Genomic DNA, 66,384 nt, shown 5'->3' with positions numbered 1-66,384 from the left:
ACTTAACTCTTTGGGTCATCATCCTCTCGAGTAGTAAGAGGCATTTTCTTTCCTTTCCCATTTATTCTCTTCCAGGCTAGGTGCTCTGACGGCACTTTCTTGTGCGCGATATGTATAGTATCGATAGCTTTCCGAGCACGAACTTGTTAGAGCGGAGGTTTCGTCAAGTAAGATTTGATGCTCTCAAAGGCGTTATATTGGTGCTTGATCCCATTCGAAGAGCACCTTTCTTCATGAGACGACCGAACATACCATTCCGCTAGATTTGAGATGAATCTCCTAAGATACGCCGAGCCTTCCCTCGCGTACTTTTCAACTCATGGATGTTTCTTGACTCGCCATCTTCAGCGATCAATCTACTTTGGCTTAATCAATTTCTGTCCCCGATGTCGAACGACAAAACCAAGGAATTTTCCAGAGGTAACCCCAAATGCACATTTCAGAGGATTCATTTCGAGTTGGTACCTTCGTAGTAGGTCAAACACCATTCTCAGGTCTTGCTAGCGATCATTCCTTTTTCTTGATTTTACCACCAGATCGTCAACAGAACATTCGACATTTTTATGAAGGATGTTGTCAAAGATATTTTGCATAGCTCTTTGGTATGTTGCTCCAAAGATTCTTCAAGCCAAAAGGCATTACTTTGTAGCAATAATGTAACACCCCGTACCTTTAACGAAAGTTTTGACCACGATCCTAGACTTAGAAAATCAGATAAAGAATGTGGGAATTGAGATTTTTCCGTTCAGTCGTGATATGGTGGTTTACGCCCATGAACAAAGGTCGTATTCCAATTTACGCCCATGAACAGATGCCGTAAACCGAGATCAAGAATTTCTGAACATTCTGGAATTTGACATTTTGAGGTCATATGGTTAAATACGGACCATATTTCACTTTACGGCCCGTATTTCAAAACGTGTTTTGAATTTGAGAAAACTTCCTTGATGAAAGTTGTAGATAATTGAAATACCTTTCCAAAGGTATCTTATGGGGGTCAAACGGACATCTGTGCAAAGAGTTATGGCCATTTTACTGAAGAGACGCGGCAATCCGTATCCAAAATACGACCCGTAAAGTCAATTTACGACCCGTAAAGTCGATTTACGACCCGTAAACTGAAAATACGGCCAAAGATCTTGGACGTAAAAATTTATTTTCCGAGCACTATATATTCGTCCATATCGATTCAACTCATTATTTTTCACTCCTCAAACCCTAGAACGACTTCCTACTCTCCTCCAACACCAAGAACACCAAGGTAAGTCCATTCTAATTATCCCAACTCCATTCTAACACCTATCCTTATAATCTAAACAAGAAATTATCATTCAAAAACTAGGGTTTTCAAGAAAACCCATCTCAAGGTTCAAGAATTCAAGATTTTGGGAATCTTCTTCAAAGCTCAAGTCTTTAATTCAAGTTTTGGAGCGACTAAGGTATGTAGAGTTACTATCTACGTGTGGGAACATCATTGTTCTTCCCCACGCCTCAAATCCATAAAATTATGATTTCTCTACTAAACTAGGGTTTCAATACAAAACATGGTTTCAATACCATGCTCGATAACCCTAGGTCCATGTCCATGATTATATTATGTATGAATTGTTATAATTCCATCGTTTTGTTCTTAATATTTCTTTATGATTATTGAGAATCCGTCCGTAATCTATGAAAACCCATATCTTGTATTCCATGGGTTCTTGCATGCATGTTTTGACTAAGAATGATTGTTTCATGAATATCCTACATATCTACAAGTTTTCATGCAAATGTATTATATAATTACTTTCATGCTATGATACAAGATACATACTCTAAATACAAGTTATTTCATGAAACCACGTTTACAAGTTATTTCATGATATCCATGTACAAGCAAGTTATATTCATGAAAACCATGGGCAGCAAGTGCCACTTATTTTACATGTTCATGTTTTTGGGAGTTGCATTAATTACCGAGAAGGCTTCAAACGACACAAACTACGTAGCCACCGTAGGATGAGGATTGTTCCACCCATGCTTAGGACGATCTCTCATAATGACGGATCCTTTCATAATATTATTAAATCTCATGTCCCCCGGCAAGGTATGAGTGTTCTACTGGTAGGACGCAAGTACTGACCATGTTGTTGGTTATATTTCTTTGCTCTCCCTACTCACGATACTTTACACATGTTATATATGTATATGTACTCATGCTCGGGATCATGTTTCAGCTCGATCTCGTTATGTTATTATCATGTCCCGTGTTATTTCTTTCGCTTGCTTTACATACCAAGAAGACATTCAATGTGCGCGTCCCCTTTATCGCCCGGGCCTGCATTTCACGATGCGGTACGGATTTACGGACGACGCCTCGCCGCAGGATGCGCACGTACCGACTTATTGCGAGCCCCATCTCGTTCGGGGTTTAGACATTGTCATTCTTTAATTAGTTTTGCAACTAAAGGTATCCGGGGGCCTTGTCCCGGCAAGTATGTTTTCCGGTCGGATTCACGATTAGAGGTTTCATAGACTAGTCGGTTAGTTATGTTAGACATGCAAGGTGTTTAGCCATCTTTGGCTCAACTTATGTTATTTCCGCAAATATGATTTAAACAAGTATTTCATTAAATTATTATGACATCTCATGTTTTATAAAAGCTCATCACGTTCATGGTATATATCCGCTCATGTATGCCTCATAATGATTCAACAAGCCATGGGTTCGCTCGGTCACATACGTGTATGGCACCGAGTGCCGTGTTTCGCCTGAGCCGTGTTCGGGCGTGACAAAACTTGTATCGAGCCTAGGTTCAAGTGTCTTTAGGGAGTCTATGAAACCGTGTCCAGTGGGTCACTTTTATATGTGTGAGGGCCCCATACATATAAACGATTGACCACCAAGACATTCAGATTTGTCTCATTTCTTTCTACTCTAGATCGTGCCATGAAGCTTAGAGCAATAAGTAACTTCTCTTCTCGAATTACGTACGTTTCGAATGCGCAAGAGATGAACGGGTAATTCAAGGTCTAAGTAAGGATGTTTACCCATAGGAGTACAATTGTGCGGTAGATTGGTAACGAATGGGACTTCAAGTGCTATTGAAAATGGAATACAATGTAAGTTGCCCGAGAGGGGTGTAGTGGAATGAATGGTATGTTGAATGATAATGATGTTCTTGAGAAAGGAGAATGGAATACAACAGGGAGAGGATATCAGAGAAATTGGAAAAGGAGCTATGTCTGCAAGAAACGTAAATCATGAAGAATCTCGGGAAGTGGTGGCGTACGCTTTTCTATCGGAGGTCATCGGGACCCACTCCATCTCAGTTAAAGATTGAAAGGGAAAATAAACGGAAATTATAACGAGGTACATCTGAGTTGGACATATGAGGTAAGTTCATCATTTTTATACTATCGTTGAAATTGGGAGCCCTGTGTGGCTATGATATGATATGATATATATGTATACATGTTGGCCTTGTGAGGCATTGTTGGTATTTCCTGCGTGCAGGTTTTTGGAATAGTAAGAAATACGGAGGAAACTCGCTAAAATTTTTCTAGAAATAGAAGGAGAATAAGATATAAGTTCGTAATATATCCGGAAAAGCCATGTCAACGATAATAATAAGATTTGACTAAGTTACGAGTACGATCGACTTTGAGAAATAAGATTTAATTTCCTATTCGGATGAACACCTTGAGTGGGTGACGGTTCGGATACATCCGAATGTGTGTGAGAAAACAAGGGCTTAAGTAAAGTTCGAGTAGAGTGATTAGTGGAAGAAGAAATCGGCTAAAGCCGTAAGAGAGCAAACTACGGAAGAATAGCCTTTAATAGTTGTCAAAAGAGGTTGTCCTAAGATTTACAAGTGTGAGCGAGTTAAGTCGTTAAGATGGAGTATGCCAGTTATGAATACAGTAGCAACCCGTTCATATAAGTAAATTTAGTTCTCTTTCCCCATGAGAAATTGCTCAGATGGGAGTCGAAAGATTCATCAATGTTGTAGAGTACAAAGGAATTACAGAAGATAAGGAATGTTAATTGAATCCCATCAAAAGAGAAGAAATTGTAGGTATAAGATGTTAGCCTTGGTCTAAGGGGAGATGCGTAAATCGCCGCAAGTTCGAGCCGAGATAATTGAAGACCCGACCGGTTAGTATGAGATATGAAGAACCTTAGTACGATTAAGTTGGCATCATGAGATAGTCTTCATAAGGAATATGCCTCATCTTAGAGGAAAACTAATTGAGTAGAATGATCGTCGAACGAATATTGTTAAGTTCAATTACTATCGATTAGGCGATCACGGAAAAACTATAAGATCATGCTCGGATATGTGTCAAAGGGTAGTGCCATTGCACAAGACTCTAATCTTTAAGGTGCTCGTGAAAGACCTAGCGCACAACGATAATATGAGTATTTTAGGAAGTATCTCGGAAAAAATCAAGTATGGGAAGTACGGCTCATGATTTAGGCGGATAAGAGAACTAAGGTGAAAGAAGTTCACTTTGCTTATCCAAGCTAGGAATTTGACTTTTAGACTCCGAAATGGGTAGAGTTATTGCCCAGAACAAGTCATTCCTGCTTAGTCATTGAAGTTAGAGAGAAGCAGTTTGGTGATTCCTACTTGCTGCAGATGAAAGAGAGAATTCACGAATAGAAAGCCTTAGCTTTTGAGCGTGAGGGAGATAATGGTACCTTGAGATATCAAGGCGGTTATGCGTTCCGGATGTTGATGGGCTCGGAGAGAGCGAATCATGTTAGAAGCTCACAACTCTAGGTATTCCATTCACCCGGGTTCCACTAAGATGTATCATGATCTCGGGGAGATTTACGGTGGAACAATATGAAGAAGAATGTGGCGATTTTGTAGCTAAGTGCCCGAATTGTCGGCGGTGAAAGCCGAACACCATAGGCACTGGTGGCTTGGCTCGAATGTTGATAATCCTGTCTGAAATGGGAAATGATCAATATAGGCTTTGTATCGTCTACCTCGTTCGGTAGGAGGCATGATTTAATTTGGGTGATTGTGGACGGACTTACGAAGTCAAATGCTTCTTTGCCGATTAAGACCACCGATTGACGAAAATTATGCCAAGTCATATGTTAATGAAAAATTGCCATATTGTATGGGACCCTAGTGTCCATTATTTGATTATGGTGCTCGGTTTACGAACTTCCGAAAATCCTTTCGAAAGGATTGGGTACGGGGTGAACCTTAGCACGACTTTTCATCCTCGGACAAATGGTCGAACGGATACGCTATTCGGATCTCATGTTATGATATTCATGTTAGTTCAATACTCGAGATATTTATGTCGGCTTAGTACTCGGATATCGACCCGGTACTTACGTATTCATGCCGATCCGGTATTCACTAATCCGGTATTCGATCGGCTCGGTATTCGACTAATCCAAAATATTCAATTAGCTCGGTATTCGATCACGACTTCTTCGGTCGGTTCAATAGACATTCGGTTTAGTATCTCGGCGGTTTAGTAATCTTGTATTCATTCAGTTCAGTAACCATGTGTCCTTGATTTCAATGGTATTTGGGATGACCACCTGTCTCTTATTGAGTTTACTAAAAAAAAAAAAAAAAAAAAAAAAGAAGATTACCATGCTAGTATTGGTATCGCACTATTTGAAACTCTTTTGAGCGAAGGTTTAGATTACCAATTGGTTGGTTCGAAGTTGGTGAAACAGAGTTGTTAGGATCAAATTTGGTCTATCAGGATATAGAGAAAGTCAAGTTAATACAGGAGCGTTTGAAAATGGCTCAGAGTCGCCAGAAGTCTTATACAGATGTGAGGCGAATGGACTTAGAATTTTTCAGTTGATGATTGGGTGTTCCTTAAAGTCTCACCCATGAAGGGTGTCATGAGATTTTGCAAGAAAGGCAAACTCATCCCCAGATATATTGGACTTTACATAATTCTACGAAAGGTCGGACTAGTAGCCTATAAACTTGAGTTGCCACAAGAGTTGGCTGTTGTACATCCAGTGTTTCATGTGTCCATGTTGATGAAGTGTGTAGAAGACCTGTCGTTGGTTGTTCCTGCGGATACTATAACAGTTAAGGATAGTTTGACTTATGAGGAGATCCCCACAGCCATTCTTGGTATCGTCGGTTCGCAAGTTGAGAACTAAGGAAGTAGCCTCGGTGAAAGTCCAGTGGATGAGTCGAAAGTTGAGGAAGCTACATGGGAAGCGAGAGGATATGAAATCCATGTACCGCACTTGTTTCACCGAGAAGAGATTTATGATGAAACACCAAGATTTTTGAGGTATACAAGCTTTCTTTTCATGCTTTTGGTCGTGTGTGGCCAATTTATAGTGCTATTGTGATGTATCCGGTGAGGCAATAATATTATGGGGAGGTGTTTGTGACGAGTTGGTAGTGCCATATTATGGAAACTCGCGAAATTTTTGTAGAATCCCCGAATGTTTAACATTCGAGGACGAATGTTCCAAAAGAGGGAAATGTTACACCTTGGAAATTTCCCTGTTAGCGTACCACGAATAGACCCGTGAAGGGTATGACGTACACGACATGTTGACGAGTAAGAAGTAATATTTAATGATTATAAATGAGATTTCAAAGACATTGGAGGTAGGAGATGAAAGTTGTTAAGGAAAGCAAGGTATATGTTGTATGTCGAGCAAGAATTACGAGTATCGAATTAATGACGGCTTAATGACATTTTGGAGAAGAGTTATAATGTCCCTTATGTATGCATGCCTCACGTTTCACGTTCAAGTTCATGTATTCGCTATTCATGTCTCATGTTTGGGCACTGATGTTTTCATGAAACTATGTCATGTAGGTTCCATGCCCCATGTCATGTTATGTCTCATGTTTCACGCTGTTTCATGTCATGTATCCGGCACACATGTTTCATGTCTCATGCTCCAACCATGTATCCATGTTTCCATGTAATCACACATTCAAGCCATGTAGTTCTCATGATCCATGATCACGCTCCCACGTAACCATGTCAAGCTCTTATGTTTCATGTCATCTTTCATTCATGTTCAGGCATTCAAGCCATGTCCAGCCATATCCTTAACCATGACCCATCATTCGAGGACGAATGATCCCAAGGGGGAGATATTGTAACACCCCGTACCTTTAACGAAAGTTTTGACCACGATCCTAGACTTAGAAAATCAGATAAAGAATGTGGGAATTGAGATTTTTCCGTTCAGTTGTGATATGGTGGTTTACGCCCATGAACAGTGGTCGTATTCCAATTTACGCCCATGAACAGTGCCCGTAAACTGAAACCAAGAATTTCTGAACATTCTGGAATTTGACATTTTGAGGTCATATGGTTAAATACGGACCGTATTTCACTTTACGGCCCGTATTTCAAAACTTGTTTGGAATTTGAGAAAACTTCCTTGATGAAAGTTGTAGAGCATTGAAATACCTTTCCAACGGTATCTTACGGGGGTCAAACGGACACCTGTGGAAAGAGTTATGGCCATTTTACTGAAGAGACGCAGTGCAGTCCGTATCGCAAAATACGACCCGTAAAGTCAATTTACGACCCGTAAAGTCAGTTTACGACCCGTAAACTGAAAATACGGCCAGCACAGTACTGGACGTAAACTGCATTTTCCAGAACACTATATATTCGTCCATATCTGTTCAACTCATTATTTTTCACTCCCTCAAACCCTAGAACGACTTCCTACTCTCCTCCAACACCAAGAACACCAAGGTAAGTCCATTCTAATTATCCCAACTCCATTCTAACACCTATCCTTATAATCTAAACAAGAAATTATCATTCAAAAACTAGGGTTTTCAAGAAAACCCATCTCAAGGTTCAAGAATTCAAGATTTTGGGAATCTTCTTCAAAGCTCAAGTCTTTAATTCAAGTTTTGGAGCGACTAAGGTATGTAGAGTTACTATCTACGTGTGGGAACATCATTGTTCTTCCCCACGCCTCAAATCCATAAAATTATGATTTCTCTACTAAACTAGGGTTTCAATACCATGCTCGTGATAACCCTAGGTCCATGTCCATGATTATATTATGTATGAATTGTTATAATTCCATCGTTTTGTTCTTAATATTTCTTTATGATTATTGAGAATCCGTCCGTAATCTATGAAAACCCATATCTTGTATTCCATGGGTTCTTGCATGCATGTTTTGACTAAGAATGATTGTTTCATGAATATCCTACATATCTACAAGTTTTCATGCAAATGTATTACATAATTACTTTCATGCTATGATACAAGATACATACTCTCTAAATACAAGTTATTTCATGAAACCACGTTTACAAGTTATTTCATGATATCCATGTACAAGCAAGTTATATTCATGAAAACCATGGGCAGCAAGTGCCACTTATTTTACATGTTCATGTTTTTGGGAGTTGCATTAATTACCGAGAAGGCTTCAAACAGCCTGAAACTACGTAGCCACCGTAGGATGAGGATTGTTCCACCCATGCTTAGGACGATCTCTCATAATGACTGGATCCTTTCATAATATTATTAAATCTCATGTCCCTGGCAAGGTATGAGTGTTCCAATTGGTAGGACGAGGGTACCAGACCATGTTGTCGGTTATATTTACTGCTCTCCCTACTCACGATATTTTACACATGTTTATATGTACATGTACTCATGCTCATGATCATGTTTCAGCTTTCACGTCTCGTTATGTTATTATCATGTCCCATGTTATTTCTTTCGGTTGTTTACATACCGGTACATTCAATGTGCTTTGACGTCCCTTTATCGCCCGGGGCTCGCATTTCACGATGCAGTACGGATTTACGGACGACGCCTCTCGCTCGGCAGATGCGCACGTACCAGCTCTTATTGGTGAGCCCCATCTCGTTCGGGGTTTAGACATTGTCATTCTTTAATTAGTTTTGCAACTAAAGGTATCTCGGGGGCCTTGTCCCGGCAAGTATGTTTTCCGGTCGAGATTCACGATTAGAGGTTTCATAGACTAGTCGGTTTAGTTATGTTAGACATGCAAGGTGTTTAGCCATCTTTGGCTCAACTTATGTTATTTCCGTTGATTCATGATTTAAACAAGTATTTCATTAAATTATTATGACATCTCATGTTTTATAAAAGCTCATCACGTTCATGGTATATATCCGCTCATGTATGCCTCGCAATGATTCAGTTAAGCCATGTGGTTCGCTCGGTCACATAAGATGGCACCGAGTGCCGTGTTTCGCCCAGGCCATGGTTCGGGGCGTGACAAATAAATACCTTTAGTAGTGCAGAATACGGTAAGCTCTTCATCCTTAGGTGACATGCGGATCTGGTTATAGCCGGATGAGCCGTCCATGAAGGACATCGCCTCGTATCCGGTGGTGGCATCAATCATAAGCTCGAAGAATGGGAAGTGAAAATTGTCCTTAGGGGCATGCATTGTTGAGATCCCTAAAGTCAACACATACTCGAATTTGTCCATTCTTCTTTCTCACGTGGACAATGCTCGAAATCCATGTGGGAACTTAACTGCTGAATGAAACCACCTCAAATAAGCTTGTTAACTTCATTTTCGATCAAGGGAACCAATTCCGGCTCGAAACGTCGGCCGTGCTTGTTTGATGGACGTGTCTGTTCTTGGACAAACGAGATGATGGACCGCAACTTTAGGGTCTAAGCCGAGCATCTCTTTGTAACTCCGTGCAAATACATCCTTATACTCTTTAAGTAATTCGACGTAAGCCCTCTCTTCATCGAGACCGCAAGTAAAGAATTTACATAAGTGGGCCTTGGATCTTCATCGTTGCCAAGGTTGACTTCTTTCAATGCGTCGATCGTTTTTTTACCCCTTCTTCAAATTCGGGCGGAGCATCCTTAGCGTCCTCATCTTCTGAGGTTCGCCATCGTTGACGAGATATATGGTAACACCAAGAAAAATCCTCCAACTCTTCATCAACCTTTATTGGAGATAAAGTATCCCTTCATCTTGTACGAAAACGTGATATGAAGAGCCAACACTTTCTTCATCTTCATCCCGCTCCTTGGTGTAGACCACAACATGCGACTTTGCTTTTAGTACTTCTCCACGAGACCACAAGATACGTTTGCCGCTCATCCTAGAAGGGATCAGACTTCGGAAGTCTTTGGAGATATTTTGAGATTTGGGAAAAGCGGATGATTTCATACGCTTGTGCTTCCATTCTTCATTGGTCCTAACCTCTCAAATATAGAAACTCTCACAGTAGACTTTCCAAGTCGGTCAAAAACAAGACCTTTTGTTAAAGTGAGAGATTCCTCTTCCGTGATGATGTAGTTGTTACTTACCCTTCTTATGGAGATGCGAAGTGGTGGGGGTTGTTTATATCCCAAACCTTCATGTTTTTGCCTCGCCGCAGGTTCCATCAGAAGCTTCCCCAATTTTGATGGTTCGTTAGGATTGTATCCAGACTTTGCGAGCGAGTTTGTAAGCATTTGGATCGAAACCTTCATCCGTACGCTTTCGTGAGAGTGCTTCATTTGGTGGCGAGTGCTAGCCACAAATCTTCAAGTAATTTCGTGGATGACTTTATTGTGTCAATACGCGATAGGAAGGGTCAGTCCTCCCAACATGTTCCCCTCGTCCTTTTTGGCCTTTGGAACATAACGAAGAACGGAAGTCACTTTCTTACTCGAAGAAGCGCCATTTGTGTTGGGCAACTTACTCACATCGGAGGACCTTTGATCTTCCACAATCGCTACCTTCTCCTGAAGCAACCACCTTTGCATTTTTGTTCATAAAATCAGATTATCAATTATTGCAACTTCATCAACTTTTGCGGCACATTTCTTTAAGTAGAACTTAGCATCGGCGAAAGTGCGCTTCGACTTGATGAAGGGATTATCATCGGCCATAATCTTCTTTTCAACTCCATCTTCATGATACTTCGAAACATTGGTGGTAGGTAGAGGGGATCACCTTGTTCTCATGTACCCAAGGCCTACCGAGCAAGATGTTATATGAAGTCCTTGCGTCGATCACATGCAACCACGCGCTAGATTGCGGCTCACCGATAGTGAGGTCTACTTTGATAGCTCATGTCTCTTTGTCCCCTTGGTTGAATCCTTGGATCATCAAACGACTTGCGGAAAGATCCTCCATTGTGATTCCAAGCTCCCTCGTGTGTGAATAGGAAGGATGTTAACTCCAGATCCACCATCGATTAGGATTCGTTCACCTTTTCGCTCACGTGCAAACCAATCATTAATAAAGGGCGATTATGAGGTGTGTCGCCGAGGTAGAAGGTCATCATCGGTGAATGTGATTTTGGCCATGCACGCATCTATGACTTCAGGAGATGACTTTGCAGAGTCTTCTGATGATGGACATGACGAGGTCACATTTTTCGATTCCTTCTCGTCAACGGTACAACTTGAAGCCTTTACATCATCAATGACGAATTTGGTGAGAAACCAACTCGACAAGTATTCTCCTAATGTTATTGGCCGACGTGGTTCTTGGTAGTAGCGTCCCTCTATTTTCTCCCTTCTTTGGGTGCTCAATGGATTGTTTGTTTCGGGTTTACTCACCTTCTTTCCTTAGTTTGTCGTTTCACCGAATCCTTTCGCGAACTCGTTTTGCGGCACTTGCGACGAGTTACGAGAGTCCAACCCCCATCATCAAGATGAGAAATTTGGTCTTCGTCTTCTTCAGACGGTCCTTCTTCTACTGATACAACATCGCTCGGTGTAAGAAGAGAAAACATTTCATTCACATTAACTGGTTCGAAGTCTCCAAACTTAATCATTCCTGCCAGACACATGTTCGGGGTGTCTTTCTCTCCATATCCTTCAACAAAGTTGCAGGTCATGACTGGATCGAGCGAGCTAATCGTGACACCAACTTGGTTTGCATTTTCTTTCTCATCTTCAAGTGAAATCTTTCCTTCGCGGGCCAGCTCCATAACTTTATCCTTGAAGACAAAGCATTTCTCGATAGGGTGGCCGATCAATAGGTGGTACTTATGCAATAATTCGGTTCATCGATTCTCCACCTTCGTTCATTCGGCCGTCTATCTCGGGTAACTCAAAAGTTTCAGCCCAAAGTTCATCAAAGATTGCGAAACGTCGAATCAAGGAATGGATAATCCTTCTCTTACATCTCCTTCAAAGTTGGTTTTCTGTTCGCTTTATCCTCCAAAGAAGTTGTCTTTACGCTCTGGTTCTTGCTTACTTTAGTGGTGAACTTCACAGGCGCAACATTAACGTTCATGGATTCTTTGTTTTCGGTCTTGGAAAAATATCTCCCCACTTTCTTTACTTCTTGCTTATCTTTACCTTTGCGGGATTCGTAGACCGGCGGCACTTCACTTCCGACTGATGCCATGCTTAACTCCATGTCATGAGCACGAGTGGCCAATTCTTCAAAAGTCTTAGGTTTTATGCCTTGCAAGATATAGGTGAGACCCCAGTGCACGCCTTGAATACGCATCTCTATTCTCGAAGCTTCATTAAGTCAATCTTTATAGTTAGACTTGCATGCCTCCATTGGTTGATGAAGTCAATAACTGGTACTTCCTTCCGCTGGCGAGTGTTTGTAAGTTCCACCATACTTACGATACGTCTTGTGCTATAGAAGCGGTTGAGAAACTCCTGCTCCATTTGCTCCCAACTATTAATGGAACCAGACTCAAGGTCTGTGTACCAATCAAAAGCATAACCTTTAAGGGAACGAACAAACTGTTTGGCAAGGTAATCACCGTATGTTCCAGCGTTGTTGCATGTTTCAATGAAGTGTGCCACATGTTGCTTCGGATTTCCCTTGCCATCAAACTGCTGAAATTTTGGGGGTTGATAGCCGGCAGGCATCTTCAAGCTATCAATCCTTGCAGTGTACGGCTTCGCATATGTAAGGGATGATTTTGCGGAAACATCATATTTATCCTTGATGGTCCCCATGATGAACTCCTTTATTTGATTGATTGGAATCATCCCTTCAGAGGAAACTTGGATTTCTGAAGCATGTTCCACTTGTTTTGCGGGAGATTCAATCCTTTCTTGTGCTTGCGGACGTTTTCCGGGGGCATGACTCGAATCCCATCCATCACACTATCAAACCTGTCTGTCAACTTGACGATTCGATTATCTTGATCTTGCACATATTTGGTCAAGTCTCCAATTGCCTTTGTCAAGCTCGCGAGTTGTTCTTCAACAGTTGAAGCATTCGTCATCATCGCATGCATCACCATCATAGATGAAGAAGAATAACACGAATTTTCGCGAACATAGGATGCGGACATATTATGCGGAGTAGATTCAGTGCTCAAGACATCATTGTCAGCTTGCCTGGAGGATTTCTTGGGCTTAGATAAACTAAGTTGGGCAAGAACCCTCTCCACCATTTTGTCAACATTCTCCCCTTCTTCTGTGGTGTTTGCGGAAGATCTCACGTCTTTTGAAGACGGACCAAAGACGACAGCAGATTCGGGCTGTGCTTGCGGAACTCGTTGCCCTAGCAATTTGGCTTGGTTCCTTGTGACAGGTCCGATGCTCCCCTCAGTAACATCTAGGATGTTTTCAACAGCAACGGAGAATTTGGATCCGGTAGTTTTTGCGGATGCGGATTTCGAGTTAACCTTCTTGGAAGCCATCTTAGTGTTTTTGAAGTTCGACTATTGGAGAGAAGAGATGAGAGGTAAAGATGGTCCCACTGGGCGTGCCAAATTTGTAACGACTAATCTTTCGTTCCTGAAAATAATAATCAAGACAAGAAAAATAGCGTCAAAGAATAATATTTGATTTCAAGAATTTGTGCGGGGGTTACAATCTTTATGAAATCTTAAATAAAAAGATGTAATCCTCTGATTCTTCTCCTCACGATACGGCCGTTAATCAAGGGCTTTACTTGTTCTTGAATGGACAGATCACTTGTTGTTGATATTTCACTACGAATGCGGAGCCGAGCTTTAATCACAAACGTAGAGGTATGGAAACTTGCGGCTCACCACTTGGAGCGAAGACTTCTTAGTATGCGGAAGACTTGCGGCTGAGAGCTTCTCTATGTATTTTTCTTCCTTTTCTTTTTTTTGGCTTTGTGAAGACCCCTATTTATAGTTGTAGGGGATGAGCTAGGGTTTGTATATGATTGGTTGAACCATGTCATTTGAACACTTGGCGACATTTGATTGGTTCTTCTATTGACTTGACATGTTGTGTCACTTATGCACATGGCACGATTTTTATTGGTCCTGGACTTAATTTGGCGTGCCACGTCACTTGATACGTGGCATGGACCTTGGGCTAATAGAGTGGGCTCATCATGTGAAGTCCGACAAGATTGACTAGTCCAATTGAATTAGTCTTTCAATTAAATCCATAACAATTGACCAATTAATCCAATTATATTAGCCCATAATATTTGTTTGGACCAATACATCTTGAATTTAGACTATGATCCAAATTATTTGTGGATTTAAGTCCGATTAAATTTTAGTGCCTACAGAGATAATACGGAAAACATACCTGATGCGGAAGACATTATCACGAAAGCGGAAGCGTTAATTGTAGAAACTGATTTCTACCTCCTTGCCCTAGCCTTACGTTACCACAACCGTTAATGATGGAAAAGTATATAGAAGAAGTGGTAAGCCTAATGGGTGGAGGGAGGACCAATTTATAGGGGATGAGACTTAATCCGGTACGTCTATCAAGTAACTGATCTAACGGACGAGATTTATTCTTCATTAAATATTAGTTATGGGTTTTACATTAATTGGGCCACACATAAGAATAATAAAAATTCTTACAGACTGCAGCATCAGGAATAAGTCCTTCTCGCTCAGAAGAAATATGCGATATTTTAATGTTATGATTCTTGCCCCAGCGGTCTCCTGTGAAGCTAATTTTCTCAATCAATATGCCAAGTAAATGAAAGTGCATGTTGCTATTATGGTTCACACTGTATAGTAAATAGTAATGGGTAAGGGTGTCGTAACTTATTTTAGTTACTGAATTGTTGTGTCAGTTATATATGTGCTAAATCCATATGCTTATATAATACCAATGATATGCAATTTCTTACTTATTTACTGATGATAGCTTTCTCTGACTTGGAAGCATTAATTAGGAAACAAGAGTAACGGTGCAGTTTGAAGAGCAGTCAGATCGAGGGATAAGTGCAAGTAGCAGAATTGAGCAAGTGCCCAATAGTATATTTTCTTTAGCTTTCCAACTATTGATGATATTCTTTGAATCATCTTAGCTACAAAGAAGAAAAGGAAGTTATGTGCAGTGTAGTTAAAGGTTCTCAAGGTGATAGTACTACATTTTTTGGTAAATATTATAAATGGCTCATTTGGATCTTCTGCTTACTTTCCATCATCTTAATTAAAAACAGTCATCTCAGCTGCTGCTTGGTCTTCTGTTAAAAAAAATCTTTCTATATGTATCATCAATAATATTGTAATTGTACTCCAAAAATATTACTTTTTTATGTTGCCTTCAGGATCCTCCAGTTGGAACTAATGTGGTTGAAGTATATAACAATGCTTGGTTATGTGGTACTTTTAGGAACATTACCAGACAACTTGATCCAGTTATCGTCCGGGCTAATATTTCATTGTGCCTCTTTAACTCTTTGATTTCTTATCTGATGAATTTGTGTGAATAGATTGAAGTTACAGTGAGGAATAGGAGTTGTAAATTTCATTACTTTATTTATGTAAGGTAATGGAGCTTAATGTTTTAATGAAACCAACTGCAACTTGAAGTTAGTTTTATTGCCGATTTTCTGGTTTGAGACAGTCAGAGATACTGATGACTTAGTGTTAACTACTTACCAGTTACGGATGTGGGAACTTGATAATTAATAAGGTTGTCTGCTAATAGCGAGACAAGGGCTATGTTTTCCCATCTTACAATTAGCAGACCTTTCTTGATCTAATTTCCTTCGTTCTTTTTTATTTTGTCTGAATGTGTAACTTAACTTGAGAATTCAATAATTGGACTAGATTGAGGAATTCCCAACTGATTAAAATGATACCGAAAATGCTGCCCTGGACGAAGACAATATGAACTGAGTACATTCTTTTACATGTTTTACAAGACTTGTGCGCTAAGATAAAATGACTTCTTTGTAAGTCAATTTACAGGTGTTTAAGAAAATGTACTTTTCATTTCTTTCCCTATTTCCTTCTTACGAAGATTTTTGAATGTTAAAACCCTACAATAGGAGAGTTTTTGCCTTCAAAAAAGACATACATGCAGAAGTGCGTCCATATATTTGGTAACTCGCAATGTTTTCCGTTTGTACATTTTGCTAGCGTTTGTAAATTGACTTGACCTCCTTTTTTGGCAGGTTGTACTTGAATCATTCCCTGCACAAGAATGAGTTGGATTGTGCTCATTGGTTCACGTATTTAAGTGAGTGGTATAAATGCTGCAAATTTAAGCTTTCTTTCCAAACTATGGATAGGATATCTTTTGCACGCATTCTGCGTAAAGAAACATCATAATGTACTTTATTTTTACAGCAACACGTGACTTAACAATTTTACATTGTATTGATTTCTTTTCCAGTCTAAGCTCTGTTTTGATATGGACTGAGATTTTTAGTGGACACATATTCCATCTCTTTTGTTAACCTTCTTAAAGGATTCTACACATACATATATTCGATTCAACCAAAAAAGTATTGGGATTATGATCCCTTACTGTTCGATGGGCGTAAGCTGTTGATTTACTGATTTGTTTAGTTTACACATGAATACTTTTGAGGCTGTACAGATGAATTTAATATTTTCTGTCTGTTGATTGAAAATTAAGAGAGGAGAATACAACAGCCTATTTCAGGGAATACACTTTAGTAATGATGAAAAATGCATCATAAAATCCTTAGGCCAGTGAGAAGAGAAAGGTTGGTCTTTTCCTTCTTTGCTTTGTAATATTTTCATAATCAATTCTTGTGTTATCAGCTTCTCAGAGTTGACAAGTTAGTCATTGTGGGTTGTGGAATTTATAGTCATTGTACAACCCTTTATGCAGCTTGAAGATTGAAATCCATACATTTCTATCAAAAAAAAAAAATGAAATGAACTTTTATTTGAAAATGAAAAACAGATAATAAAGCACCATTTAAGCAGAACTTAGGTAAAGAATGAACACAATTTATTAAAGATTTCCTCTTTCCAGATTCTTGGTTATGAAAGCTGGGGACTTTATTAATTCCTTTTCAGCTCTATTGATGTCAAAATGGGCCTGATATAGGTATTTGTTTCTTTTGACAATAGATTTTAAAGTTGTATATACCGGAAGTGTAAAGAATTTTTTGCATTATCGGGTCACTCAAAACGATATGCAATCTTGAAAATAATTCTTCCATCTAATTTTCTTTTTTGTTCGTGTACTCTCTTTCTCTCTCCAGGTCGTTTTTGATGCATTCAATAAAAATTTGGCTAAGGAATGTAGCATGGAAAATGATATAAGATCAATGCTATTATATCATGCCCTTTTATATGATACTGCGTGAATGGAATTGCTTCTAGCTATGGAGTTTGAAGCAAACATTTTCTACTTTATTCTTTCATGTCTTCATGCTTTCTTTCCAGTACTAATTTGAAGAGAAGAAGCACCCAAGACCACGACAAAAATAGGAATGTGGAAAAGTCAAAGCTGCATTACTGCTCTCAATTGCTAGATGAGAGGTTACTGAGGCTATTGATATGTTACATATATGTATTGAATTTTACGGGGCCAGCACTTTTAAGTAGTTAATCTCTCACCTTAAAGTTGCGTGAAGCTAAAATATTCCTCCTTTGCTTAATGAAGGCACATACATTCTTTTGTTGCCCCAAAATGCGCTACTACTGTGTCTCTATGCTCAAATCTTGATCCTATTTTGGGGTTGCCTTTTTTAGGTTTTCGATACTTTTTTACGGGTTCAGCTGATTTTGTAAAGATTCGTCTTCCATGTATTGGAATATTTTGCGGTTGGCGTGTTGTGAGTTCTCTAAGCATTTGTATTTGTATTCTTACTCTTTCATGTATATCAAAGTCGCTTTATGTAAAACGTAAAGATGCATGGATTACAGTGGGCTTAAGTTCAATGGATTTGTAAATAACTGTGTGGGAAATGAATAATGAAATTTATAGTGATGTACAGTAGAACTGACAACATGCACGACTTGATTCTACTTGGCAGCATTTGAACTGCCGTTATTCTAATGTCATATAAATAAGGAGGAAAAATCATATTTTCGTGAATTGATATAAACTTAGCCCAGGTCACAGTTAATTGGGTTCATTTGTTTGCTTATATTTGATGTAGTGTTACTTCAAGAATCTCCTTTTAATGTAAATACCAAGCCACTTCAGCTATGGGCATACAGAGAATGGGAGATGAAATTATTTAACAGGGAATTCTACAGGCTATAATTAATTATTCAATTGCAGGGAAATACAACAATGACTAAAGAATTATGTTGTTGAAACTGCACTAAGAGTTGAGAACCTCGAATTTTGAAGATGGTTTCTAGGAAAGACAACTGCAGATAGGTATATTCTCATTCTATAACTAGTAATTTGATTTCTCAATCTAGTGTTCATCTGCTACCAATGAGGTGATCAGGATCCGTTCATGTTTTATATAAATGGAGAGGCGAGGGAAACTTTGCTTGAAATTGTTGTAACTTTAATATGAACTCATCTACCTTATTGTAAGCAGGACTTCGCAACATATGTAGAGACATGACATGGTGAAGCATTGGATCACACTCAACAAACCTTATACATATTTATAGTACAAGGTTATGATCTCGGCAGCCAGTCATCACGGGGGCGATGATATATCCTTCTTCATGCCTTTTATAGAGAAGAAAACAGTAGCAGGTTCGAGCCTTACATTGCTGCACACAATGGCCTTGTGTATGACTTTATGTGCCTCAAACTCAAATCTATGCAGGACTATTGCAAGACAGTAATACTCTTTTGATTTCATTAGGAGGTTTCTACTATTATGTCAATATAGAAATGCTTCACAAAATGTGTATGTATAACTTGACTTTGCTGAACTCTCATAGTCAAGGTACATATGTATTCGTACATCATCATTCATGCTCATTCAAATTTTCCGTATCTGATGTTCAATATTGTTCATATAAAAGTACATTTAAGCCAGAATGTTGGGCCCGCGCTCAGCGCGGGCATCACTATCTAGTATTTTTTAGAAACGACAGTTCCAAGGATGAACACAAGGACGAACGCATGCTATATCCCGTTGTATAAACAGCAACATGAGTTGTACTCTCATTGCAAAACGTGTGCGGCTACTTTCTAGAACACGTACACTTCTGTCCTTCACCACGTGTACTGCGCTTTTACGTTGTATTGCTCAAGTTCAGAGTATCTCAACTTTGTGGTGGGTTCTCTCTTCTTCACTTTTTCAAAGTTCCATCTATCTATTTTGGTGAGTTATTTTTTTTTTTTTGTCCATTTTATTCAGTTTGATTTTTCCCCTCTTACTTGGTGTGTTGGGAAATGCTTCATACACATGCATCTGGCGTTATTTTTTCCTTCAAATTTCTCAACTTCAATTTCAAGTTGTCCCTGCTTTAATTTGTACTACTCTGAGGAGTTTTTCTCTGTTCTGGCCTTGATTTAATGCACTGGATTGTAGCTAGTGGTAATTTTGTGGGTATGTGGTAATTTCTATGTTCTTTTGGATAGTTTCGTATGACTGTATCCAATTTGCACACTGATGTACTGAGGGTGTTTAATAAAATACCTAAATTAGTTTATTTTTTCTTGCTTTCCTCTTTTTACAGGTTTTCTGCAGTTGAGTATAACTCAACTCTTTTAGCACAGGCATGTCCAAAATCATTTAACAGATGAATCAAATGGGGAAATAAAATGCCTAAATTAACTTATTTTTCCCTTGCTTTCCTCTTTCTGCCGTTAGCATTATCTTGAAGCTTGAATTTTTGTTCATTCTTGATGTATTCCTTTCACCTGCAGGGTAATTTTCCAGTTTTGGGGATAAGCAAGGCGTAGTAACTTGTACCTAGAGCAAAAACATTACAACTTCAGATAGGTTTATGGACAGTTAGATGGGATTGAAGTGCTTCTTCGGAGAATTTACTCTGATAGACGATCTGCAATTTACATCCTGGTGGTGTTAAAGTGTCTTCAGTGATCAGAATTGTTTTTGATCTGGCGTTTTCCTCGAGTAAGTTCATAATTCCTATTCCTGGTCTCAATTATTGAAAAACATTAGCTTACATTCTTTTCCTATGCTTTGTTTATTCTAAATTGATTATGTGAGTGAATTTTATTTTCTTGCAATTTCATGAAGAATGTCCTAAAAATACATCCCGGTGCACTAAGTAGCTCCCGCTATGCGCGGGGTCATTAAGATACTGTGTCCGGGATAAAATGATCTTCTCCGGGAAGTTTCTTTCAGTGGTATATTGTGCTTTTACTATGTAATTTTAGTTAAGATTTGTTCTTTAATGAGTATGTTTTATGGTTAAAGCATCAGAAATTTCACTTTAGCGAAGTAAAATCATTAGTTCCATTGTTGTTTTCCAAAACAGGCAGGATAACTAATTTAAGCTCTCCCACTATTCAAGAGATGTGGTTTTCTTTTTATTTTTGTTTTTCCCTTCCGAAAGCTTTTAATTGAATGTCAAAAATATCCTAATATGACTTTCAATTCTCCTTCTGCTTCCACGTCCTGCATTCACCTCTCACATTAAAACCGTAACATTAAACATAGATGCACCAGAAAACTTCAGGATTCCATGTAAACGTTTCTTATATTTGCCTTTCGCTCTTTATGCTGGCTTTGATGTGCAAGATATGTAATGCATTATTATATAGCCATTCGGAAAGATGTGTTTTCAATGGCCCGTGCTTGACGAATAAAAATGTGAGATATTAGTAGTTTTTTATATGATCTCGCTGAAATGAATCCTCAATTATGTCACGACCCAAGCCAATGAGTCATGACAAGTGCTTGACCCTTAATGACCAGACACCCCTACACTTGCTTAACTATCACATAACAGCATGGTGGCCTATATCTGACTCATATCCAACTGTATACATGTGAATATATATATGCAAAACATCGAAATAACAGTGCAAGCCGACTAGGCTGCTTATATGCTATACACAAACAGAATGAGAACCGACAAGGCTACATCATGTACCAACTACATACAACTGTCCACAGACCTCTAATGGAACAGAAAGCTATAGAAAGGACGAGACAAGGCCCCGCCATACCCATATACATGTATATACATCTCAAAATAGCATACCAAAATGGACCGCAGCTCCGGACCAAGTGGAATGCACCAACTACAGCTGAGGGGAAGTCATACTGAGCTGGATCATCTCTCCGTCTACCTGAACCTGCGGGCATGAATGCAGCCCCCCGAACAATAGGGGAGTCAGTACAGATAATGTACTAAGTATGCAAGGCATAAGAGTAACATATATAAATAAGAATCATGAAAGGAATCTGAAACTCATAACAAACTAAGCATGCGAAGGCATGCATTAGTGATCGAAGATACCTATGCGGTATATGATATGCATGCGCTCTGTAAAAATAATATAACTGATAGTGTTGTGGAACATACAGCCCGATCCATATATCATATAATCCCGCGTCCGGGACGATAATCATCTCACGCTGCCCACTAGTGGTGTCATGTTCGGCCAAATAGGCACGGTGTCATCATTATCCATAAGCCGCCCACCGAAGTCGTGTCATGTCCGGCCAAATAGGAACGGTGTTATTATTATCCATAAGCCGCCCACCAAAGTGGTGTCATGTCTGGCCAAATAGGCACGGTGTTAGAAAATAATTATACACACACACACACACACACACACATATATATATAAATATATTATGCATGAAAGACTCATGAAAATATACTCTGAATTACTCTAGATAACAAAGTGTCATACCCTATTTTATTCGTCCTTAAAAAGGTTCTAAATCCTGGAAATTCAGTCCAAACATCCAAGCTACAGTACATGTCTTTCAAATTCATTTTAATAAATATTAATCTATCCTAACAGCTCCCAATCATCAAACGAATAACGACGACGAAGAAACTACATAACAATATAAAAAAAAGGGCTGAAATTTTAGCTAAAGCGAAAACCAAATGCCGAAAGCGATAAATGTGTCAAAGTTTACCTTTTTTGTGTGCGATGAACGAGTGTCGATGACCTCGAATCTACGCTCAAACGCGAACGAACCCGAACTCGATTAAAGTAACTAAAGTCTCAAGCGTAAGAACGAAAGTAAGTAATATGTTGGCTGTATTTTTTAGAGTGAGGCCATGGTTATTGAAAAGGAACCCGTATAAGAAAATATTCAAGAACAGGCTAAAATACTCTGTCGAATGGTATGAAATTCGAGAGTAAGCTACCCACCCCTTTAGATGGATAAAAACCAGTATTTATAGGGTTTTCGGTTCTGGATTGGGCGGGATTTTTGAAATCCAAATTCGAAAATGAGTCAAAGTTTTGCTAATCCGAACGTTGGGGCTTCAATCACGTGATTTGCTTCGGATTTATGCCCGAAGTGGACCGAATTCCTCTGATCTTTGAGGATTTCGTATGTTTTGGAGCTAAAAAAAAAATCTCTTTCTCTGTCAACGACAGAAAATTCGGGTAAAGCAACATAGGGACGTTTTTCTTGTATGGAAATGGTGTGGACAGGTCTGTTCATGGTGAAAGAGGGTTCGTTGTTTTCTGGAAATGGGAGGAGAGGAGAGAGAGCGTAGGGAGAGAGAGAGAGAGACGAAAAGTGCGGCGTGGTTGAAGAAGAGAAAGAGAAGGGATTAGGTTTGTTAAAGAAAGTGGGCTGGACCGGGTCGGGTCGGGTAATGTGATTGGGCTGGGTAATTTGAAAATATCTGTGGGCTGGTCTGCTTTAGACAAAGGGCTGGTCACGAATTGGGCTAATAATTTGGTTGAAAGTTTATCGATCCTTCCTCCTTTGTTTAATTATTTTCGGGCTTCTAATTTAATAACTGATACAATTTATACTATGATAATTAATGATTAATATGTAGAAAATAAAGGACTTGATAAAATATAATTAATTTAACGAAAATAAAGTGACAACAAACCCTTTTTAGCAATTGATAAAGAGATGCTAATAATGTTGATGAAAGTAATGATATCAATAATAGTAGCAATAAAGAAAATACTAGCGAAAATAAAGCGTTTAGCTCGTCAATAAATTTAGAAGCCCGCAAAATAAATTGGAAGAAAGGAGGGACAAAATTGGGTGTCAACACAAAGGATCCCCTCTTCGACCGGAGACGATGTAAGAGTTTTCGGGCGAAGAAGTTGACGTAGTAGCCAATTTTGTTCCGACCCACGAATACGAACTTGGAAGAACTTGAGAAAGAATGAGTTAGGAGAATTGGTGGGAAATATTATGAGATAGAAAGAGTTATGGCCGAACCACGGTTTTGAGTTGCCTACATATCTCGGGTTTTGTGAAAATCAAACTGTATGTAGTTTGAAAGAAGCGGGTTGATCCTGACGCTACGTTTTTCCCCAGTGTTGAATTATGGTGAGATTGGGATATAGAAAAAGCTACAAGATTGCGAGAGGAGTTGATTGAGTAGAGTTTTAGCGGTGGATATGAAAAAAAAATTAACCTACGTATCACGTGTTTGTGGACGTAGGCGGAGTTGAGTTCGAGAGTAGATCCGTGACCTTTGCTTGCGAGTTTGATATTCCTCTTCAGCAAATTTGCCCCAGTTCACTGCGTAAGATAAAGTTCCACGTTGCGCTGTGTCTCTGTAAGTTGTATTTTCTGTCAAGACTGAAATTCATGTCAAAATTAGTAATAAAGTCTGGGTAAAGTTGAAACTGTAAAACTTATAAAGAATGTGAAATGATAAAATATAAGTGTGAAAGTGAGGGTGGAGCCGTGTGGCTTATAACGAGGCAGTGTGGCCAAATGTTGTCTCTAATTGTCTTCAGGGACTTGAATGAATGCGTGACGTTTATACTGAAGATGTAACAATATCTCTAGTTGTATTTGGCGGCTTCAGTGATAATAATAAAGTCTCCGGCTGTCTTCCGGGACTCGATGATAAATGATGTACGCGAATTTAAGGTAAAGTCGTTAACGTAAGTAAAGTGGATGATAAAGTAAAGTAATAAAGTAGAGAGTAAAGTAGAAGTGCAGCCGTTTGGCTTATGCAAATGAGGTTGTATAGCCATATGATATCTCCGGTTGTCTTCGGAGACTTGATGCAGATTCCGTACAGTCCGGGGTAAAGTCGTAAAGTGGATGACAGCTCCGGTTGTCTTCGGAGAGCTTAATGATGCAGATTCCCAAAGTCGGGGTAAAGTCGTAAAGTGGATGATGTCTCCGGTTGTCTTCGGGGACTTGATGAAGATTTTCGTAAAGTCCGGGGTAAAGTTGTAAAGTGGATGATGTCTCCGGTTGTCTTCGGAGCCTCGATGATAATTCCTGTAAAGTTCAGGGTAAAGTTGTTAAAGTTGGTAAAGTGAATGATAAAGTAGAGAGTAAAGTCATAGTGTGGCCGTCTGGCTTATGCATGTGAGGCTGTGTAGCCGAATGATGCCCCCGGTTGTCTTCGGAGACTTAATGATAATCCCTCCGGTTGTCTTCGGAGACTTAATGTTGATTCCTGCAAAGTTCAGGGTAAAGTGGTTAAAGTTGGTAAAATAAACGATAAGAATGTAGATTCCTGTAAAGTTCAGGATAAAGTTATTAAAATTGGTAAATGATAAAGTAGAGAGGGGAAAATAATAGTGTAGCCGTTTGGCTATTGATGTTGATGATCTTGATGTAATCCTGATTTAATTCGCCTTCAGTCTCGACAACCTTCAAAGACAGATATACTTGTCAATAAAGTCATACAGTTATTGTGATAAAATTAAAGATAAAGTTGGAAATAAAGCCGTTTGGCTTTTAAGGCGAGGCCATAATGGCCAAGCGATGCTTTTAGCCGTGATCGATAGACTTGACTGTTGGTCTCGCGGTCTTTTGATTCCTGCACTCAAAGAAAAATTCTTAGTTTGGGAGGGGAAAGTTGATTCGTGTTGACTCGAAGCTTGACGTTGTTGGCGCTCCATCCATCTTGTTTGTTTGGATCTTGTGATCTCCATTCAAGCCTCTATAGATGAATAGTAGTGAAACAATTGAAAGAAAGTGTTTCATTTGAAAAATATATATGCAAGTGTATGTGTATAAGGAAAGATATATATGTAAATATATGTATGTAAGTTGTAAAATATTTCTGCCAACCTCAGATTGTGACACAATTGAAAAGTCATTTGTCTATACTATTTCCTGTCTGGTAGTCTTAGTCTTGTCGATGTCTAACTCTGTTCTTGTCTAATCTTTCAAAATATGCCCCAGTTTTGACTCAGAAGGGTGTACTAAAGTTATGTTGTGGTGTGACCGAACCTTATATAGGTTGCCTACGTATCCCGCCAAAGGAATCAGGTCAGAACGTAGTTCGTAAGACACGTGGAAATGGTTTGAAATTTTCTAATAAAGGGACCGAACCCGATGTGGATTGCCTACGTATCCCACCAAGGGAATCAGGTCAGCGTAGTTCTGTTATATAAATGGTGAAAGTTTGTTGGCTTTCTACCTAAATATGTTTGACCTGTAGGTTGATAGTCCGCGAATCCCGCCGAGGGAATCAGGCTAAGCATAATTCTCCTTGTATAAGGATTTTTGGATTTTCTGTTATAATGCAACCGAACCCTATGTGGGCTGCCTACGTATCCCACCGTGGGAATCAGGTCAGCGTAGTTCGTACTGTATTAAAGGAAAGGTTGTCTAACCTAATGTCGTACTTTGATTTTTTCTTGAATTGCTAGCTTTCAGGCTTATGTCATCACCTATTGGCTATTTGCTTTCTTCCAAATGGAATCTTGTCTTCTAATTTCTTTGTTATTCCCTCGAGGTGTACTTGGTTCATTCGTTCGTTTTACGTCACAATCGTACAGTTGGCAGATTTGATAAATAAAGTAGAAAATAATAAATAGACAGTTAGAGAAAATCAGAAATGTATTCATAGATTGTGCAATTTTAGCTTCCAAAAGATGAGGCGAAACAACAAAAGTTTAAAGGCACAATTTAAGCCTCAATTTTAAAATTGTGCTATCTCAAAAGTTCACTACAGTTCAATCTACCAAGACTCCCGGCGAACCAGGGACGGAGTACAAGTCCAATTCTTTAGAGTTTCTCCTGGTTCGGCACCCTGAATGGTCGGTGTCTCGGTGTTGTGAATAGTTGTGGCAGCAATCTTCACTGGTGCTTGTTTTTGGATTGTTCCCGCGGGAGCGACAAAGGTTGATGTCACGATGGCTTTCACATCTCCATCTTTCTCAACAGTGATCATATTCACGTTGGCACTTTCATGAGTAGGTAAAGGGTTGTTGTCCACATTGGGCCGAGCTCCAGTAAGTTGGATTGCTCCTTCCTTAATCAAGGCTTCAACTTTGTTTTTGAGGCCATAGCAATCCTCAGTGTCATGTCCAACGACTCCAGAGTGGTAAGCACAGCGTTTGGAACCATCAAACCATCTTGGAATGGGATCAGGAATTTTCCCTTCAATCGGTTGTATCACGCCTGCTGCTTTCAATCTTTCGAATAATTGAGCCAAGGGTTCAGCGAACCGAGTGTAATTGCGGGTATTTTTGATGTCAGTGTTTGGACGAGTTTTGGGTGTAGCATGTGGTCGATTTTGGTAAGTAGGAGCTTGAACAGGTTGGTACGGACGTGGGTTTTGATGTGGAGGTGCTCGGGGTTGGTAGTAGTTTGCTTGGGCGTTGTAGACAGGGTAAGGAGATAGTGGAGTTTGGTAAGGTTCAACGTAATGGTAAGGGTAGAAAGGCGGTTGTGGATGATTAAAGTATGTGGTGGCTTGGCTTGGCTTATGTCCTTGGACATTCATGACTGCAGCAGCATCTTCTTTTTTCTTTTTAAGCCCACTGATAGAACCAGATTGAATAGCTTTGTTTACAGCTTGCAAAGCCGTAAGATCCTGAATTTTTCCAGATTTGATTCCTTCTTCCAGGGCTTCACCCATTCGGACAACTTCTGTGAATTTTTGTCCCATCATACCTATCATTTTCTCATAAAATATGCCGGCCTGGCATTCAATGAAAGTAGCAGTCATTTCTCTGTCATTCATCGGGGGTTGAACCCTGGCTGCTTCTGACCTCCAACGTAGTGCATACTCGCGGAATGACTCAGTTGACTTCTTGGTTAACTTAGTCATGTAGACTCTATCTGGTGTGATATCGGTGTTGAAACTGAATCGGTCCATAAAGTCTTGGGCCATGTCACTCCAACCATGCCATTTACGGACGTCCTGTTGTGTATACCAATTAAGGGCCTCACCAGATAAGCTCCTGATGAATAGCTTCATCCTTATGTTCTGGTCTCTTCCTACTCCAACCAATTTGTCACAATAAGCCCTTAAGTGTGTATGGGGATCGCCAGTTCCATTGAAAGTATCAAACTTCGGCGGTTTGTAGCCCACAGGTAAATCGACGTCAGGCTGAACACACAGATCCTCGTATTCTACACTCTTAGTTCCCCTAGCAACTTGAAGGTTTCTCATTGCTTCTTTCAGACTGTGGATCTCTTTTAGCAACATATCGTGCCTCGTTTTGGCCTCTTTCTCCATTTTCTCGTATTGATCTACTTCGGGCTGGAACCTGACCGTTACTGGGTTGGTAAAGGCTTGTATTTCCGCGGCATATACCGGAGGAACATATTGTGCATTAGGAGTGACAAAATGTGCCCCTTGTATATGCTGGGTTGGATAAGTTTGGACAGTGGGAGTGTTTTGGACTGGTGGTGGTGTGTTGTAAGCGGTGTTTGTAGGTAGTTGGTTTGGTGGGTTCAGAGGAGTAGTTGTAGGTGGCGGATTAGTGTTGGTAGGTAACGGAATATAAGGAGTGTGAACTTGTGATTGATTTGGTGGGTTGACGGGCGGGGAATTAGGAGTAGCGTATGTATTGTAGGTAGGTGGTTGATTTTGTGGAGGAGTACAGGTAATGTGGGTGATTGGTTGACTTTGTAGAGGGGTATAGATGGATGATGGATTTGGCGGAGGAAAGTTGTTGTTGGCGGGTGCAGCATTTTGTGGGGAAAAGTGTTCAGGGACTGGAGATTCGAGTGATGGAAAACGAGGTGGATTTGGTGCGACAGTTCTGGGTTCAGGAGGTGGACTTTGGAGTGTAACGGATAAATTGGTCAGGTCCCTAACCCGATTTAGTTCGCTACGTAGGTCCTCAATCTCTTGAGTCAGACGGGCGATATGTTCGTCATGTTGCATAGTATTTCTATGTTCAGAAGTCTCGGGAGGATCGCTAGAGATCACAATGTTTTCCAAACCAGTTGAAACGGATGCGGCTGGATCAGTCATGATAATTTCTTTTCCTTGCACGGCCCAGGTACGTCGAGGTAACGATGACGTTTTTGATCTTGTGCGGTAAGGATGGTCGGCCAGCTCGAGTGTCAACACGAATCAACTCTCTTTATGGGAATAAAAATAAAGAAAAAGAAACATGAACAATGCCAATGATATTAGTTTTATGATCACACAAAGTCAAGCAAGTTATGTAGCAAATAAGTTACCAGGTAAAGTCAGACAAGTCGTCAAACAATAACGCGTCCTAATTATGCATGTGACCTCTTTGTGCCAGAGGTAGGCCTAACGTTTGTTTGAAGGGTAAAGTGTGCCATAATACGTCATTCCATTGCTTTTGATTAATTAAACAAATTCTATTTCCCAAAATAAAGTACAAAATGTAATATTTATTACATATTAAATGAATACAACATAAAATATTTCCTAATACAATTTCCTACGTCTAAATGTACAGCTCCAATTTGTGATGTCACTGGTCTTCGGCATTTGTTGTACTCCAACGCAAATCCATACCTCCCATAAAATGTTAGTCAATCCTTCCCTCCTAAAGTTTAATTAATTAAAGCAAATAGTCAATATTTAGGCACAGTTACCCTTCAAACATGCACATAAAGTATGATTTGTGTCACTTGGGGTCGTGGACCCACTTGGACGTTTGGGTAAAGTCATCTAATGGGTTTAATACACCAAAGGTATTAAACCTCCTAGGTCATGAAATGTATGCTCCTAATAACGGGTGTTGGTTTAGCTCTATCGTAGGTTGACTAAGAGTTGGTTTACTAGACGCAAGGTTCCCGAGCGGACTACTCGAGTGAGAAGGCTACGCGGTCACCGGTATTCGGACACCCCGTGCATATGCCAACTCTCCTAAAATTTGAGTTTTTGAAAGAAATTTGCGGGTGCGCAAAACACACCTCGCGTGTACGTGTGATAGTGTGAATTTCCAGATATGGAGAAAAGTGATACGGGATGACAGTTTATGTCAAAGCGGTAACACATAAACAGTTTATATCAAAGCGGTAACACATAAACAGTTTATATCAAACAAACAATTAATAGCATATAAAAACAGTTAGTAGCAAATAGAGTAATTAAAACAAGCATACAAAGCCTATTTAAACTAAGTCCGTTATGGTTAGAACCTAAGTGGTCCCCAGCAGAGTCGCCAAGCTGTCATACCCTATTTTATTCGTCCTTAAAAAGGTTCTAAATCCTGGAAATTCAGTCCAAACATCCAAGCTACAGTACATGTCTTTCAAATTCATTTTAATAAATATTAATCTATCCTAACAGCTCCCAATCATCAAACGAATAACGCGACGACGAAGAAACTACATAACAATATAAAAAAAAGGGCTGAAATTTTAGCTAAAGCTGAAAACCAAATGCTGAAAGCGATAAATGTGTCAAAGTTTACCTTTTTTGTGTGCAGTGAACAGGGTGTCGATGACCTCGAATCTACGCTCGAACGCGAACGAACCCGAACTCGATTAAAGTAACTAAAGTCTCAAGCGTAAGAACGAAAGTAAGTAATATGTTGGCTGTATTTTTTAGAGTGAGGCCATGGTTATTGAAAAGGAACCCGTATAAGAAAATATTCAAGAACAAAGCAAAATACTCTGTCGAATGGTATGAAATTCGAGAGTAAGCTACCCACCCCTTTAGATGGATAAAAACCAGTATTTATAGGGTTTTCGGTTCTGGATTGGGCGGGATTTTTGAAATCCAAATTCGAAAATGAGTCAAAGTTCTTGCTAATCCGAACGTTGGGGCTTCAATCACGTGATTTGCTTCGGATTTATGCCCGAAGTGGACCGAATTCCTCTGATCTTTGAGGATTTCGTATGTTTTGGAGCTAAAAAAATCTCTTTCTCTCGTCAACGACGAAAAAATTCGGTAAAGCAACATAGGGACGTTTTTTCTTCTATGGAAATGGTGTGGACAGGTCTGTTCATGGTGAAAGAGGGTTCGTTGTTTTCTGGAAATGGGAGGAGAGGAGAGAGAGCGTAGGGAGAGAGAGAGAGACGAAAAGTGCGGCGTGGTTGAAGAAGAGAAAGAGAAGGGATTAGGTTTGTTAAAGAAAGGGTGGACCGGGTCGGGTCGGGTAATGTGATTGGCCGGGTAATTTGAAAATATCTCGTGGGTGGTCGCTTTAGACAAAGGGCTGGTCACGAATTGGGCTAATAATTTGGTTGAAAGTTTATCGATCCTTCCTCCTTTGTTTAATTATTTTCGGGCTTCTAATTTAATAACTGATACAATTTATACTATGATAATTAATGATTAATATGTAGAAAATAAAGGACTTGATAAAATATAATTAATTTAACGAAAATAAAGTGACAACAAACCCTTTTAGCAATTGATAAAGAGATGCTAATAATGTTGATGAAAGTAATGATATCAATAATAGTAGCAATAAAGAAAATACTAGCGAAAATAAAGCGTTTAGCTCGTCAATAAATTTAGAAGCCCGCAAAATAAATTGGAAGAAAGGAGGGACAAAATTGGGTGTCAACACAAAGGATCCCTAGAAGTCATGGACATGAACATAAGGAATCAAGGATACGATAAATCCTGTAATATCTAAGAGTAGTGTCTTTGGAATTTGCTTGCTCGCTTGTTCATTCGGATAGTAAAGATCATGCTAAAAGAATAAAAGGAAAAGCCTTAACATACCTTGTAGTCTACCTAATGTCCGATGCATACTTCCCGAGCTTGTAACACTTCAACCAAGATAACACGAATTACAATTAGGCCATATACGTCCCTTACTACCCATTCCAAGTACGTATGAAACTTAACGAAATTCGGGCAGCATTTCCCCTATAATTCTTACTCCTATCCAACTCCCAAACAGTGCACAACACACAAAACATCATCAACAACAACAGTAAAAATATACAGCAACATAAACCAGTAGAAATCTCTCCAAAATTCCAATCGAAATAGCCTTCAAGGCAATCACTTCAACAAGCTAGTTTAGGTCCTTCATATCATGTTTTCCTTTACTTTAAACTAAGGAATTCCTTCACAAACAACTTATGTCAATACTTTCATATCACAACATAATCAAATCCATGCTAAAACATCTCCCAAAACAGCCCCTAATCTTAGTTTGACTCAAATAACTCACCGCTTCCACAACTATATTTCCTTTAGTTTAAATCACTAAAACCCTTGGCAATCAACTTAATACCAAAGATAAGAATAGTATACATACCTTAAAGGGCCTGGAATTCCAAGAACCAAACTCCAAATCCAACACCTAAACTCAACAACTTCAATAGAAACCCTAAGAACAACTTTCATTTCACTAGCTCGGGTTTCGGGGCTCGGATCTTACTTGGATGATAAAGAAAGGTTGGGAGAGTATTGATGAGTATTAGGGAGTGTTTAGGGTCAGTTGGTGTGGGTTGGAATGAAAAAAATCATGAAATAGGTGCATATATACATCAGCTACACCGCCTGAAAATTGACGGGTCGTCGATGTGCATCGACGGATCGTCGACACTTCGACGGCCCATAACTTCCAGCGTCAGTATGCGAATTCAGATCTGTTAGTTGCGTTATAAAGTAGACTCGCTGAACTTATGAATGCATAGGTTATGGGTTCCGTAAATCCTTGTATTCTAGGAGATATACCTCCCCAAAATTGACCCAAAATTTCTGTCCGGAATTCTGCCGAATTTTCCCAAAGTTTCAACAAACTCAATTTCTTCGATTCGCTTAACATCCAACCTTCCCGACACTTACTAAGTATGATACCAAGCTCTCATGTATGAAGAATGAGCATGAATAATTCCTTATGACCTTGACGACAACCTTGCCTTTTAAGTCTTCGTCAACTAGCTCACGACGAAACTTTACATATAAAAGTACGGCGTGTAACAAATTACCACCCATGAGTCTTTTATTTCATTATTTTTGAATCCTGAATTCGCATCCGAGACTGCTCTGGCAATCTAAAAATGAAGATACCATGCTTTTGGAATTCATAATTATTATTTTTTTTGACCTTTTAGAGTGAGAATACCACTTTAAATCAATACTAATTAACACTTTTTTGCAGATATTGCAGATTATGTCTAATCAAAATAAATGTAATAAATAATCTAGGATTGTCAAGAAATTACCATTGATTCCGAGAATTCCCTTGAAATTCATATGAGCTACACTATTTTTGTTGTCGAGCACTTGACTTTTGGCTTGACTGCACTATACAGGATACAACAAATCATTAAGTATGTGTGGGGAGGAAGTTAGGATCCAGCAGTGCCCAATTCATAAATTATACCCTTTCCAAGGGCTACCAGAAAGACTAATGGGAATTTGGTGTAGTTTCTAACATATTTCTCCTCCTTGCAACTTATTTTTGCCTAATCATTCTTTTCGCGGTTTTACAGGAAAATGATTTGAGTTGTAAGGAGAAGGTGCAAGTGTTGATCCTGTACATTATGCAAGAATTGCTACCCATTCAAGAGAACTTATTGCAAGTCAGATACCCACAGGAGTTTTTGGAGTTATTGTAAAGCAAAAGCTGCTTGTCATTTTCTATCCAAATTATTTGATCTTCTTCACACATGAGCTGAAAATACTTAAGCTGCAGTGTAAGCATTGTTAATTTAACTCAATTTAAGTTCTTAATTTTGCCCCTTTCAACTTTGACTTATATTGAGGTCTACCGTTTCTAGAAGCTACCTTCACATTCACTAATCTTCCATGGGGGAACCAAGCTCTGATTTAATTTTGCCTGCAATCACTCTCTCTTCTTTTTTCATTGAGCCTTTACAATTTCCTGAAGCTACAAAATCCAGAAACTCATAGCCTATTAAAGAAAAAAAGGTTGTCTTCTTGAGAAAGAACGCCACTCAGGCCCGTTCTGCTTCTTCTGATTTTGCATGCAGTCGTTTGTACCTATGTTCTAGGACTCTGATTTGGTTGCTTCGACTGCTCTTTCCCGTAAGTTCTTTTTTAAAAAAAAAAAAAAAAAACTCTCCTCTCGATTGGGTTGTTGGAAAATGTCGGATATGGATGTATCTTTAGTTGAGGATTTATTTTCAAACTTCTAAATTTCTCAATTTCACATATTTTTTCTAGCTTTAGATAATATAATATTCATGTTATTGACTTGGCACAATAACATCATTAAGCATCTAAGGTATTTGATTATATGACAACTGAAGTGTTTTTGGACTCTTCTTTTACAGGTCCTACAATAGAGCTCTCATCAGGAATCTAAGAGGTATATTTTTCACTTCTAATGGACGATATTTGTATGTGTATGTGCGACATTTATGGTCACATATTCTACTTGCTTGCATTTGTATTTTTATTGCACTATTCCTTTATATTAGATATATAAATTATTGAGTACTCTTGAAATCATTTTCTTGAGAAATTTTGGTATGTTTGGACCAAGCCATTGTAAGTGAATTATGTGTCTCTGGCTTCAAAATAACAGATTGTTGTTGTTGATTTCTGTGCCAATATGTGATTCATTTAGTTGGAACTTAACGATCACAATTTAACAGGTTTTTGGAAGTGAAAGTTGTTCGAGATAGGAAGAAAAGTACATTGCCTCGACTGTAAGAGGTAATTTAGGCACTTTTTTGTTCTAATTCTATGCTACGTTATAGTGATAAATGATTGTTCTCTATATTTCATGTTATACGGTATAGATGTGTGTACTTTAGCAATTAGTTAAATGTTAAGATTATCAAATTTTGATTTTCATAAATAAACTCCCTGAAATGCTTGTGAAACACGTGCCTAACAATAAAAGCAAGAGATTGAACTACAAGAGTAGACATTACACATTTTCTTATCTTACTGTTTGAGATTGATATATTAAAGGATAACTTATAGATGAAAACAATGTAAATGATTGAACTAATTGAATTTTATCAATAGTGGGAGTTGTATGATGGTTGTCTAAAAAAAGCAAGAAGAAAGATTGTTTGGATATCTTGGGAAGTTAAAAAGTGTAACAAATTTTTCTTCTATGTGAACATTTTTCTTTTATGCTTGGTTAGGAACAAGTTCATGAGGATTGAATATTTGTGATCATGTCCATATCCTTATTGCTTGGACTTTAAATATTCTACGTGAAAACATATAAAGTTACGTCCAGGGGAAATACTTTAGTGGTGTTAGTACGGGCTGGTAATGAATGAAGTATAAATCCATTGCGCTCCACATGTAACATGTCAATCATGTTATAACGTAAATATCAAACTACATTCAACTTCCTATTAAGTCTTCTCATTTTTAATTTAATTGTTTGCAAGAGAATTATTTGAAAGGAGATGAAGAAATTTAAATCGTAACCAGATTATTGTTGCAGCAAGTGATTGAGTCAAAAGGAAAATACAAGCTCCGTGTAATATTCCTCCTTTTTATCTTTCAGGTAGGCAATTTTTCCTTTTTCCAATGTCTAAAGAACTCTATATTTTGCATGCGTCCCTTTTACTTTTGTTTTATGCTGTTTAGTAGTATTTGCAGTTTGTGTAAGTTCCTGAGTAGTATTTGTAGTTTGTTTAAGTTCACAGTAATGTAGTTTATGAGCAATAGTAGCCTGGTGAAAGACATTTAGTCTTTATAATTTTTTCCCTGTAAAAACATGAAATATAAGATCGTAACTCAAAGGCGGACTAGGATTTGAGGATAGTGGGGATACTACTATTCTGTGGCTACAAAATATCGGGAAAAACATTTTGTGCGGATATTGAAGTGGAGAATCGACTTCTAGCATTGGTAAATCAAACTTGAGTTGATTGTGGGGCAAGGGAAGATTAATTCTTACAGTGTTTCTCTTATCTTTAACAGGCTGGAGAGGTCTCTCATGCATGTTAGTTTTGCAGTTTTGGACCTAAAATGCACTTTTTCATTCTAATTTTGTGCAAATACTTGATAATATTGTGTAACACATCAAACTTTCTCTTTATTTAGCACCATAGTCATTGTAATGATTAGGCAAGGTATCTTGCTTGGGTTCGTCCTGTAATTGGCAGGTTCTAATACCTTTCTCTAGGAGTCTATCTCATGGAGGATGAGATTATTTGCATCTCTTGATGGCTGGTCAAGTAATAATAATGTTCTGAAGATGCCCGATAATTGGCTACTCTTTGGTCTAGAACCTTTCTGGTAGTGTTACCATAAACTTACTCTCTTTAAGAAGAGATGTGAAAGCTTCTTTTGGTTTGACATTTCTATGTTACAGTATTTGAGACCGAGTGAAAATCTAAAAGAAAAAGAAAGGGGGTACATAGTTAGCTTGGTTAAGGCGCCTCTTAATGCTCGAACAATATTCTGGTGAATGCATTATTGTAGACACAAAAAATGATTTATTTATTGACAAAAAGTTTAGAGAATGCTAGTATGCAGTTGGACAACGAATGTTGGAACTCCCCTGCATGGAAAAAGCTATGAAAAATTCTTTTGCAATTTATTATCTGTACTATTTTACTTTTAACTTAAGTATAATTGGTAAATATAAAATCTGTTTTGAGCCTTGCACTTATATTATATGAATCAAAATGCTAATCAAATCTTACCTTTGATGTCAAGTGCAGTGAAAAATACAAGCAATGGTGTTGATGTGTTCATATGTAGCACTTAGACGAGATTTCAATCAACGAAGCCGATTTTGGTTGGTGAAGGCCTTTTTGGGTTAGCTCTGTTGGAAGATCATATTAAAATTGTTAATATTAATTTGAAGGAATAAAAATCTAGAGCCTGCATTGATGTGTAGATCTTACTGTTGGCTTCAACATGAGGAGGCTCATCAATTGGCTTGTAGATTCCCAACAGAAATTGCTTAACACCTGAATTTTTGGCTCAGTCAGCTACAGGACAGCAATAATAGAATACCAGTGAAACAAACAAATCCAATTTATAATATAGTGATAGACATAAATAATGTTCTTACTACCATCCGTCAGTTCGATCCCGCACAAGTTCCATTTGTGGTCCAACTGGAGAGTTGCAAAGTGAATAGACATTGGAAACGCAGAGTACCATCATATAAGAAGGTGGGACATCTCCTTTGAAGTTCTCTTAATTGCAGATCAATGACCATATATTACTTCTTTTTCATATATGTCCAAAGGATGTTTTTATTGTACCTCTGGAATCCAAGAGGGAATGCACAAACTAGCTGAACTAGGGATACCTGTACTTTAATTCTTCAAGTACATTGCAGACCCAGGAAATTTGGCACTGTAACACCTTTCATAAGATGAAATGATTTGCAACCCACCTATTGGAATGATGAAGAATATCTGTAAGCATATCGCATTGAAGAACAATTTAAAAGGAGTATTAGATATTCAACCATAATAAGCAATAGAATTGTCTTAATCTGCCCAACTGAATGCTGAGAACCCAATAGACACCCATGATTATAGCTCTATAGATCAATCTGCGGATCTAAGAAAAAGTAGCAGATACAGGTGCATGTAACTCTCAACAATGAGAGAAACTACATGTGAAAGTTGTAACCAAACCAACAGACACACAGAGATGCATAGGTCAATGGGTAATATTTACCAACATCTATTCATGCAGCTACAAGAGGTCAAAAATCATTAATGTAACACTTGAAACTAATTGGTTTCTTCTGATAATTGTAGCTATTTTAATAGCCAACAAATTTTCCAAAATGTTCTTGCAAATAAATATAGAAAAGTACTTTTTAGAAACATATTGTAATAAAGTGATTATTTGTAATAACTTAGATGACAGTGATTAGAAAACGTGACCTAGCGGAAAAAAAACAAGTTTATGCAGGACAAGATCTTTTTAATAAACTTCTCTTTTTCTGGATTAGTAGTTGTGAGTTATGAATTAATGTTAGGCAACACAATAGTTACAGTTTACCTAGATTTATGTCCAAATGGGAAGGAACTAAAGTCTCTTCAAACTGTTTGGAATTCCATTGTTTGACTACCTGCAAATGCAAACCAAGTCTGTAAACCATCATTTTGACCGCAGTTCCAGAAAGGAAAGAATCTTTCCAAGATTAAAGATGTATCCAGTCAGCCCATTCAGAAGATTTTCTCATGATCGACAAAATCAACTACTTGATTAGTCTATGGAGAAAATTCACTGTAAAAGCTCTCAATCTCTCATCTAACTTTTTAATTGAAGAGTTTGATCATGTTAATATATTAGATAAATGATCCTACAAAGTACAAAATAAGTGCAGCCTCTAATAGTTCCTGCATGGAAAATAACCGGCCAGATAATGCAGAAATGCAAAATTACAAGGAAGGATAGATCACCCCTTGCTTCCTTTGCTGCACAAGACCCGCATGGGACGAAATCGAATGAACCAAATATGTCTAGCATGCCATCAACCTTGTAGAAACACTACTTAGTTCTTTACATCTATACATCAAGAGGCTAAAAAGGATTCACAGCAACCAACTCTTCAGATCAGAGAAGCAACAGTTTGAAGTAGGCCACAAATCTTTACAGCAACCTTTCGAATCCACGATTGAAGATACTCTCCACCAGCATTCAAACTACCTTTAGAATTGCATTCGCCTACTCACCCAAGAAAGCCTAAAAGCTGAAGATTGTAAACGGAAAGGAGAAGTTCGATACAAAGATGAAGTTCATCTCTTAAGCAACATTTTGCTACTCCTTCTACCAGCAATGTCCACCAGAAATGGCATGTAATTTTTTATGGTGGTATATCATAAGTTCCACTCAAATGCTAGATTTTGAATATGAGAAGCAGATCTAGGCAGCAATCTCGTACTGCGGAGACTAGAGAGACTTTTAGATGCGGAAACAATACGACTTCCAATTTCAATCCCTTTAGACTTATTGTTTGAGGCTCTGCTAACGCTTTCATTTGAAATTTGCCGAGGTGTTTTGGCTGAACAAGGAGACAGCAAAGCACATTCTACATTAAGATCACGAAGATTTGTTCCAACCCTTGTATGATTCCCTTTTAGAGTTTGAGCTCCTTGATGAGAAAATCTTGAGCTTGAGTTCACCTCATCATAACTTGAGAAATATTTCCTGATAATTCCCGAAACCGAAATTGCTTCGGATGAATCTTCACACTCTGCTGCTGGACAGAAACTTTGTTCCTTACCTTCACATCCATATGTGGAAACAACTATAGGCTCCTCAGATCCTTCTAAGCAGTTAAATGTGTTCATTTCCCTAGCTCTGTTCCTTTCCTTTTTCTTTTTCTTCTTTTTCTTTTTTTTCTTTGATAAATGAACTATTCTTAAAACATCTAATAGTCTACTTCTAAGCCAGGCAAATCTTTTCAACTTTTTCACTTTTCCTTGGCATTTTAACTTGTCAGATTTTGTGCTTGTCGTAGAAGTTCTGAGTTTTGTGGGACTAGAAGTAACATTATCATCATGATCCAGTTCAGATGAACCCAACCCATATTGATGAACTTGGACATGCAGTGATCTAAATCCCTCTTGATGCTGGAAAACATGCTTTAGAGGAAAATTTCCAGAAAGGTGGTAAAAGCAGGAGTTCCTTTCGACCTGTCGAAAGGATAAATCAATACATTTGGGAAAACAAATATGAGCAGTGTAGGATAGTTTGTTAAAGCATACCATCACAGCATCCACTTTGATCTGCCCCATCTCTGAGAAACAATTCAAGTGAGTCCTTTCAACTTCTCCTACAAATAGCAGTAAGAGTCGTTAAAAAAGTCCTAAATCAAAGAGAAAAAAGAAAAAGGAAGGCATTGTGATATGTGAGAGACTTTTGAAGTGGTAGGGGGTAGCGTGGGGAGAAAGAGGGACGACAATGCGAGTGCCAAGATTGGTGTCAGTAAACACCGGAATTTCACCCATTCCGACCCAACCCAAAGTGTGTGTTAGGGTTGGCTATTAATTGGAGGGAAAATGGAAACACATTGGCGGCAACAATCTTTCTTTCCTTTAAAATATGAAAAAACATCCTACTTTCAGTCGCCCATTAAAGTTTAACTATTTTCAAATATAATTATAAACTGGTCATTTTTCAGCCAAAAATAATAGGGAAAATGACCTAATAATACTATTTAATACTCTATATTATAAAATATAAAGATATTTTTTTTTATTTATAAAATACACCAACAAAATTATAAAGTATATCAAATTTGAGTTTAATGGGATCCCACGATTTTAGGCTTTTTTTAAAGGAAAATAATCTGATTTCAAATATGGGCTTAATTTTAGGATAGTTATCAATCAACTTCTTCTTTTTTTTTTCTTTTTTTTTAGATTTCTCTCTCTCTCTCTCTCCCCTTCCATGATGGATACCGTTTCTAGACCTAAAATTCATTTTCTCTCCTAAATTAAATATTCAAACCAATATTACAAAGTATTTTTTATTATTGACCTGTGTATTAATTATATATAAAAATTGGTTTGTATCGTTTTGAGATATGTGTGATCATTGTGTGTTTCAAACCTTTATATATTATATAAACTGCAGTTTTCAAAAACGTTGAAAACTAATATACGTATAAAATGTGTATGAAATCTGCTATATATCATTTAGATATATGCGGTACTATGAAATCTGCTATATATCATTTAGATATATGCGGTACAACGTATATAAAATGCGAATAAATTCGATATGAATTAATAAATGAAATGTGTATGGAATCTGGTTTGTATCAATCAGAAAACTTATTATACATATATACTTTCTCATAATCTATACAAACTTTGATCAGATTTTATACAATTTATATATACTTTATCATAATCAAAATATACATACAACTTTTACACATATTTCATACAAAAAAATTATAACGAATTTATACAGTTATACATATTGCAAAAAAAAAAAAATTATACATATTTATTTTCTGGTGTATGAAATCTGGTTTGTATCAATTATAAATTTATTATACATATTTTCTCAAAATTCATACTTACTTTGATTATATTTTATGCAATTTAAATGTTCTTTATCATAATCAAAATACACAATATGATTTTTATACATGTTTCATATATAAAAGTTATAACGAATTTATACAGTTAGACATATTGCATACAAAAATTATACATATATACTTTTTGGTGTATGAACTTTGTACATAAAAATTATCGATTAGAATGGAGTTTTTGAGTAAAAGTTGGATAAAATTAGGAACAATATCTCTTAATTTTGAATGGTGAGAGAAAAGTGATGAAATAAAAGAGCAAAAGTTGGAGAAAAATATCTCTTAATTTTGAATGGAGAGAGAAAAGTGGAAAAAATAAAGAAAACGGTTTATTTAATGTGTTTTATTTACTTCTTTTTAATTTACCTGATTCGTATAATTTTTGTAACAAATCTATTGATATATTTTATAAACTGAAAAGTATCGTCATGTTCTGTAAATATACTCTCTTACTATGTACATATATGTTTTTTGCCCAAAATAATATATACTATATATATTTATAACTTAAACACAAAACACACCCTGCTGAAATTCCAAATTTACTCAAACGTTTTAATTTTTGGGCCTACTAATTATTTAATGAAAATATCCGGATCTAATTCGCAAAGCATAATTTATGTAACATTTTAATCTTGAGAAACTAAACTTTTGCTTCGCTTGGCATAAATTTTGTAGGAATTAAGTTATGCGGCATAAGTTTTGTAGTAGTATTTTTCAGATTATGTTGAGTGTTGAAAGTTTTGTCTTGTCCAACATAATTTGTGTGGATGTTATGATATATATACAAAAGTTAAATATAAACTATGCCTTGTAAAATTTAAATTATACTGCATCAAAAATGGGCAAAATTAAAATTAAAGACTGCAAATTTGAGGGGCAAAAGGGCCATTTGTGCGAATGACCCAGGATTCTTTATAAGAGTTTAAACTCCAAAAATTTAGACCTTTGAGAATTGAAATAGGTACCATCTATGAAAATAATGTAATAACTTTAAAAATAAATATCATGAATAAAATAATGATAAAATGGCCTTTTCGGATGAGATCTCTTGATCTCGTCCTCTTACAATTTGAATATAAGAAGATAGTCTTTTCATATCGAGTTCGGAGCCTAAAGGGCACAAAAATACACGATATAAATCAAAAGGGGGGCTGCCTTCCACGATATACCAAAAGGGGTATAACGTGGAGCAGTGACGTGCGCAAAATTTTTCTTAAGCGGTGTCACAATTTAAGATAAAAATAAATAAATAAAACGCTATAACGTCATACTAAAAAAAGGACATACTATAAATAAAGCACAACTATGCATATAACTCTCCTCGGTGAATTTTCATTTTTTGAAATGTATTCAAAGCACAGAACTAACTGGGAAGCACCAACACATACAATTCTAATAATTCAAATAGTTTATGTATCATTCTAATAATTCAAATAGTTTATGTATCATACTTTAGACTGATTGGTCAAGTGTTTTGCTAACTTATGATTGGTCAAGTGTTTTGCTAACTTATGAAAAGTCCACCGTTCGAACCTTAACAAGATCTCCTTTTGTATTTGTGTATATGATAAGAGTTAAAATGTTTTGGAAGGAAAAAATGAAGCTATTGGGTTTCAATCTCACAACATCAATCTATCTACCCGAAAATGGAGGCACTAAACCACGTGAGCTGCGCCATTGTTTGTGACAAGGGTAGTCACTTTATTCTATTTATCCATTATTTGATGCTGCTTTCCAATTATTTATATATATTTAATAAAAATTTCCGGCGAAGCCGTGTCACGTGACACCCCTCGGCCTAAGGTAAATCCGCCCCTGACGTGGAGGGGCCAACGTTATACCCCAAAAAAATTTCCAATTGTCAAAAAAAAAAAATAATAATAATAATAATAATAATAGTATAACGTGCCCTAATCCACGTTATATAATATATATATATATATATATATATATATATATATATATATATATATATATATATATATATATATATATTGTAAATCGTGGGCATCCCACGACTCATACAACAAATACCCAAAAATTTTGCCCTAATTTTTCTCATCTTTCTCCTCCGCTTCTTCCTCCATTCTTTTCAACTTACAGAATTTCTTCTCCTTCTCCTTCTCCTCCATTTATTTTCTTTTTAAACCCTGCATTACAGTCTAATTTTTGGAGCAACTTCTTCATCAAAAACCTTTTGTTGCTATCTAAATTAAGGTATTTTTTCTAACTCATATAATATTGTATATTTATAGTAAATGTAGGATATCTGTTTGTCTTATATATCTTGATTACATGGATTCTTTAATTTTTGATTTGTGTTATTTTTATCTGAACTTTAGACATGATTGTTAGAAGCATTGTTATATAAAAGGTCTGATTTGTTTAGTAGCACTTTTGAAGAAATGTGTTCTTATGTTACTGTTATTTTTGTGGATTGTTATATAAAAGGTCTGATTTGTCAAGTTTTTCATTGTACCTTTAATGTGATATTTATATAGCCAGAAAAGTGAAACTTAATTGATGCCTTACTGTGCAAGTTCCTCGTCGTCAACGTCCTAATGTACCAAGACCTGCGAGTAGAGGACGCCAAGCAGGTAACAGACGGGGTCGAGGTCCCGTGGATCACCAGTTGGTTGATGAGGATGAGGTTCGTTTTGATCAAGATATGCCCAGTTCATCGATGCCTGCAGCTGATGATGCATATTACCCAATAATAGATTTTGGTATGCCCAGCTCATCGACGTCTGCTCCCAAGGTCCAATCATCTGCCGTAATCACACGTGAGGGGCCTTTTCAGGCATTCGCATCGTCTGAGCCTATTAGCCTCGCAGTTATGGCCCAACGCTATGGTGTTTAGACAGGCACCTCTTATGGGATGACAAATGATTTTCCTGCATTCACTGGACATAACTCTTCAATTGGGAGGAGACTGAGTTTTACCGACGTGAGTATTTTAACCACTCAAATAGCTTGTATCTTGTTTAATTTCATTAATTTAATGGCTACTTTATGTGTCTATATTATTTATTTTGTATAGTCTCCCATGGCATTTGATGTTGGATCCTCACACATTCCTGTGCCGGATGTACAGACCTTAGAGCCACAGGTTCGCTTTTTATTCAAAGTATTTATCTATTAAATTAGATTAAGAAGTCTTTAAGGAGTGATATGGTGACTTGTGGTTGTTATGTGGTGTTTTGTCTTAGATGTTCATTGTTGTTAGATTGCTTTGGTTGTTTGTGTTGGTATATGGTATTGGAGGAAGTCCTTGTTACAGGGGAGATGCTGTCCGATTTTACGTAGACAATTAAATCAATTGCTAAGAAAATTTATCTAAGGAATCCAATCATACAAAAATAACTTCTATTTTTTATGGCATTTACAGGACGAGGGTGTGATACAAGAGGAGGTTCACCAACGTAGATCAAAACAAGAGCGTCGGCAAACTACGTGTAGCACGGGGGGGGGGGGACAATGTAAAAACTGAATTTTTATTAATTATTGAATTTATCTCAAATCTCAATTGTTATGTAATCTTTCAAGAATACATAGTATGTTTTGTGCTTTTTCTAGTTAATTATTATATGACTTGTGTAAAAACTACATTATAAGATGCCTCAACTTGAAAATAAAGGTCACATTTGACTGCATGCTTGATTTGACGACTGCATAGCAGATTTAACGAATGCATGGATTCTCAGCTATAACGTGCATAAAAAAAAATTTCAAGAATCAATTATTGCAAGACGGCCAACGTTTTGCAACAAAATCAATTGTTGCAAAACATTGGCCGGGAGCGGTAGCAATAATTGATTCCTAAATTTTTTTTTTATGCAGAGAATCCATGCAGTCGTCAAATCAAGCATGCAGTTGTAAAAGCAAAACATTTCAATCGGGAGACCATTGTTGAGTGGGAGCACCAATTAACTACAATGCAAGGTGAACACATCTTCAAGTTTCTTTTCTGGGCTTATAAACCAAGCATCGATGGATTCAAAAATTGCAGGTCTATCATCTCAATAGATGGCACTCATCTGTACGGTAAGTATGAGATGAAACTGTTAATTGCTATTGGAATTGATGCGAACAATAACATTTTTCCACTTGCATATGCTATTGTTGCACGCGAGAGCTTTGAGTCTTGGACGTGGTTCTTTGTGTTGTTGTGGAGACATATTGTTTGTGGGAGACAAGGAATTGGACTTATTTCTGACCGTCATCAGGGCATCTTGCCATGTGTCCAAACACATGATTGGTTACAACCACCATCCACACACCATAGGTTTTGCGTTCGACATTTGAAAAGCAACTTTAATAAAAAGTTCCTCAACAGTGACCTTGAGAAGCTAATGTGCTTGGCGACTACAGAGCACTAGAAAAAGAAGTATAAAATGAGGATGGAACAAATCAAAAGATTGTCACCTCCAGCGCATCTGTGATTAAAAGCTCTTTCGGAGGACAAATGGACATTGAATAAGGACAACGGTCATAGGTAGGGGGCTATGACAACGAATGTATCCGAGTCTTACAACGGTTTATTGAAGAAAGCTTGTGGATTGCCCATTACTGCCATGGTCCATTATACGTTTAAAAATCTTGTTGATCGGTTTGTTGAGAGAAGCACCTTTGCTGATTTGTTGATTGCGGATAAAATGTTTTGGCCGCGTGCTGTTGAAAAGAAGTTTGATGAATACTGAGAGAGGTCCCTAAAGCACACTGACATGAAGCAATACAATACAGCTGAAGGGGTCTTTGAGATTCTGACATTTGCACACAAAGGTAAGGGCAGAAATATCCATAAAGTCTATGCCGAAGGGAAAAAGTGTTCGTGTGGGAAGTGGAGAAACTACCATATGCCATTAAATTTTGTGGTATCCGCGGAATTCAACCAAAGACCTATGTTAGCAAGTACTACAGTTGCAGGTATTACAAGCAAACGTACAGTGGAAATTTTTCACCGTTGGGTGATGAGGCATATTGGCCACCTTCTCCCTTTAGTTTAATTGCAAACACTGAATACGAGCAAACTTCAGGAGCGCGGAGTACAACTAGAAGGTGGAATGAAATGGATATAGCTCCTGCTCGCATGGCTAGAAAGTGTAGTACATGCAAGCAAACAGGTCATAACAAGAATCGGCCTATTTAAAATCAGTAGTTGTTGTTGCCTGTTGCTTTTTATGTTTTTTCTTAAGTTGTACGATCGTTGTTTCCTTATGTAATCTTCTAAGAATATAGCGCATGTCTTGTGCCATTTAATAACGTATGTAATTTAACATTTACTACTCAGTTAATGTGTGACGTTTATTTAACTTATATTTTAGTAGTTTTATTTATGTTCGCATATATAACACATATTTAATTATTGCATGCGTTAAAATATTTGTTAGAGTTAACCACTGAAATTAACTGTATGCGTTAAAAATTAAAAAAATCACTAAAATTTTTTTTATTAAAAAAACAGCCGGATATGATTTAAAGCTGGCTAACGTCTTACGAACTATTTTTGTAAAACGTTGGATGGGGAAAAATATATATGTCGTATAACGTGGATCCACGATCCACGTTATACAATTAATTTTTTTTTTTTGCTTTGGTCTGACAATTGGAAAATTCTTTTGGGGTATAACGTTGGCCCCTCCACGTTATACCCCTTTTGGTATATCATGGAAGGCAGCCCCCCTTTTGGTTTATATCATGTATTTTTGTGCCCTTTAGGCTTCAGACTCTTTTCATATCTCTTATGTATTTTTTTAGTTTTCGTATGTGTAAAAATGAACATCTCCAGTAATAAAACAAAAAAAAATGTTTGTAAAGAGCTACAAAATCATTTCTCTCGTTTTAAAGTAGTATAGTATCATCATTGAAATTGAATTTAAGGACAATATAATGTCACTCGAATTGACTACATTGTGAAATTCAAAAAGGTATCATGAGTGATATGAGTGGCAAAGAGATCTTTGGAATCTTAAAAGCTACTTCTGTTCTGCTTATAAGAGATGTCAAATGGTTTTTAAAAAAATTTTGCTTAAAACTTTAAAGGTAGTAAGCCATTTGATCGAATCGTATATGAGTGGCAAAGAGATCTTTGGAATCTTAAAAGCTACTTCTCTGTTCTCATGAGAGATGCAAATGGTTTTAAAAATCGACTTAACCGAACTAATTTGTAGGTTTATTTTAATAAAGTCGATGAGTTTATATATAAATTTATACTCGTAGTGAATAAGTAGGTTGGTTTTTAATTTTATAAAAATGAACCGAAAAAATACCGAACCGTGCCGAATAAGTTTATATGTGTAAAATATATTCTATATATTAAATTTAAATATAAAATTTTCGCCTTAGGTTCAGGATGAAGAAAACGACTACAAGCCGGCAACATAATTAACACCTAAAGTTCCAACTTTGAAATCTATTATACTACTCCTATTGAAATTAAGTTAGTTCTACCATCTCGAGTAGTAACTAGCTTGTAAACTACAAGGTATTCCAACGATCTTGGATAGAAAGCTACAAAGTATTAGATACCTTTCCTCTCGTATGATTTTATATTTTTCTTATTTTGGATACTTAATCTCAGTAGACTCAGTTCTTGAGTCTCATCTTGATTGATTTTTGTTCTATCGTGCGATTTAAATTATACTTTTTGTTTTTGCTTAACATTGTTTTACACTATCATAAAATAGTGAGATTAATCTTTATTCTTTCGTCTTTCATATTTTGTTGATTCATCATCTTTTAAACAGTAATAATGTCTCGAGAGTTTTTGCCAAAGTCCTATAGAAGCATGCATGATATCGTGTCTTTAACTTTTACTAGTGAATATAACATGATGTTCTTTTTTAAAAAAAATATCGGAAATTAACTGAACTGTACCGATACCGAAGACAAGAGAAACCGAGATGATAGGACGGTTTCGAAAAGTTTAATTTTGATTCTATAAAATGAAATAATCAAAAACTTGATATGATATAAATTTTATAAAATAATCGCCCGAACCGTACCATTGATCGCTATGCAAGACGGTCTCGCTGACGCATCATTGCTACAGTTTATCAACTGAAAAATTCTTTAGTCAGGATATACAACTGGCCAACCATCTTACCAAAGAAAACGAAAAAAATTGACCAACCTTATTCACCAACGTTATTCAATTAATGCTAGTCAACTGAGCTAGTAAAATTTATTATTTTCATAATGTCTTTCTTTACTCTTCTTTTTTTTTCTTTTTTCTTTATTCTACTTCATTACCTTTTATATTTTGTTTTCTTACTCAAATTCAATACAAATATTCTGAAATCTATTTTAGTTCAAACAAAGATTAAACTTTTTGTAAATTGAATGTTGGTACTATATTTCATAGTTCTCTACTACAACATGCAACTATATTTGTTGAAGCTATATATAGTTTGTTAGTTTATTCTAGTTTAGTTAATTAATTTATATTATTTGGTCAAATTTTTTTGGTATTGTCTTTTGTTCGTAAATAACATTGATAATTATAAATGATTCTATTAATTACATAGAGCTAATAATTTTTTAAATTCTTGTTGAAGTATATTTTTAAAATTAGATAGATTTTTTTAATTATAAATTTAAATTTTTATGTGATTTTTTTTAAAAATATTCTCGACTTTATTAAATAAAAAGGAGTGGAGTTTGAAATAACTCTATTTCAAGGTTACATTATTAACGAAAAAGAACAAATAAGAGAGCAGCGGGCAAATCTATCTTGTTATGCCCTGCGTTGCATATATATCATCGATTACTATTCATTGATTGAACCCGCTTGCCTAAAATTCTGGGCCCCACTAGTTTAATACACACATGAACAGGGAGAATGAGCAGAACTAATGAAATGAATAGACATAGACATGTATATGTATTAAATGTTCAATTAAATTAACGAATAAAAGTGATTGTTGCTTTTTAATATAAGATAAACTAATAGGATGAATGAGGACAAAATTGCAAAAAAAAAGGAGATAAAAGATAAATAGATTTTTAGGCGATAGAGAGATGCCCGTCCATTATATCTCAGGTTATGAAGTCATAATATGTGTGTGTGTGTGTGTGTGTATATCTATATATATATATATATATATATATATATATATATATATAGAGAGAGAGAGAGAGAGAGAGAGAGAGAGAGAGAGAGATTGATGGAGGATCTTAGGCCTCATTTGTTTTCATTAAGATTAAGACGTCTGAATCTGCATGTACATCTGAATGATTAAGATGTTGTCTCTAAGTTTGAACACTGAATGATTAAGACTGTTTATTTTTCAATATCTGAATGTACATAATGTATTTATTTAAACATAATATACATACAATTCAAATTAAAAAGTAACTAAATAGTAGAAAATAAAAACAAATTTAATAAAATAAAATATTATTTGATTAAAAAAAATAAAACATTTATGTTCACTACTAATAGGTGGAGATGTTTTGTAGTCGTGGTGGGTGGAGAGTGGGCGGAAGGGTGAGTGGGTGGAGAGTGGGGGTGGGGGTGAGTGGGTGGTTGGGGTGAGGGGTGGGGGGTAGTGGGGGTGGGTGGTGTGGGGTAGGGGTTGGTGGTGGGTAGTGGGGGTGGGTAGGATTGGAGTTGGTGGTGTGGTGGGGGTGGTGAGGAGTGGGGCTTGGAGTGGAGGGTGGGTGGGTGGTGGGGTGGGGTTGAGTTGGATGAGTGGGGTTGGAGTGGAGAGTGGGTGGGGGTGGGGTTGGGCTGGAGCGTTGGGGTTGGGGTTGGGGTTGGAGCTGGTGGTAAAAAAATTCCATACAAAAATACCTCTTAATGATATTAAGACTTGGTTCAAGATCTTAATGATTAAGACCTATTTAGACCTCATAAGTGCTTAGATCTTAATGCAAACAAATGAACCTAATGTCTTAATGTCTGAACCATTCATATTCAGACCTCCAATAAGTGCAAACAAATGAGGCCTTAGTGAGGCTAAAGTTGTCATATTATAAACTTTGTACATGAATATAATAAACAAACGAAGAATTGTTACAAAGAAATCCAAATAAGGAAGGTGTGTGTAATATTGTAAATCATAGAGAAGGTTAGTGTTATGGAGCAAAATATGAGGGGATGTCTCTGAAATTATTCCTAATTTTTAACATAAACGAATGCACTTAACGGCCCAATGTCCGAATTAGGGTGTCAACGGTTATTCAAAAACCGATTGAACCAACCAAACCGAACCGATTTTTAGGTTCTTTTTAAGAAAAGTGAAGGTTACTATATGAATCTATAATAATACCGAATAATTAGGATATATTTTTTTATTTTATAAAAACTACTGAACCAAACAAACATAATACATAGCGCATTAGATTTTTTGACCTTGGGCGTTGCCTTGGGATGTAAATGGAGAAGACTTGTTTCTTCCTCTTCTCCTTTTTCTTCTCTTTGTATTTTTTTCTCGCTTTAAAAGTTCTTATCCTAATTAGCAATCTTAACATCTACTCTCTTCATTCCATTTTATACGAAGATGATTGACTTGATACGAAGTTTAAGAAATAAATAAAGACTTTAAAATTTATAATCTAATACAATCACATAAATTTGTGTGACTAAAAATCATTTCATAAAGTTAATTTTTTACTAAATATAGGGAGGTCTGATAACGTCCAAATTCACTCCTCAAAGAGAAAGTGTACACGGTCGTATGCAATATAATTTACCCAACTATAATTCGGGGTCGATCCCACAGGGAACAATATACTCAGCGATTTAAACAAGGAATTATCACTTTCTACGCTAAGCCAAATGATGTGTCGTGAAATTACGGGATATTCGATGCTAATTTCTTAAGCTTTTGTGACTCTTCAAGCACTTTTGTTGTTACTTTTCGTGTATTTATGTCGTTTTGAAGGATAAGATGTCCGAAGAGCATAACAGAACAAAATGGAGCAAAAATGACTGAAATGCGAACATGTTTGTGACAAAGACATGCGAGTAGCATGTTGTGCATGCGAGCAAAGACTTGCCGCAACATGTCTTGACGAACAGATATTTGCACAACATGCTACAGTTTGGTGCAACATGCGACTGGCATGTTGCACATGCGACACAAGATGCGAGTAGCATGTTGTGCACGCAGGGTATTTTTGTCCAGATTTTGTTCCCGTTTTGGCACTTCTATAAATAGAATGCTAGGGTTTGTAAAACTCATCTTTGGGCATTTTACAAGCTTTGGAGCTAGGGTTTTTACACCACACCTTTGGAGGAGAAGATTGGAGCTCTTTAATGATAAATTTCTTAACCCTTTCTTCAATTCCTTGCTTTGTATTGCATATTTAAGTGTGTTGTATTTTATCCCATTGCTTGAAACTTGTTTATGGAAATATACATTGTTAAAGTTTTGGATCAAACTCTTGTTTTGCTTATGTATTGAATGATTTTTATTTCTAATGAAGTGGGTCTTTGTTGCTTTAATTAATCTTGTTCATTAATGTTTCTTAAGGGATTAGCTAACCCTAGGACTCGCCCATTTACTTTGATTGAGCTCGGAAGAGGAAATCTAGGTTGGGAAAGATTAATTAATAAGAATTTGGGTCATTAAACCCATCTAATAACTTGAGCTAGGAATATGATAGTTACTTGAGGTTAAATTGATTGTGCTTAATATCACACTCTAAGGCTTGGAAAAGCTTAGAGTGAAATTCATTGATTTGGTTGGAAGACTTTCGATGAGATTTTAGAAATCATTAGCTATCAACATAAACCTGCTTTTAGTTGTAAAATCATAAAATATATTGGATCGTTACTTGAGAGTTCCTTGTATCCATGCTTGTGGCCATATGATCATTTTACTTGCTTTCTAGGTTAGTTTATCTTTGTAGTTTCAAAATCAAAAATCAAAATTATTATCAAGTGTTTGGCTTAGTGTAGAAGTGATAATTCCTAACTTGTTTAAATCGCCTAGCATATTGTTCCCTGTGGGATCGACCCCGACTCATATATATAATTATATTATATATATAGAGAGTGTACACTTTCTCTTTGAGGAGTGGATTTGGAAATTATATTACATACGACCGTGTACACTTTCTCTTTGAGGAGTGGATTTGAACGTTATCACCAAACACTTAATAATATTTTGGTTTTTGAGAAAATTATACCTAATGCGAAAATATAAACTAATCTAGAAAACAAGTAAAATGATCAATGGCCACAAATATGGATACAAAGGAAATCACGTTCAAGTAACGATCCAATGTATTTCACGATTTTACAACTAAGAGCCGGTTTGACGTGGCTTAAAAAAGCAAATTTATAATCATTTTTAGATAAGTTAAGCCAAACAGGCTCAATTATTTCTTTGGGCTTATTTTAAGCACAAAATGGCTTATAAGTTGGCCAGCCAAAAACTCAAAAAAGCTAAAAACAGCTTTCAGCAACTTATAAGCCAATCCATACGGGCTCTAAGAGTGAGTTTATGCTAATTAGATAATGGTTTCTAAAATCTCATCGAAAGTCTTTCAACCAAATCAATGAATTTCACTCTAAGCTTTTCCAAGCCTTAGAGTGTGATATCAAACACAACCAATTGAATCTCAAGTAACTTTCCTATTCCTAGCTCAAGTTATTAGATGAGGTTTAAAGCCTTAAATTCTTGTTAATTAATCTTTCCCAACCTTAATTTTCCTCTTCCGAGCTCAAATCGAAGTAAACCTACCCTCACCTTAGGGTTAGCTAATCCCTTAAGAAACATTAAAGAACAAGATTAACTAAAACAAAATTAACTCACTTCATTAGCAATAAAAATCATTCAATATATAAGCAAAACAAGCGTTTCATCCAACTTTAATCATAGAATATTTTCATAAACAAGATTCAAGTGAAGAAAATAAATACTACACACTTAGATATTCATTACAAAGCAAGGAATCAAAGAAATGGAGAAAAGTTTAAGAAAATTTTCAACTCAATCTTCAAATCTTCAATCCCCAAGTGTGGTGTAAAACCCTAGCTCTCAAACTTGTGTAAAAATGACCAAAGATGAGTTTTACAAAACCCTAAAAGAGTATTTACAACATTCCAAAACGGGAATAAATTGTGGACAAAAATACCCTGCGTGTCATACATGCTAATTGTATCTGGTGTCGCATGTGCAATATGCCAGTCGCATGTTGCACCAAACTATAGCATGTTGTGCATATGCAAGCAGCTGTGGTGCAGCACATGCGAGCCAACTATCTTCAATTGCTCATATCTCTGTCAGCACATGCTGCAACAAGTGTTGCTCGCATGCACAACATGCTACTCGCATGTGCTGCTTGTTCTATTTTTTTTGCTCCATTTTGCTCCGTTATGCACTCCGAACATCTTATCCTACAAAACGACATAAATACACGAAAAGTAAGACCAAAAGTGCTTGAAGAGTCACAAAAGCTTAAGGAATTAGCATCGAATATCCCGTAATTTCACGGCACAAAGAAGGTGTCATTCACTTTGAGGCTGATTAAAAAGAAAAGAGTGTCATATAATCGAATCATTAGGTGACCTTTTAAAAAGTATCGAAAATTAATCGAATCATATGGATACCAAAGAAAAATCGATCCAATTGAGACAACTTTAAAAAAATTAGTTTTGGTTATATATAATAGAACAACCGAAAAATTTGTACGAAATGCCCTTCAAAAGGACTGGTCTTTAATTTTTGCCTCTCAAATTAGTGGTCTTTAATTTTTGTCCTTCACTAAAAGCCCCTTGATTCCGGGTTCAAACTCCCGCTCAGTCAAAAATTTAAATAAATTTCGCAAGTCATAAGTTGGAATTCGCAAGGCATAAGCCAGAGTTTCAAACTCCGCCTTAAGGCAAAAAAAAAAAAATACTTTATTGGAATTTTGCAAACCTCTTCCTTAAGGCCTAACTTTATGCATAAGTTTGCCTTAAGGTGGCAAACCTCCGCCTTAAGGCATAAGTTGGGGTCCAACTAAGCCTTGCGAATCCCAATTTATGCCTTGCATTTTTTATTTTTTTTTAATCGGGCAAACCCCGAACCTTTAAAGACGGGCAAAAATTAAAGACACTCCCCCCCCCCCCCCCAACCCCAGTGAAGGCATTCCTGCAAATTGCCCTAAAATCCTTTTCAAAATAACTGGCCCAACGATCCAATTGAGACATCTTCAAAAAAAAAAAAATAGTTTTGGTTCTATATAAGAGAAAATAACGTTTAAGAGCCATAATTGAAAGTTGCTAACATAAATAAAATAACTTTTGCATCTTAACATAAATAGCAAATTTTATATCATTTCCATATACATAAAAATCTGTAAGTTTATTAATCAAATAAAATATTAATAGTGATCCCACATAATTAGGGATTCACATTTATCATGGGGTCAATTTCCATCAATGCTCCATCAATATATTTTTTACTACTACATTTCCTCTCTCTCTCTCTCTCTCTCTCTCTCTCACACACACACACACACAAGTAAAATCTATCTTCCCTCTTTAATGAGGTTGCTCGAGGAAATTTGTGATAAATTATTTTTATCAAATTCTATTTTAATGTTGAATAGCTTTTTCTGTAAAATATACACTTAATATATGTCAAGTATCTTAGATAACGACTGTGTTTATATAATGTAAATATTCCATTAATATATCATATATACTGTTTATACTATATTTATATCAAATATATATGGATAACATATATTCAATATAATACATGTAACTATACAAAATAATATAAAAACTATTTAAATATGTACAACATATTTAATATATACGGCTAATATATTGGTTTATAGTATATATCTTTGGAATAGAAAATACAAACTACTAATCAAATCTGTAATATATTAAAATAATATATATAATATCCAAATTCGAATTTTAAAAAATTTCTAGTATTAAAAAAATAAATAAAGATGCTAGAAAAAGGAAGGGTAAAAAAAATTGTAAAAAGAAAATAAGAACGAAAGAGATTAGGAAAAAATAATATTTTTTAGTCAACCATTATTTGTATTTTTGAGGAATTAGTTGAGAAAAAGAGGGATATATTTATGGTAGATATTTTTTTCTCATTTAATAGGGGTTATGCTAATATTGTGAAGGATTTTTTTTTAGGTCTTAAATAGGAGTTATGTTAGTATGGTAAATATTATTTGGCTACAATTGATACAATCAATCTTATGCTAAAAATTAGCAATTTCAATTTTAAGATTGCTTACTTACGTAACTTCCTCTATATATAATAGAGTAAGCGGAAAAGTTTGTATGATAAAATCTTTTTCAAATAACCGGCCGAACCGAACCATCCAATGAATAAGGTGTTAAAGCCATTTTCATCTACTTAGTGACACATGCACCAAACATTTTAACTAAGGGAAAACTACCTATATATACATGTTAAGGAGAAATATTTACGAAACGTGACGATAGTTTTCCTTATTTATAAAACATAACGATATTTTACGAAACATGATGGATTTTCATATATTTTTCATTTTTTTATTTTATTTTCAGAAAATAATTTTAAAAAAACAATTTTATATTTTTTTAAAAAATTATTTTTTTGCTCAAAGGCTTAAAAAATTACCTCAAATTTTTGTGTATGAAAGCTGTATGTGTAAGCGAAATTTTTAATATAGTTTTTCATACACAAAATGTGAATGAAATTCTAAGTCTTGAGAAACACATTTATACCATTCTCATATATAAAATTTTGAGCGTAATGTTTAAGCCTTGATCGAGATATACACATTTCATACATTTTTCTTATACAAAATTTGAGCGAATTTTTTAAGCCTTAAGCAAGATATACATATTTCATACACAAAAATTTAAGCGATTATTTTAAGTCTTGAATGTTGTATCAAAGTTGTATACAATGTTGTTGTAGTTGTATTAATTTTAGAGAGATCTAACATGAACTTTATACATGAAAATGTGAGCGAAATTTTAGGCCTTGAGCGAGATACAAATATCATACCGTTTTCATACATACAATTTTGAGCGAATTTTTTAATCCTTGAACGAGATATACACATTTCATACAGTTTTCATACATTAAATTTTGAGCGAACTTTTTAAGTTTTGAGCGAGATATACACATTTCACACAACTTTCATACATATATTTTTGAGCAAAAAAATAAAAATAAAAAAATATTTTTTTTTATTTTTAGAAAGTATGTTTGTTATAGGGTTTGTAATATTATGTTTTGTAAATAGAAAACTATCGCCACGTTTCGTAAATATTTCTCCTTAATATGTATATATATATATATATATATATATATATATATATATATATATATAACGTGGGACAACTGGCTTTCACTCTCTCCAGTCCCATACTCAGAAATTGCGCTTCTTCCTCTTCTCTTGGAACTTGCTTCCCTCTTTAGATGTTTTCTCTTCTTATTTTGTTCCAATATTAACGGCCCGTTTGGCCATAAGAATTATTCACTTTTTTTCGGAAAATGTTTTCACTTTTTTTCGGAAAATGTTTTCACTTTTTTTTTGACTTGAATCAAAATGGTTGTTTAATTTGAAAAAATTCCAAATACAACTTGAAGATGTATTCCGGAATTTGAAAAACAAGAAAAACTTTCACTTTTTTCACAACCAAAACAACTACATTTCAACAAAAAATACAATTTCAAAAACTATGGCTAAACACAACTCCAACTCCAACTCCAAAATTCCAAAAAAAGTGAATTTCTTTTTGGTTTCTATGGCCAAACGCCTACTTTATTTTTGTCTTAAATTTTGGGATTAATTTTTGAACTTTGCTAGGGGACTCATTTCCAAGGCTAGATCGTTGATGGATATATAACAATTTTCTCCACATTCACAGACATCAAATTTTGTGTTTTGACTTGATATTGTTAAAAGGGAAAATGACATAATAATACTAGTTAAGATCCTATATTACAAAACATAGGGACACTTTTCCTTATTACGAAACATAACAAGTTAATTACAAAACATACAAGATTTGGGTTATCCACGATTTTGGGCTAAAATTTAGGGATTCGATTTTGGTTTGAACTCTGGGCAGTTACCCATTTAATTCCATCACTTCAAAATATTTCTCTTTCTACAGAAATATTCTTAGCGTGATTTTCTCTCATTTCAAACCACAATTTCCTCCACTTCAAATCACGATTCATCAAAGAGAATACACGATTTTGCCTTCTTCAACCACTCTTTCACCATTCTTACTGTTCATCGTTATTTTTGTGTATTAATAGTGTTATCGATCCTATACTGTTAGAGTTTATGTGTATTTCGTGTTCATTTGTTCGTGCGAAATAATGAGTAAAAAGTTTAAATGATTTTCCTCCCCGTAAAAGTCCTAGAATTGTGACTTCAACGAGCCCTAAGATATGGCCAGAACCAAACACGAAACACTGAAGAAGACGATGAAGAAGAAAGTCAAGCCGAAATTTAAGGTATGAAAAAAAAATTGAGATTTATTTTATTTATTTTCACAGTTCGATTGTATGTATTGTGTATATAATTTATATATTTTAGTTCTAGAATATTTTCAGATTTGGTTGTGTGGATTGTATATATAAAGTGTTGTAGTTTTTTAAGGTGTTTTTATTTGTGTGTATGAAATGTGTATAATTTCTGTATACCTTAATATGAGCAATCTATTTTGATTACTATTTTTTGAATTAAATGTGTATGAAAATTGGGTTGTACCACCTTTTGAGATGTGTATGGTTATTGATTGTATGAAATATATATAGATTTTGTATAGAAACTGGTGTGCATCAGAACAAAACTTTGTGTTTTGTTTATGTTTGTATGAATTGTGTATAATTTGTTACTTACTATTTATTCAGGAAAGAAAGAAACAGGCTCAGCTAGTGTTATTACACCAACGTGGATGTTATCGATGAAGTTAAGGCACGTCTTAACAATGCAGTACTGCAAATGTTCAGGGATTTCACTGTTCGATTATTTCTTGATTGAAGCTTCAGACATAGCTCATCCGCATAGCTCATCCGCAACTTGAATGGGACGATATTTTCATCGTTAAGTTGAATGGGAAAAAACTTTATTTTGGTATTAGAGAATTCATCACTGTGACACGGTTTGAAAGGCGGCATAGACAACAATTTCGTCACAAACTCCGATGCATGGCATCGATGAATTTCGACTTTTTTGATCAAGCCAAAGTACCAAAAAAACAGTTGGTTAGGGTCTTTCAAGATAAATCTTAGATTGAGGATGTTGCGACCCAAACGAAAAGTGCAAAAATAGTTATTAGAGTAACTAGTTGATTTGTGTTTGATGTAAAAAGATGGTTTGTTGGTGACTTCTTATGTTTTCTTTGGACCCGACTTAGTTTTTGCTTGTTTTGTTATGCAAATATTGTGATTCATTTTGCTATGAATATATCTAAATATAATATTATAGTCTTACCATTTTGAGATTCTACTTTATTACTTCACTACTGATACATTTTACATACAGTTTGGTATCATAAATTTATTTAGATCTTCCACATGTATTTATTTCAAGCATGTTTAATAGATTTTTTAAATTTTAAATATGTGTATAAAAGCAATGCAGTAGTGGTGTATAAAATGTGTATGAAATATGCAAGTTTATACTTAAAATATGCATGGGTTTGTTACATATGTGTACAATATTCATACATTAAACATACAAAATTCATACAAAAAGCAGATTTTATTATAGCTAGCAGAAACCAAACACATATCGTTGATAACTAAATTCATATTGATATCAAGAATATCAAATTGCAACATTATTTGTATTAAAATTGTACTCAAGTAACATGTTTTCACTCTCACTAAAGAAAAAAAATCTCAAAAAAGCTAGCATCACGAAATTTTATTTTTTCTGTGGAACATTGCTTCAAGTCGTCCTGTTGTGCCTCACTATACCACATCTGATGCATGTCACCTTTGACCTCTTCAATTTCACATCATGAAATTATTTCATTCTCTTACTTTGTTGCCTTTCCGCAGTCTTTCAGAATCTGGGGGCAACACAATTTTCCAAACATATGCAATGATCTATCCCATGTACTCACACATGAAAGAGGTTCAACCGGTATTGCATACGTATCGATTTTTTTTTTTATTGATGTAGTAGGCAAAGTAGTAGTCCTCTACATGTTGGTGTTGGCACTCGATAGTAACCAAAGCATGAAGTACTCTTCCTAGTTCGAAGGCACACTATGAACCTCTTAACACCGTCAGTCACTATATATATGAATTCAGAGGAAGTTATTAACTGTAATCAACAACAAATTTGATCAGTAATTCAGAAATTATACACATAACATACAACATATATACATATATTATACAGTTTACAGAAAATCACAATATGTACAATTTATAAACATATTTTATACATAATTCATACATGTGTTTACATAAACCTATTTCTTGAACCAAATACACATAACCTTTTCCTACAACCATAGATACATATGTTATACATAAATCATACATGTTTTATACACATTTTTCTAGATTCAAATAAACACAAATTATTCATGTACTAAAAAGCATACAACTTTTATACAATATATATACAGATTTTTTTCTTGAACCAAGTCATGCATTTTTTAACAGATTGTATACATAATATATTCACAATTCACATATATTTACATGTTAAGTCCCATCTTCCCCGTTGTTGTATATATAAAATTGAATGGAACATGCTATCCACATTGTTACTTGATGAAAGCTTCAATCCGTACGATTTTGAAATAGATCTGTATCAATTTTGAAATTTCATACAATGGATGATTTTGAAGTTGAAATTGAATGATTTCAATGGCGTACAAGATTGTGTATAAAATCTGAATTCACACATATTTACTTGTTAATTAGTCTCATCTTCCATAGTGTTGAATCAAAATTGACTGAAATATGGTATCCGCCATTGTAGAACGATGAAAGCTTTAATCCGTTCTATTTTGAAGTTGAAATTGAATGATTTCAATGACGTAAAATTGATGCTTCAATTGTACATCGATTTTGAATCTGCGGTTCTTCAATCACATTCGGTTCCTCGACAAAAAAGTCCAAAAAGGGGGATTAAACAATGTTATGCTCATTTTTTACCCGACAATGAATAATTGTGTATCTCTTTTGAATCTGAAATCTGCTTGTTTGAGAATCAGAGTATGTAGAAATTGCTTGTGTATCGACTTTGATTTGCCAGCGTATTGATTCGAATTGATTCAGTCTAAAAATTATGGAGAGATTAGGAAGAAGTGAGAGAATATCGTAAGTGAGAATTTTTGGGAAGAAGATCACGTAGAAGCTGTTATTTGCGTGATTTTGGGGTTTTTTTTTTTTTTTTTTTTACCATATTTTGTTTTTTTACTGGATTTGCATAGATTTTGTAACAATTCTAATGTTATGTTTTGTAAACTGAAAAGTACCGTCATGTTCTGTAAATATACCCTCTTATGATGTATATATATGTTTTTTGCCCTTGTTAAAATGGTTGTTTAATTTGGTTCATCGGTCTTTGGCTTTACTTTTCTCAAAGGCCTCTTCATATTTATCCTCCACCTATGTTGTAAATTGTAATGGCTTTTCTATACCGGTAGAATGACCGAAATGCAGTTGGTAATATTCAACAAACTCAGGTTCTTATATATTATTTCTTCTCTCTTCATATATGTCGTGTTGTTGGTAACATTATATTTTCACGAGATCTGCGGTAAGAAAGTAAGTAGACATAAATCATAAAAAAATTTCATTTAGTCACGAAGAATCGACTATAAAGGAAATTTCTATTCGTAAACCCTATCAAAAAAATAATTAAGAATGAAAAGTCAAACACAATGAAAAATCAAATAATAAATCTGTTTGGTTTAAAGATTGAAAACCAAACTGAAGCAGCTTAAGCAAATTACTTGCTTATCTTTTAAGTCCTCGATATATGGAACCAATAAAGAGATAAATTTATGTATAACCTGCAATTATATTAATATTAATCATATTGTTGTTTTCATAAGGTATATAAATTAAAATCTAGTGCTTAAAGTAAATAAAAAGAAACAAAATATATAAAAAGAGAATAATGTTGCAACACTCATTACTCTAAATAAATTTCAAGTACTATTATGAGAAGAACTTGGGAAAAGTGAAAATAAATTAAATTAAAACGAACATTAAAAAGAGAATAATGTGCAGTGTTCTAAATAGATTTAAGTACTACTATTATGATAAGAGCTTGGAGAAAAATGAGAATGAAAAATCTGGTAAGGAAAAATAGAGGGGTTAAAGGAAGATAATATAATTTTTATTTTTACACTGTGCAGGACATTCACGGAGAAGAATATCTTTACAACGACAAAATCTTAACCTCATGCAACACTAAATAGTTTTTCAATCTTCAATAAAAATTGCCAAACATAATCAATCTTCAATGAAAATTCCTTCTCCTCATGGTGATCATCGAGTGTAGTTTGGTCTTTCATGTCCTCCTTATTACAATCACGAAGTGGCATGTTTTCCATTTGTTGAAGATTCGGCAAAAGTAAAATAGAGGAATTTTATGAATTTTTTTGAAACGTTATAATTAATGAGTTCCAATCAGACATGTTTCTTTTGTGAAATTCAGAAACAGTTTTTATCATGTTTAACTAGGGTAATGGAGGAAGTAAATGCTAATTATAGGGGATTAATGACTTGATTGTTGGACTTTTAGAATATCACATAAATAAGGGATGTTTATTTTTCTAACGTTTTGAAAGAAAGGAACGACATAAAAAGAAGGAAGGAAGAGAAATTTTAGGAAAGTAATTAATTGTATTAATCTGAGGAGAGAGATAAATAAGATATCTTTAATATATTTTGCAGATTTTTCAGAGCAAAAGAAAGGGAAGAAATTCAAAAATTTGAGAAAAAAGATAAATGGTAATTACCCTTAGAGCCTCTCTTAGAGAGGTGCCATATATATATATATATATATATATATATATATATATATATATATATATATATATATATATATATATATATATTAAAGGCTTTTTAAAAAAAAAAAAAAAATCATTTCAACTACTATATAGTGAATATAGAGGACGGTTATGAGACAAGACTTGGAATAGCACCGTTATGCATGATTCTAAACTTTTGAATGCGCATTTACTGTGCATTAATTTTGTATTTATGACAGAAAAACGTGGATGTTTTGTTTAAAATGCTGCCTTCATCACATAAGCTAGCAAAACAATTTCTAATTCCAGATGCTAATATAATCTCTGTTAGATTTCCTTCCCTTTCCTTTCAACCAATGCACTTCTGCCACATTTTGAACGTGAGTATCTTGCTAATTTGTCATTTTGGTATTCAGGTGGCTTGATTTTTTCTCAAATTGATAGTTTATTTTCTCCTTGAATTTGATTTCTTCTTTGTTTATTTTAAATAGAAACGTAAGGAACTCTTATTTCTCTATTTTGGTTTGTGGTTACCGGTGATTTGATAAATTTTCAATAGGTGTATTGTTGAGAAGGAATTATCTCATCGTATAAAATTAGTTAATTCTTTCATTGCCCTTATTTCTGCATACTAGATAGGTCTAGTTTTAGTTTTTAAAGATAAATCAATAAAATATATTTGATCCGGATAGAATTAATTGATTGATAAAATAACTTATTCTTAATTTTATCTATTTTAGCAGTTTAAATTTAGTCGCAACGGAAAAACATGAAAATTGTGTTCAGTTTATTTTATTACGTTTTGAATCGTATTTAAATCGGTAGTTTGACTTTCTTCGTCCCAAGATACTATCTATTTCACTTTCGAGAGTTAGACTACATAAATTTTGACCAACATTTTAAGATGTATATTTTACCAAATTGATATGAGAAGAATTGCAATTATAATATTTTTTTAAAATAATTTTTATTTTATAAATTTTAGTTTAAAATATAAAATTTAATTTAATCAAAACAAGGCATATGCTTTTGACTTTGAGGAACTGGGAAAGCTCCTTTCTGTTGTTTTTTTCTAATATCAATCCTATTCCGTTGCGTAAGAAGACTTTTGCTAATAAAAAAGTTTAAATTCATCTCTCTATGTATAAAATTCTATCTTCTTAATATACATTAAAGATGATTTACATATTTTAATTGTACGTTAATTATTAGTTGTTTATAAGATGAAATTTATGTATTTAAATTTAAATTTACCATATTATTTTTTAATACTACTTAAACAAACTTCATTGAATATACAGTATATAACTAACTACATATTATACAGAAATATATGCTTTAACTAATCCTAATATATGAATTAGTGCATGAAGTAACTCAAAATAATGTTGATTATGAGTTTTTTTTTTTTAATTTTTTTTATCTCACTAAAAAAGGACGGATTGTACAGATCTATATTCATTATTGAGTTGTTGATCATTTTTAGATATACTAATATCATTTTTAATTCACCAAAGATATATATTAAACTTAGGCATAGACTAGGTGATATGCCACCTCTTTAAGACCTAGAAACATAATTATCTCTTTTCCCTCTCCTTTTTTTCTTGCCTTTTTTCATTTATGTGCTATCTTTAAAAAACTAAAAATTTACTCTTCAACTCTCTTAGTTACCTAATAATTATGTTAAATGTGCTACATTTCACACTCTCTATAACATTTACTAGAGAAATGTTTAGATTTTGCTAAATGACTTCACTGTCAGACGTATTTTACCTTCTTAGTCAACCTTTTTTTTTTTTTTGGCTTTTTGTCTAATCCTTGATAACAATTCAGTATATTTTTAAGGTTACAATGAATTTATTTTGTTAATTAATTATAAGAATAGTTGTTACTTTTCAACTTTTCCTATTCATTCGCTATATTTTGAAATTTCTTTGATATTAATTAGATTTTAAAAGCGTTCTTAAATAGCCTGCAAATGATTGGTTGATCTCCCTTTCTACATGTAAAGTCTTTAAAATCTCAAATCTCCATTTGTGTTAGTAACGTATCCATTCTTCCATTTTTTAATACACCATAACAACTCAAACTTGGAGACACAATTTTTTTCACTATATAGGGAAGAAAAATGAATATGACAAAGAGTCATAGCTGAATTCATCTTAGTCATGCATATACCAAAATATACCAAAAAAGTCCAAGGGTCTTGACGTCTTCTAATAGATTCAGAAGAAATGAAATATTTCTATGTTGTTTCTCGGGTATTAAATTTCGTTCTTTTCAATATGTCTTTTGTTTCGCGATTAAATCATCCTTCCTTTTTGTCTATTGATATGTATTTGTCAATTAACTTGCACTAATGATTCTTTAACCTGCAGTTGTAGTACTTGAAAGAAAGGAGAATCAAAGAACTCGTTAAAAAGTACTTTGAATTCATTAGTCTACCTAATTTATCTTTGGGCTGAGCAGACAACTGAGAAGGAAATTATTGATGATGACTCCAACAAAGAAGAAGGCGCTAGGTATATAGTTTTTCTTGATTGAGTTTGAATTATTATTTCATTTTCCTAACGTTTGGGGAGAAAATGGAAATGGCAAATTTTTTTTCTTCTTAATGTCCTTTCTTTTTAAATTTTAGTAGATTTTAACCAATATATTAGACCTTAATATTTGTGAAGAAAATTTCAAAATCTTTTTAAGGGGTGTCAGTCATTTATTTCAGGATTTTGTTTAATTTTTATATATTTTTCAACTCTCTTTGCATTTTGATTGCTTATCAGCTCTCTTTGGATCTCTATTTTACTCTCTTTATTGAGTTCTCATCTACCTTTTTTTTATAAGGCTTTTATGGAATAGCAGAATCTAGACACAACTTAATTAAAAATATAAAAGGAGAGAAAAGAAGAATAATAAAAGGAAAAAGAAACTAAAAACGGAAAATAATTGGAGAAGAAACAAATAATGAATACAATTCAATGAATAAACACCACAATTTGCAATGTTACTTACCGTTCTTATTTTCTTCATGTTTATAAGTTTTTTATTTTTTATTTAATGTTTTATTTTATTTAAATAGAAGAAATAAGTTTACTATCTAATGAAATAATTTTAAAAATTATACACACACACACAGAGAGTAATAAAGTGCATGTAGTAATAAACGCCACAGGCTCACCCCATATAAGAAAAAAGAAATTATAAGGTTTTTTCTAAAAAGTTGTATAAAAAGAGAAGTTTTTTCTTAAGAAATTTTATTATAAAAAATAAAATCTAACAATAAAAGGTATTATCAATCTAGTCTCTAACTCTAACAAAAATATTTATAATTTTTTTTTTTTTATAAAATTTATCTCTTCTATCTCCATTAAATTATTACAAAAAAAGTTCATTCTCAAATTTTATAAGAAGAAAGTAAACAATACTTTTGAATCTTGTGATTTTAAATTAAAGATATATAGAATGTACTAAAATGTCATCTAATCTAGTGGCCATAAACATGTTAAGTAGAAAGTTAAATTTAAGGAATTGCTAAAAAGGAAAGAAAAATTCTTTTTGAAAAGACTAAAAAAGAGAGTAAGAAAAACAAATTGAAAGAAAGTAACTTGAATTTTTTTTTTTCAAATATAAAAATTAAATAAAACTTTGGATGAAAGTATGATACAACAAAGGAGCACAAAAAGCTACTAATAAAGCAGTTACTAGGAGACTACTTTACTTTTTATATTGGTAATAAAATAAAACAAATTTAGGCTGCGTGCTAATCAATATTGACTTTTCAAAGTTACAAGAGTTTAGACCCTTCAACTTCTAAACCAAAAACTCCAAGAGTTTGCACAGGCGACTCACTGCCCTTCTTCATCATCTTTTATTTCCCCTTACATGTTTTTCTCTCTAACAAAAAAAACTTTTAGGCTTTTGTGGTTTGTGTTTAAAAACAAAAGCTGAAAATGCAAGCATAGTCTCAGAAAATTCTAATTCGCGTGTGGAGGAAGGAGCACAAGAGTTTGTGTTTATGCCAAGAGAGAAAGCACCGGAGCTGATCGGAAGAAATAAAAAGAAAAAATCTAAGAAAAGAAAAAACAGGGATATAGAAGTAAAAGAGTCAGCTGCAAGGCTTCTTTACTACGAAACTCCATCGGAAGAAAGTGAGAGGGTATTGCCTTCTCCGAGGAGGGCCAAAACAACGAAGCCTCGCCCTTTTTCAAAAGTGTGGAGCAATGAAGATGAAATCACCATACTTGAAGGTATGATAAAGTTCAAGAGAGAAACAGGCCGTGATGTCGCACGTAATATGACGAAATTTCATCCACTTATCCTTAAATCACTTGTTTTTAAAGCTACGCTGGCTCAATTAAGACAAAAGGTACGCCGATTAAAAGAAAAATATGAAAAGAGTGTTGAGAATGGAAGTGGTTCTAAAACTTTGCACGAAGAGAAATTGTTCCATTTATGTGAGAAAATTTGGACGGTGAATCCCAAGCAAGTGACTGAACAACCTAAGTCATCTGGAACCAGGCAGCCGGAACAACAAAATGTACTGGTAAATGGGCAGGGGCAGAAGCAGAACATTCCAGAAATTGGGCCGCCGGGACAGTGGCCTAGACATCATATCATTATCCCGGAAACCGGATTGAATGGGCAAGCCTTGGAAGCTTTGTTCGAGCGACTATCGAAAGATGTGGAACTTGTTATAAATTCACAGGCATGTTTGCCAGGAAATCAAAAGGAAGTTGATATGAGAACGTTTGGTATTTACTTAGAAAGTTTGAAATTAAGGATAAAGTTTGAGAAATTAGTGCTGGAGAAAGCGAATTCGCCAGAATTGGTATGTGCATGTTTATTTTTTTGTTTTTCCCTACCAATTCTGGTCATCTTTTTTGAGCAGAAAATATCTGAGTTGTCTGATCTTTGTGTGTTGAATTGTATGTCAGCGAGATTCTCCAGAGCTATTGAAACAAGAAGTACTAAGGGCCTATCTAGAAGTAAAGATAGAGCTCACAGAGCAACTTTTAAATGCTTATAATAGTTTCAATAAGGTAACAATTCTATCTGCCCTGAATATGTGTCATAAGCTATTCAGATTAATAAAGTATAATTTCATTTTGAAGGTTCCT

At 35.5% G+C, this 66,384-nt stretch overlaps 1 protein-coding gene and 3 long non-coding RNA genes across 12 annotated transcripts; 3 read left to right on the top strand and 1 right to left on the bottom strand.

Moving 5' to 3' along the window:
- The first annotated feature begins 14,754 nt into the window (after nt 1-14,754).
- LOC132033252 (uncharacterized) lies at nt 14,755-19,071 on the top strand. 5 transcript variants are annotated; one of them, XR_009408694.1, is made up of 4 exons: nt 14,755-14,864; nt 15,058-15,149; nt 16,298-18,492; nt 18,662-19,071. It is a non-coding gene; the product is annotated as an uncharacterized LOC132033252 (long non-coding RNA). The 5 variants fall into 5 exon arrangements; XR_009408693.1 differs by having other exon boundaries at nt 14,755-14,920; nt 15,068-15,149; XR_009408691.1 differs by having other exon boundaries at nt 14,755-14,920.
- Nucleotides 19,072-19,309: 238 nt separating this feature from the next.
- Nucleotides 19,310-36,158, top strand: LOC132033243 (uncharacterized). Of its 4 annotated transcripts, none has more exons than XR_009408686.1 (5): nt 19,310-19,402; nt 19,964-20,161; nt 33,617-33,651; nt 33,941-34,815; nt 35,981-36,158. It is a non-coding gene; the product is annotated as an uncharacterized LOC132033243 (long non-coding RNA). The 4 variants fall into 4 exon arrangements; XR_009408687.1 differs by having other exon boundaries at nt 19,761-20,161; XR_009408679.1 differs by lacking the exon at nt 19,310-19,402 and adding an exon at nt 19,497-19,618 and having other exon boundaries at nt 19,761-20,161.
- A 12-nt stretch (nt 36,159-36,170) lies between these two features.
- LOC132033231 (uncharacterized) lies at nt 36,171-39,436 on the bottom strand. 2 transcript variants are annotated; one of them, XR_009408678.1, is made up of 5 exons: nt 39,151-39,436; nt 38,999-39,066; nt 37,691-38,926; nt 37,287-37,356; nt 36,171-36,688 (listed from the first exon to the last, which is right to left on the bottom strand). XR_009408678.1 is itself a non-coding variant. In XM_059423146.1 (3 exons), the coding sequence occupies exons 1-3, from the start codon at nt 39,239-39,241 to the stop codon at nt 38,108-38,110; spliced, it is 978 nt and encodes a 325-aa protein (XP_059279129.1). In that variant the 5' UTR covers nt 39,242-39,436; the 3' UTR covers nt 37,415-38,107. The 2 variants fall into 2 exon arrangements, 1 of the variants encoding a protein (XP_059279129.1); XM_059423146.1 differs by lacking the exons at nt 36,171-36,688; nt 37,287-37,356 and having other exon boundaries at nt 37,415-38,926.
- A 3,230-nt stretch (nt 39,437-42,666) lies between these two features.
- Nucleotides 42,667-44,027, top strand: LOC132047937 (uncharacterized). Its single transcript, XR_009412848.1, has 3 exons — nt 42,667-43,285; nt 43,379-43,447; nt 43,727-44,027. It is a non-coding gene; the product is annotated as an uncharacterized LOC132047937 (long non-coding RNA).
- The last annotated feature ends 22,357 nt before the right edge of the window (nt 44,028-66,384 follow it).

This window comes from Lycium ferocissimum, chromosome 2 (genome assembly GCF_029784015.1).
Source record: "Lycium ferocissimum isolate CSIRO_LF1 chromosome 2, AGI_CSIRO_Lferr_CH_V1, whole genome shotgun sequence".
Taxonomy (NCBI): domain Eukaryota; kingdom Viridiplantae; phylum Streptophyta; class Magnoliopsida; order Solanales; family Solanaceae; genus Lycium; species Lycium ferocissimum.
The sequence above is the reverse complement of the archived record's forward strand: the minus strand, read 5'-3'. Positions and strand labels throughout refer to the sequence as shown.

Excerpts from the sequence above, each read along its gene's own strand:
- LOC132033231 (XM_059423146.1), bottom strand. The coding sequence starts at position 39,241 with ATGGGTGAAATTCCGGTGTTTACTGACACCAATCTTGGCACTCGCATT. Across the intron at positions 39,067-39,150 it reads TACCCCCTACCACTTCAAAA|GAGAAGTTGAAAGGACTCAC; the intron begins GTCTCTCACATA and ends TGCTATTTGTAG. Across the intron at positions 38,927-38,998 it reads TCAAAGTGGATGCTGTGATG|GTCGAAAGGAACTCCTGCTT; the intron begins GTATGCTTTAAC and ends TCCTTTCGACAG.